The sequence below is a fragment of the Chenopodium quinoa genome, unplaced genomic scaffold (genome assembly GCF_001683475.1).
Source record: "Chenopodium quinoa cultivar QQ74 unplaced genomic scaffold, ASM168347v1, whole genome shotgun sequence".
NCBI classification, from domain to species: Eukaryota; Viridiplantae; Streptophyta; class Magnoliopsida; order Caryophyllales; family Amaranthaceae; genus Chenopodium; species Chenopodium quinoa.
This window is the reverse complement of record NW_018743021.1, coordinates 1,886,305-1,947,252: the sequence shown is the minus strand read 5'-3', so window position 1 is coordinate 1,947,252 and position 60,948 is coordinate 1,886,305. Positions and strand designations below refer to the sequence as shown.

At 38.7% G+C, this 60,948-nt stretch overlaps 3 protein-coding genes and 1 pseudogene across 3 annotated transcripts; 2 read left to right on the top strand and 2 right to left on the bottom strand.

Annotated features, from left to right (window-relative positions):
- Positions 1–1,670: 1,670 nt before the first annotated feature.
- On the top strand, positions 1,671–11,420 carry LOC110730240 (dnaJ homolog subfamily C member 2-like). Its single transcript, XM_021910024.1, has 2 exons — positions 1,671–2,763; positions 11,004–11,420. The coding sequence occupies exon 1, from the start codon at positions 1,754–1,756 to the stop codon at positions 2,705–2,707; it is 954 nt and encodes a 317-aa protein (XP_021765716.1). The 5' UTR covers positions 1,671–1,753; the 3' UTR covers positions 2,708–2,763; positions 11,004–11,420.
- Positions 5,829–16,148, bottom strand: LOC110730036 (annotated as a pseudogene).
- Positions 16,149–25,469: 9,321 nt separating this feature from the next.
- On the bottom strand, positions 25,470–29,881 carry LOC110730035 (coenzyme Q-binding protein COQ10 homolog, mitochondrial-like). Its single transcript, XM_021909816.1, is given in 6 exon segments — positions 25,470–26,596; positions 26,803–26,934; positions 27,734–27,839; positions 27,841–27,915; positions 28,457–28,566; positions 29,783–29,881. Coding segments are annotated over 6 exon segments (630 nt in total). The 3' UTR covers positions 25,470–26,488.
- A 22,898-nt stretch (positions 29,882–52,779) lies between these two features.
- On the top strand, positions 52,780–59,178 carry LOC110730239 (STE20-like serine/threonine-protein kinase). The gene is made up of 7 exons (XM_021910022.1): positions 52,780–55,895; positions 55,999–56,157; positions 56,252–56,431; positions 56,514–56,708; positions 57,645–57,743; positions 57,859–58,479; positions 58,602–59,178. Exons 1-7 carry the CDS (start codon positions 53,229–53,231, stop codon positions 58,962–58,964), a joined length of 4,284 nt encoding a protein of 1,427 aa, XP_021765714.1. The 5' UTR covers positions 52,780–53,228; the 3' UTR covers positions 58,965–59,178.
- The last annotated feature ends 1,770 nt before the right edge of the window (positions 59,179–60,948 follow it).

Below are 60,948 nucleotides of genomic sequence, written 5' to 3'. Positions count from 1 at the left end.
AGAAAATGGTGGTGGATTTAGAGAAAGACGCTGACAAAAAATTGGTGAACATTTATTATAATAATGAACATCTGATAGTATGAAAATGAACATTTAATTTCATAAGAATATATATCCTATAGCATAAAAATGTTCATTTTTATTACATTAAATTGTGAACATTAATATTATAAGAATGAACATCTAATAGTATAAAAATGAACATTTTATTTTGTAAGATTCAATATCCTATAACTAGAAAAAGTTCATTTTTGTTATATTAAATTGTGAACATTATTATTATAAGAATAAACATCTGATAGTATGAAAACGAACATGTAGGGCTTGTTTTCATTGACTGAACTGAGCTGAACTGAACTGAATTGAGCTGAACTAAACTGAACTGAACTGAATATTTTGTAAGAGAAGGAAATTAGGAGCTGAACTGGACTGAACTGATCTGAAAATAAACGTATGAGAACAGACCCTTAATTTTGTTAGAATAAATATCCCATATCAAGAAAATGTTCGTTCTTATTATACTAAATGTTCATTTTTAAAATAAATATGCTGGTATTGGGACCAACTGAAAATTCGTGACGCAAGAAGCTCGTGATTGAAAATGTGTCTCTTACAAGCAAACTTGGTCCAAAACACGACAATGCCTATCGATAATGCGGGAAAGGATTGAATGTTCATCATAAGTTGTTTTTCGTGCCTATTAATTAAATTCACAACCTCAAGTTGTGAGTAATAATCTTTACCACTAGACTAATTATTATAGTTAAGCCGAGCATTATATTGGAAATACGTCAATACATTATCAAAGTACTTGATTGCAGAAAATATTGATTTTCATGATAAATAACAATTATTAATCGTTACTTAAAGTAGTGGTTTAGGGTAAAACCTCTATCTCAAATACTTCATCCGTGTTTTTTTAAGTGTTATACTTATCAAATATGGTCGTGTTTTACTAAGTGTTACACTTCCTATTTTTGGCAAAATGCTACATTAAAATATTATTGGGTTTTTCTAAGCTATACCCCTAAAGTATTCGAGTTTCTAAGGTGTATTCATGCTTTTTCAAGTTTCTAAGTATGCCCTTCAACTCTTTATCAATACTAAAATGTACCCATATTAGTTGTTTAAAAGTTATTTGAAAGTGTGATTTCGTGGCTTTAGTTTTTATTATAAGGGTTGCGGTGGCTAAGATTTATTTCTCCTACCATTTCCTTACCTTTTATCATCTTTCTATTAAATTTATAGTTCACTTTAGGTGATGTGGAAGTCTTAAGGAGGGTACCATTCATTAATGGTAATGAGTTAAGGGGCACAACTTAGAAACTTGAAAAAGCATGGGTACACCTTAGAAACTCGAATACCTTAGGGGTATAGCTTAGAAAAACCCTATATCTTTTCTCTCATGATCCCCACCCAAACTCACTACTACATTTTTTTTTTATTATATCTTTCCTCTCATATTCATTATTTTTCAATAAACTAATAACCCCACTATCTTTCTTTTACAATTTTTTAATACTCCAACTACCCCACTTGTCTCTTAGTTTATTTAAGTCAACTAAATTGCCTAAAATTATTTGTCAGTCAAACTATAACACTTAAAAAAAACACGGAGATAGTATTAGTTTTGGGTTGCCTATAGTCTATAGACAATAGATATCATGAAATCAATGGGCTCCCTCCTTTCTTTACCAAATGCACTTAAGGTAGATGAATGCCTGAATTAGGAAGCTTGCTCTAAAACACAAAAATGGAGTTTATCGACGACTATGACGAGAGCAGACCCAGGCTCATCTTCCAATCTCGCTCCCAACCTTCATCAGCCGCCATTGATTCACCTCTAAATTCCCAGAAAAACAAGCCTCTACTCATCATTTCACTCTCTTTCTCTCTCATCTTCCTGGGTTCTTCCTTCTTCTTTCTCCAATCCCAGATTATAAATCCCCTTTTCCTATGGCTTTCTCTCTCTTTCCTTATCGGTCCTTTCGCTCCTATCTCTCTCACTGCTGGGGATATTCGAGTTGGGCAAGGAAAAATCGTCGATTTCCCCCCTGAAACGGAGGCAATTGATGCTGAGGAATCCAAGAAAAAATTGCCCAATAGACGGAATCGAGGTAAACGATCTGAATTTGATGGGGTTATTGCTAATGGGTCTTCTGATTTTGTGAAGAACAGTGAGAATTTGGTTGATTTGAAGGAAAAGGATAAAGGGTTTTCGAAATTAGGGGGAAATGTTGATGGGGTTGTGATTGAGGAGAAAGAATGGAGCGAGGAGGATTTAGGGTTGTTGAGGAAACTAATTGTGAAGTACCCAGTTGGGAAGCCTAAGAGATGGGAGGTGATTGCCGAGGGTTTCAAGGGTAGGCATAGTGTGGAGAGTGTGATCAGTAAAGCTAAGTCATTGGGGAAGGAGAAACCCGTGGATTCGGATTCATATTCGAAGTTTTTGAAGGATCGAAAGGCGGTTGATAAGAGGGTAGAAGATGAAAATGTGGCTGTGGGTAAGGAAGAAAGTGGTGGGGAGGTGATTACTTGGAGTTCAACTGAAGATATTGCTCTTCTTAATGCATTGAAAGCATTTCCAAAGGAGGTTGCTATGAGGTGGGAGAAGATTGCTGCTGCTGTTCCTGGGAAAACGAAAGCGGCTTGTATGAAGAGAGTTTCTGAATTGAAGAAGGAATTTAGGAGCTCTAAGGCATCCTGAGAGATAGTTTAATGAGTTCCATTCATGTCTTTGAATTGTGGTAATACTCAAACGAGGTATGATTGCATCACCACTCAATTTAATGTTTTTTGGTTGATTATTGAAGTTAAATTCAACTTATATCCTGTTTATGTATGTGCTAAGAAGTTTAATGACTGATTGACTGGAATCAATTTTAAACTTATTAGTTGATTTGGCATTTTGTGTGTATGCCGTTGTTACATTTGTTTAGAATCCTTGGATAAGTGCATAGTTCAAAGAGCTTAATTGCGAGGTTATGGTATAGGTGGTTTGCAAATTTAGAGAGGTCATGATTCTGGTAAGAGAGGTACATTAGATGAGAACGGGGAGATAATAGAGGAAGGCTTAATTGTTATGATCGAATAGAGATGATGATTGAAGTTGGAGATTCTTAGAGTTATTTAGCGGATGATGATCACTCTAAAAAGAGTTAAAGCGTGGTAATTTAGAAGCTAATATTTCGCTGTGATGGGATAACTCTTGCTTATCCATATAATGCTTAGTAGTGAAAGGTGAAAGCCTGATACTTGCGTCAATAAAAATTGACAATCTTGAGTAAATATCCTTTGAGGGCTCTGAAATATATACTGAAGGGCTTTAGAAACCGCTAGACTGTATCTCTCCATATCTTGGTGAGCAGAACCCAGTTCATATGCTCTGCTGTATGGAGATATTCAGGTGACTGTTTTGAATACCCTGGATTGTATTGAGATAAGTGATAGTCGAAGAACATGGAAATGTAGCCAACTAGAAAGGAGTTTTGATACAATTGGTAAAATGCAATATGAGAAAATATTATACTGTATATTGGTATGACTTTGGACTAGTTTGGCAAAATTGGGAAGTGAATCACAATTTTTGTACCATATTCCTGGTAACTTTCTTCAAATTATCTGGGTCATTTGAAATGAATTAGGTAGAAAGGACCAAAACAATTTTCGTTTGGACTATTGAACTGGGCATAAGCTCCTGTATTCTAAAGACATTTGAAAGTTTCATATCTTTCACTAAGGTGTGTACTGTGTAGTGTGTCTTCTTGTTGAATTGAATATTTGAACTCTATACACCTTTTGAATTGATCTTCTTTAACCCTGGACGACAAGAGATAAATTCGTTATCAATGTCTATCACTATCCCGATCAGCATTATTGTCTTTGGGTATCTTAATCAAAAAGAACATCAGTATCCAGGGTGATGATATTCTTTTAATTATATAGAATAATGGCCGACTAAATTGGGACTTTTTTTTTTTTTTTTTTAATTCTCTTGTACCTGTTTTAAAACAATGTCAAGAAATCATAATAACTGTTAAGAAAACAAGTGCATAAGTTCAGTGACTACAGTCTTTTGCTTGTTTTCTAGGCTCTAAGGTTCCCTTGAAAGAAACCAACAATCAACTGAATCAAGAGTCTGTTTATGTGCATGAGTGCATGACTATTCAACAAGAAATCTTGAAAGGAACAAAAATGGGGTATTTTGTGAGAAAAAAAGAAAAGAAGACTTAGAGATGACCCACAAAATATTTTTGCAATTAAGCAAAGTATTTATTGAAGAATATAGGAACACTTAAAAAAATCCCATCAAAGAGCAGCTGCAGATTGATATATTGCACCTAAACTTCCAACAGTCCATAGGAAAAGAACCTGATCCACCTGGTGAAAACACAAGGCATAAATGGCGTGACGAAAGGCAATAGATTATAAAGAATAATATCCTTTGAACTACATAAAGACATTGCATAGAAGGTATTGAAAAATAAGGTCTGAAGGTCTTAAGAAAATTAGACTTTAATAAGCAATGAAGTAGCCGCTAGCAGCTACCCTGGTAATCGATACTAATTTCAACTCTAGTCAATAAAATTCATCAATATGCTCAACGATTGGTGAAGTTGGTTAGGGGTACAACTTGTACTCATGAGGTCAAGTTCTTCCAAATACAGATGATTAGGGGTGAGGATCCCTTACCGCACCCCTTCCCCTTCACTTACATGTGCCTGAAAAATTGGGCGAAGAGACTATGAGGGTTGAGGCTTAGTTTGGGCTCTCCTTACTTTTATTTTTTTATTTAGAAAAGAATCACAGAATCTAAGTTGGGGTGCAATGAGCAACAAATTGGCGCAATAGTGAGTTATCTATAGTGTGTGTGTGTATTTGCGCAACCATATGCCAAATTAAATAACGCTCCATTTGTCTATGAAAAATCTTTGTGTTAGGCTATGGCACACATATTAAGGAATTTAGTAGGTGAGGAGAGAGAGTGTTAGTGGAGGGGTCCACTTCACATGGTTTTGACCAAGAAAGTTTCTATTTTAAGTAACAAGAAGATAATTTGGGGCATATTAGAAATTAAATACATGAAGATTATTTGTGGACAAAGGGAGTATAAAATAAGGAGGGAGAAGGGGATAAAGGGAGTATAAAAATAAGGAGGGGGAAGGGGATTTTCCATTTTAAATCTAGCATCCACATATGGAACACTCTAAAGTGGTCATAGAAACAAAATTCAGTTCCAATGTTGAATAGCTGGATCCAGGGGTCAGGAAGATGGTTAAGAGTATAAGGAATATTTCATAATTGGCACAGCTAAAACCAAACAAACCCTCAGCTTCTAGAAGTGCATTGAAGGAAATGCAAATTGCCGGCAAAATGCCTGTAAAGTCAATGCGAGCAATATAGTATTGTGATGAATTGGTGATTGAGACTGGAAGAGTAAGATTGAAATTTTCAAAGCTTATATGAAGATTATTTTAGGGTGTGTTCTAGAGAATTATTGAGGGAACTTACAGAGTTGAGTGTGCTAATCGAATTTGGCATTCTAGGTTTTAATGGAAGGAGTTAGGGGTACTGAATATTCCGTGAATTATCACTAGGCCAACAGATCGAAGATTCCAATAAGATGGTTATGAGAGGAAACTTAGCAAGAGAAGGGGCCTTTTTGTTCCTAATAAACTTTGGTAGCAGATTTTTTTATGTGGATATTATGGTGTCAGGTGCTACTTTTAAAAACCAAATTAAGGACATTTGTTAAGCATAATATTTGGGCTTCAAGGTTGTTTTTTTTTTTTTTAAAAAAAAAAAAATTATCATTTGGTCACTGTTCTTCTGAAAGCTATGGCACACATATTAAGGAATTTAGTAGGTGAGGAGAGAGAGTGTTAGTGGAGGGGTCCACTTCACATGGTTTTGACCAAGAAAGTTTCTATTTTAAGTAACAAGAAGATAATTTGGGGCATATTAGAAATTAAATACATGAAGATTATTTGTGGACAAAGGGAGTATAAAATAAGGAGGGAGAAGGGGATAAAGGGAGTATAAAAATAAGGAGGGGGAAGGGGATTTTCCATTTTAAATCTAGCATCCACATATGGAACACTCTAAAGTGGTCATAGAAACAAAATTCAGTTCCAATGTTGAATAGCTGGATCCAGGGGTCAGGAAGATGGTTAAGAGTATAAGGAATATTTCATAATTGGCACAGCTAAAACCAAACAAACCCTCAGCTTCTAGAAGTGCATTGAAGGAAATGCAAATTGCCGGCAAAATGTCTGTAAAGTGTGAGCAATATAGGATTGTGATGAATTGGTGATTGAGACTGGAAGAGTAAGATTGAAACTTTCAAAGCTTATATGAAGATTATTTTCGGGTGTGTTCTAGAGAATTATTGAGGGCACTTACAGAGTTGAGTGTGCTAATCGAATTTGGCATTCTAGGTTTGAATGGAAGGAGTTAGGGGTACTGAATATTCCATGAATTATCATTAGGCCAATAGATCGAAGATTCCAATAATATGGTTATGAGAGGAAACTTAGCAATAGAAGGGGCCTTTTTGTTCCTAATAAACTTTGGTAGCAGATTTTTTATGTGGATATTATGGTGCCAGGTGCTACTTTTAAAAACCAAATTAAGGACCTTTGTTAAGCATAATATTTGGTCACTGTTCTTCTGAAAGCTGTTTGGAGTTGCTACTGGCCTTATACATATTTTACAGGGACTGAGTCGTTTTAAGTTGGTACTGCTTGAAGCTGAAATCTAAGTCATGAATTGTTGACTCAATATTGATGGAAGCTAGGAAATCATAATTGTTTTGAATTATTATATTCAGCTTCATAGGGATGTGTAAATAGCATAATTGTAATAGATTTTGATTTTCTAATGATAAAACGTGTTATTAGCGTGGAATATACTTGCAAAGGTAAACAATTTTGGGCTCCCCCCTAAATAAAGGAAGGGGGGGGGGGATGCACAAAATTGACGATTAAGGGTTTGATGTTGTGGTTAGAAGTTGGAAAAATGACATTCTTATATCTGTTACATTGCTCCAAACATTATAAGCTCTCATCATTTGTGTGAATGATCTATATGACTGACTGACTGTTCGGCCTGTTCGCTAAATGCTGTTTCAATGCATAATCTATTTATTGGAGGATGTAAACATTAATTTTCAACTGGTGAGATGCGTAATTAACTAGAACATTTCCTACATAGGAAAAAGGGACTCCTTATCCAGAGCTTGAGGAATTCAATACACTCTAAGAAACTGAGGAACTAGCCTATGCTAGAAATTTTAGTAGTAGTTCTCTTCTGACTCGTAAAAAGATTATATTTATGTGAAAATTGAAAGAGCATGTCCTCACATCTCTAATGTTGCAGCTAAGCAGTAAAAGGAGGCTAACCTTTGTCAGTTGTTCAGACTAAATCACCCAGGGTGCTGGTCCTGTAACATTCCCCTTGTAGCTGGTAATGGAAAAGTACAGTTTGAATATGTTCAACCACCCAAAAGTCTTGTCCCACACCTGGAAGTAGTTTGAGGGCAAAATCTTTTGACACATCATAGAAGCGAAGGGCAGTGAGGCTTTTTAGATGGTGGATACCTGCTGGCACTGTATCTAACCTTGGGATTGGGCCTATCTTCAGTAACCGTAAAAGAGGCAAGGCACCCACTTCTATTGTCAGTGTCATCAAAGTATTCATGTCGTAGAGCTTTAGAATTTTAAGCTTCTGAAAGCCAGTGGCCTGAAAAACTAGCTCTTCACCAAGAAATGCTTCCTGGAGTACAAGCTCTGACAAAGTTGGCAAATTCTGAAGGATAGACAGTGGGTCAATTATCATCCTAGACCACATTAAACTAACTGTAACAAGATTTTTGAGCTGGGGAATCCAATCAGGTATCCTCTCTAGGCGGCCTTTTAAGTAAAGACGTTCAAGATGTTGGGGAGGGGATGAAAGAAATTTTAGGTCAAGGATCTCTTCTTCACTTTGAGAACAAACCTCTAGAGATTCAAGGTGTCTCATCAAAGCTATGGACTCACAAAACATTTTCCCATTTGGTGTTTCCAGCTTGGTTATCCCCAACTTCCTCAATTGCTTCAATTTTCTCAACTCCCTGAATAAAGTTATCCCATGATTTGCCTCTACAAGGTACAGCTTCTGCAGATTCTCTAGACGGCCTAACCCTTGTTTCAATTTCAACCCTCTTTGAGTGCTTATGCTAAAATCAGTTTCATATTCATAGCTGTATCCAATAAGATACTGCAGATTAAGTAGCCTGTTTATTTCACCTGGTAGCTCATGCACGAATGAGCATTTGAGATCCAATGTCTGTAGGTTATGTAGCTTACCTATGGACTTTGGTAGTTTTTTTTGTCTTTGTGTTCCTTAGACTTATATACCTTAAGTGAAACAGATCTCCAACTTCTTCAGGAATAAAATCGGTTGGTGCACCATGCAGATCTAGCACTTTCAAAAGCCTGAAAACTTTAGTTAGTGCACACAAAACAGAACTTGGGAAGTTGTCCACATCAAATATTGAAAGTGAGCGGATTCCAAATTTCTATTGCTCTTCAGAAAACTGTCGTCGTTGCATCTGTGGATTGATAACCTCCTTGTTAAACCATCAAAACTTGACCTACTTCCTGTCCATACATGTCCAAAACTTAATTCCTCTGATTTTGAGAGAATGATCTCACGCATCAAATCATGCACTCTGATTGTTCTAATCTTCCCATCAACATCTATACGTGAGACTTGAACTAAGCTTCTATTTATAAGTTCTGCCAGGTATTCTTCTGCAACTTGCTCCATCGTTCTTCCTCTTGTCCCTTTTATGAAACCTTCTGCTATCCATAGTCGGATTAACCGTGCATGTCTGATTGAGTAGTCCTCAGGCAACATCCCAAAGTACATCAGACACAGCTTTAGGTAATAAGGCAAGTCATAGTAGCTGAGGGACAAAATTCTGCTCATACTTGAGAGGTGAGGATTGGTCAGCAGCTCAGAACCAAGGCTGGATTCGAGCTTCTGCAATTCACTCTTGGCTTTTCTTTTAGTCGATAACATTCCTGCAATTGCAACAACTGCCAGTGGCAAGCCTTCACACTTCTTCACAAGGTTGCCTGACAACTCCTTTAACTCTGATGGGCTGCCACTCTCTGTATCAGAGTGGAATACCTTCTTGCAGAATAGTTCTAAGGCCGCTTCCTCAGGTAATGGTTGTAGTTTGTACATTTCATCAAATGAAGATTCTTTGCATGAAGAAGCAACATATTCCGAGCGTGTTGTGATCAATACCCTGCTGCTTTGACCGTCATCCGGCAAAGTATGCCGAATCAGTGCCCAAAATTCTACTGTCCAGACATCATCAAAAACAACCATATACCTCTTTTGCTTTAAATATTCTCGTAGCTCGATTATAAGCAATGTCTCGTCCATTTGATCGATCTCTGTTGGAGGGGTTTCTTTCCTTGCCTTGTAGAATTCTTTCAATGTTTTCCTCAGCAGATCCTCAACCTTGTATGATTGTGAAACAGTGATCCAAGCTTGATAGTTGAAGTGATTCGTAACAAGATGATTCTCATATACTTTTCTGACAAGTGTTGTCTTGCCTAGCCCACCCATGCCAAAAACTGATATCACTGTGCGTTTAGGTGCTCCATTGACTAACCAGCCAATCAATCTATCTCTGTGGGACTCTATCCCCACAACTTCGGATTCTTCAATGAATAATGAAGTGACACGGGGGTCATGCCATGATTCATTTTCTGTATTTGCTTCTGGCTCTGAGGACCTGAAGCCAAAACTCTTGCCTCTTTCTTTGATGGCATGGATTCTATCCTTGATATGTTTAATCTCACAAGCCATCTGGGATCGAGGTTTCAATCTGAGAATCATGCAGAGTGCCCTGCCTAGAGTGCCAAAGACTCTGGGACAGTCATGACATTGTGCTTCTGTGGCCATGTAAAGAACATAATTGTCTATGACGTCTTCTATCTGATAAGCTACCTCTCGCAGTTGGTTCACCCATGTCTTGGCACCATAGTTAATTGCGTCTTTTTCTGCCTTAGCATCTGCATCCCTGACGTAGGAATGAATGCTTTCCAGCTCCCCTTTAATCTGAGCAACTTCTCTGTGGATGCCACTCAAGAATGTTGCTTCATCAACGAGCAAAGGAACCAGATTTTGTATTACAAGGCTCACAACAGCCTGTGTCATTTGTCTCGTTCTGCGCTCACATTGCCAATCAGGCACACCACTTTGTTGCTTTTACTTATTCAAATGGCATATGAGATGATGTCTTCATAGTTGTGAAGCTGAAATATGCATACAGTTCCCAAATTAAGAGAGACTTGTATATAGATTGTTTTTGCTGTATGTAATTTGTTTAACAAATGGAATTATTTTGTGGTATCATAACAAGTCTTTAAGTCAGAATAATAACATCCAAACACATTGAATTCAAGGAAGACAAAAGGTCTGGTAGGGTTGTGGGGGCTGAAGTCAAGGTGAGTATTCCTCGGGTCAGTCAGTCAGATTACGTTCACACTTTTAAGTGGGGTCTTCTTGGACATTATTTTGAGAGGAAATTTCTTTTTCTATCAAGAAACTTTTCTTTCTTCTTTCCCTTTTTTGCTCAACTCATGTTAACTGTTGCTAGTCATCCATGGGTCAAACAAGTTTTGATTGGACGTCTGTGACGAGTATGTGTCAAGTGTTAGACTTGATTAATCTTGTGAGTACGCTGTTCAAATAAAGGTTTTAACTCTTTTAAAGTTCACTGCCTGATAAATAAAGAAATACTTTGATCGACTTGGTTGCCTGGGTATTGAACCTATATAAAAGTGAAGATCCTAGTTTTCTTTGATTTTACATCTGATCATTTTGTTCTTGCTATAATAGTTACTTGTATTAGTCATTTTTCACAGGACTGCTCCATATAGTTCTATTGCTTGTTCGAGTTTTTTTATCTGAAAAAAGCAATTGACAACGATGTGTGAATGCAGGAAAATAGAGTTTATGCGACATGAACATCAACATCGGATTATTACTACTTTCTTCGGAAGCATATATGCTATTATGTATGAGATGAGAAGGGAATATGTTCTGGTCAAATACAAGTACAAATGCAAATACAGAAACTTCATGCAGATCGTATACAAATTCATGATAAGGGGATTCAATGAAGTCTTGAGCTTCTTTAGGTTAGGCAGTAAATTATTACTTGCTCAACTTTTTGTCCTCTCTCATTTTTGGGTTTTTGATTGTTTCTCTTCCTTTACTTAATTTTATTTACTTGGTGTTTATTCCATAAAATTGTTGAGAGTCAAAATTATTAGTGTTATTTGACCTCCTTACTAACTTTTCTCTTTCAAATACTCTCTAGTCTTTAATAAGTAATAAATTATTTAATCATGTATCAATTTATTTTTTCTGTTTCTGTTATCATATATAATTATCATCATAAACAATTGTCACCCTACACTATGCCGAAAATAGCCAATGCAACCGATAGACTCCAAGTCTCCAACACACACTTAAACAAACAAGCTTACAATCATTATAATAATCATCAACCTGAGTAATACAGAGTAGAAACCAATTGGAAGCTACCTTTATTATTTCTCTTTTACTTTAAACTCTATTTAAATTATTTTATCATTTCTCTCTCCCCTATGTCCCAACTTATATACTTCCTCCGTTTTTATTTTATTGCACCATTAGGACTTTTACACTATTCAGTTAATTTTCTTTGACCATATTTTGTGATTTATACATTAGAAAAAATATAGTTATGTGGGATCTAGTTAGATTTGTATCGATCTCTACTTTTCAAATATCAAATTTTTACAATTTTTACAAAAGTATAATTAAAAATATTGATAGCTAAAGTAATGTATTGGCAAGCGTGAAATCCCTTATGGTGCAATTAAAAAAGAACGGAGGAAGTAATAAAAATACTTACTTCCTCTCACATACTTTCTCTTTCATGATCCCTATTTCACTTGACTACGAGTATACTAAATTATTCATCCACTCACAATATTTTATTACTCTCCTAAAATTTCTCGCAACACCAAGTGATGCATTAAAAAAAAGGATGGAGTAGTTTGATGGAATTGGAATTATCCGATCTGAAGTAGGGTGGTTGGGGGATAAAGTATTCTTCAGGTAAAATCATTGTACATGTTCAAAAGTTTGAAATGAAATGAAATATTAATAAGGAAGAGAAAACACAATTCATTGTAAGCAAAAGATACAAAACCAAATACATCAATACATGAATGAAATGCAAAATATACAAGAATAATAAGCAAAACTGAGAAAACAAAACTGAAAACCAATTACGGTTGGAGTAATCCAAATCCCCACTAGGACTGTTTGGAGAGAGGATTTCATTTAGCTTCTCTCCTAATTCGATAGAGTTTTAACCCACAAAGCTTGTGCTGAATCGACCCTGATGGGTCTAGCATCGGTTCATTGAAGAAAAGCCTGGCCAAAACGCAGTGCATTAGTGATAGGTTATGGGACTTAGGGAGGGTATGCATATATATCTAAGTATAGCCCCTATATGAATTAGTTAAAGCAACATTAGTTGTAGATTTATCATGTGATTCATGTGAAATATGGTCTTGGGGTTATAAAAACCATCATGGGTCTGTAATGACGACCAACTAGAGAAAATCATTGCCTGCATCTAGGATGGTGCTCCAATCGGCTCATCCTATTCATGCAAGCTGTGGGAATCAGCTTGCACATGCGTGAGAGGCATAAGTTTATTCCTGCTGGAGCTGCCAGTATTGAACACTTCTAAAGCTCTAAGTTCTAACTACGAACTCATTCAGTGTCTTACTAGACAGCTAGGCCCATGCACTGGAACTTTTACTCTGTTTGATAGATTAAGGCATTGAAGACTTGGATGTTAATGGAATAAGATAAATTCTGAGGTAACATGCTTGATTACATAAACCAAAATAATGCACATGGAACTGATCAACTGAAGATATAAGCCTTAGTTAGTTAATGAGAAAAATTCTCTAGATTATTAAAGAAATATAACTACTTAAATAGTGTGTTAAAAAAAAAAAAAGTTTTACCTTTTTCAATGGTTGAGGAAAATCAAATCATTGAGAGTGCAGGACTTGTAGCGTTCCCCTTTTATCTGGTAATGAAATAGCACTGTTTTGACGTGTTCGATGATCCAAAAGTCTTGTCCTTCATCTGGAAGTAATTTATGGACAAATACCTTGGACACATCGTAGAAACGAAGAGCTGAAAGGCTTCTTAGGTGATAGATGCCTTCAGGGACAGTGTTTAACCTTGGGATAGGACCAATTTTAAACAGCTCTAAAAGAGGAAGTGCTCCCTTCTCTATCGTCAGCTTTGTCAAAGTATTCATGTCGTAGAGCTTTAAAATCTTAAGTTTTTGAAAGCCTGTAGCCTGAAAAACCAGCTCTTCACCAAGAAATGAATCCTGGAGTACAAGCTCTGACAAGTGAGTCAGGTCCTGAAGGATGTTCACTGGGTCAGTCATTAGCCCTGACCACATTAAACTTACTGTAGCGAGATACTTGAGCTTGGGAATCCAGTCAGGAACCTTTGCTAGCCGTCCTTTTAAGTATATGCGTTGAAGGTATTGAGGAGGGGATGAGATAAACTGTAGATCAAGCATCCCATCTTCTTCTGAACAAACTTCTAAGGACTCGGGTGGTTCATCAAAGCTATGGACTCACAAAGGATTTTTCCATTATGTGTGGCCAGTTTGGTGATCCCCAACTTCCTCAATTGCTTCAATTTTCTCAACTCCCTGAATAGGGTCATCCCATCACTTGCCTCTACAAGGTATAGCTTCTGCAGATTTTGCAGACGACCTAACCCGTGCTTCAGCTTTAATCCTTTCTGAGCACTTACGCTAAAATCAGTTTCATAATCATAGTTGTATCCAAGGAGATACAACAGATTAATCAAGTACTTCACTTCATCTGGTAGCTCATGCACAAAGGAGCATTTGACATCCAAAGTCTGTAGGTTATGTAGCTTACCTATGGACTTTGGAAGTTCTTTTGTCTTCGTGTGCCTTACACTTGGATATCTCAAATGAAACAGATCTCCAATGTTTTCAGGAAGAAAAATTATGGGGGCTTCTTGCAGATCTAGAACTTTCAGAAGCCTGAAAGCTTCCATTACTGCACACAATGTGGAATGTGACAGGCTGTCTGTATCAAAAATGAGAGCGAACGTGTCTCAAATTTGCCACTGCTCTTCAAATTACAATCTTTATTGCATCTGTGGATTGATACTCTTCGTGTAAATTTATCACAGCTTGAGCTATTTTCTGTCCATACATGGCCATAACTCAAATCCTCGGACTTTGAGAGGGATGATTTCCCGCATCAAATCATGGACTGACTTTTCTTATTTTCCCATCAATATCTATTTCTGAGACTTGAACCAAGCTTCTGTTTATAAGCTCTGTCAGGTATTCTTTTGCAACCTGTTCTGCTGATTTTCCCTTTCCTTTTCCTTCTCTCACAAAACCCTCTGCAACCCATAGTCGAATGAGTCGTGCATGTCTGATAGAGTAATCCTCTGGCAGCAAACCAAAGTACATCAGACACAGCTTAAGGTAGTATGGAAGGTCATAGTAGCTGAGAGACAAAATCCGCTTCATATTTGAGAAGTGAGGATTTGACCGAACTTCAAAGCCAAGATTTTTATCAAGCTCCTGCAACTCAGTTACAACTTTTCTCTTAGTTGACAACATTCCTGCAGCTGCAACTATTGCCAGTGGTAAGCCTTCACATCTTTTGACTATGCTGCGCGACAACTCCACCAATTCTGATGGCAATCTGCCACCCTCCTCTATATCAGAATAAAATACCTTCTTGCAAAACAGCTCTAAGCCTTTCTCCTCAGGTAACGATTGTAACTTGTATATTTGGTCGATCAATGTTTCTTTACATGTAGAAGCAACACCGTCAGAACGTGTTGTGATCAACACCCTGCTGCCTTGGCTGTTATCAGGCAAAGCATGGCGTATGATTGACCAAAATTCTACTGCCCAGACATCATCAAAAACAACCATGAATCTCTTTTGTTTCAAATATTCCCGAAGCTCAAAGATTAGTAGAGTCTCATCCATTCCATCAAGTTCCAGAGGAGCAGACTCTTTCCTTGACTTGTAGAAATGCTTGAGAGTTTTCCTTAACAGTTCCTCAACCTTAAATGACTGTGAAACCGTAATCCAAGCGTGATTGCTGAAGTGGTTTGTCACAGTCTGTGAGTCATAAACTTTCCTGGCAAGAGTTGTCTTGCCTAGCCCACCCATGCCCACAACAGAAATAACTGTGCGTTTAGATCCTCCATTGACTAACCACCCAATCAATTTATCTCTGTGGTGCTCGATTCCCACAACCTCAGCTTCCTCGATGAATAATGAAGTGACACGAGGGTCATGCCATGATCCATCGCGTTTGCTGCTTCCTCCTACTACTGATGAGGAGGAGCTGAAGCCATAACTCTGACCCCTTTCTTTGATAACTCGGATACTCTCTTTAACCTGAATAATCTCTTGTGCAATCTGATGTCGAGATTTCAGTTTGAGAATCCAACACATGGCCCTTTCAAGAGAGCCAAGTATCTTAGGACGACAATGGTGAGACTGTGCTTCTGCTGCCATGTGCATAACATAAGTGTCTGTGACATCCTCTATCTGATAAGCTGCCTGTCTTGGACTTTTCACCCATGAACTTGCGCCGTTAGCCTCTTCTTGTTCTGCCTTCTCGTCTGCATCTTTGATGAAGGATTGAATGCTTTTCAGCTCTTCAATGATCTGCTCAACTTCTCCGCCGACTCCTCTCAATAGCTTCGCCTCACTAGCAATCCAAGGGACTACATTATCAATGACTAGTCCTAAGACAGCCTCTGCCATCTTCACAATGTTTATTCAAACTGGTTGTGATCCATAGTTTCATAAATGCGGAAGACCTTTTTTTTTTTTTTTTTTTTTTTTTTTTTAAGTCAAGTAATGCTCTTAACTGGTTTATGCTATGCTTTCATATATTATATCTGGCTGAAAACAACCTCAGTAATATCAAATACACCAGCCTTAGCTGGTGATGGGGCGGCACATGATGTAGGATGGTGTATATCCCTAATGACATTAATAAAATGTCTTATGATGCGCTTAGGGGAAAAAAAGTCTTCTCAATTATAAAATTTAATTTACTTTGCTTTCTTAAATCTTAATAATAAGTTACCAATAAAAAATTACTCATTATAATTATTACATAGTATTATACTCTAATTATTGTTAACATCACCATTGTTTTTCATTGTACCAATAGTTTCTAGTCATAGAAACATAAAAAATATGGACATTATCTTATTTGAAGTAGAGAATAATGGTTGGACATGATCGTTGCATGTACAACTGTACAAGGAAATATTATCATAATTCCTCTAGATAAGCCGTATAGAGAAATAAATTCAAAGCGTAGTTCATAAATGATGGTGAATCAACGTACCCTTAGTCTAATTTCTTAATTTTTTGAGCTCAAGGAGATGTTTGAATCTTGACAGCTTGGTTTTGGTTCCCAAAGACAAACCCGCGAGCAAGGTATCTTGGTTCTGTATTGTGATACGAATTACTCAGTCTTGCATAATACTTGGAGAACCTTGCACAAATTCTGTGCTGAGTAACAGGGTAAACTGTAGTGCAACTTCATCTGTATTACTACTACCAGGGTTCCTTGATGATGTAGTTAAACTGCAATTTTTTTACCTACTAAAACTTATTAGTAACGCTAAAAAGGAATTGAACTGACTTTTCTGATTATATTCCTATATTCCAATAGTTTTAAATGTGTATATGTTCTTGATACAACTCCGACATCCTATATTCCTATAACCTCAAGACCATATTAGACCATTGTCAGACCCTTGGTTCATTCTTTATACAACTCCAACATCCTATATTCCAATAGTTTTAAATGTGTATATATTCTTGATCAAATTCTATGCATTAGCACACGTGATTATTATTTCAAATGTTAATATAATAACGATTATTAATTTAAGGGTCTGTTTTCATTGACTGAACTCAGCTGAACTAAACTGAATTAAACTGAGCTGAACTGAACTAAACTGAAGTAAACTGAGCTGAACTGAACTGAACATTTTATAAGAGAAGGAAATTAGGAGCTGAACTGAACTGAACTGAACTGAACTGAACTGAGCTGAGCTGAGCTGAGCTGAACTGACCTGAACTGAACTCAGCTGAGCTGAGCTGAGCTGAACTGACCTGAACTGAACTGAATTTCAACGTAAGAGAACAGACCCTAAATGTATGTATTGTTGATCAAAATCTATGCATTTACATCCATGATTATTATTATTAGTTCAAATGTAAATACAATAATGATTATTAATTGAAATGTGTATATATTGATTATCAAATCTATGCATCAGCAATAATTCAAATATAAATACGTTAATGATTAAATTTATGCATTGGCACACGTGATCGACAAAAAAAAGAATCTTAGTTGGCTTAAGAGCATTCTTATGATGGGCTTAAGAAAAAAGAATCTTAGTTGGCCGTGGGTTATTGGGCTGCGCTTGTTATGGACCCAGGCTGGACATGGGCTTGACATTAGAAAACTCATTAACAAATCCAACTTACCTATACTAATTGGAAGCCCTGTTTTATGTTCCTAGAACTCTATTCTCTTTACAATTTAACTTGCAAATGCCAATGCAAGTAAAAATATGGAGAAAAAATTTATACTACCTCCATTACAGGTTATATGCAACGATTTGACATAAAGCGGAGAGGAAAAATGTCTAATCGTTGCACATAATCTGCAACGGAGGTAGTACAATGTACGTGGTACGAACAATAAAATTTGTCGGAATATATTATTATAGGCATTTAAAGATACGATGAAAGGGAAATTTTGGTGCAGTTAATTACGGTGTTAGTTTGATTTATATTTCCAAAAAAATATTTGGGTTTTTCTAAGCTATGCCCCCAAGTTCTTTGGTTTCTAAGTTGTACCCATACTTTTTTCAAAGTTATAAGTTATGCCCTCCACCTTACGATATTTTATCAATAATACCTTTTGACAGTCATATCCGTTAACGAAAGTTAAGTTATTTTATCAACAATGGTGTCGTGAAGTTATTAATTTGACATGTAACCCGTTCTAATTGGTTTAACACTTTTAAAAAAAAAAATCAAAAAATAAATTTTTTTTAAAAAAAAGTTATTGTTAACGTCAAAGGTCATTGTAAATAAAAATTAGTGAGGTTGAGGGCACAGCTTAGACATTTGAAAAAGCATGAGCACAACTTAGAAACCGAATAAGTTTGGGACATAACTTAGAAAAATCCAAAATATTTTTATGTTAAAATAAACAGGGTCATACAATAAAAAAAATGCTATGACAAAAAATATTTACTCATATGGTATCAAATATATATTAAAATGACCAAACCGATATACTTTATGATAATCAAAAGATAATATTATTATGAATAATAAGCTTGAATCAATTGTTGTTTAATCCAGTTGGTTTACAATTTGCCTCAATCATATCTCTAAATCGTGGATCATCGAAAGGAGGAGAAGAAAAGACGGTGTTTGCACAATCATCACTAAGCCTATTTATCGCATCACAACAATCATTAGCTATTAGACACCTCTTCATTTGTGCGGACATCTTGAGCCTATCACAACACCCTGGTACATGCATCATATCAGCCCAACACTCCGTAGCTACCGTGCATGCACCTTCTTGTGGGGGTGGCGCTTCGTCGTCGCCTTCCACAACCCATTTTGATGATCCCATGTTCCATATCAATGCTATGGTCATCACCATCAATAGCTTCTTGATCATCATTCTAATGGTTTTATGTTTCTATGCAAGTTATAGAATATATTGCTATGTAACAACTTTTAACTAGCCTAGCTACTACTATAGTCTTTCTTTGACTTTTACTTGCTTGTCTATGTTATGAAATGTGGTGTGCATATATAACTAAACAAGCATTTACATGTAAGGTAAGAAATTAATGAAATCATAATTTAAGGAAAGAAATCAGGATTATATAGAAATGAAATCCATATATTTTCTGTGTTCACATTCTGCTTTAATGAGAGTAATCAATGAGTTGAGATTTTTTTTTTTTGTGAGATTTTTGTGGGAATTGGGCTGAGGTCAGTTTTATAAGTGCCCAATTGTTGAGCCCATCTTAAAAGGCCATAAAATGAGTGGGCCGTATGATACTGGGCTGTTCTTGTTATGAACCCTGTCTGGGCTCAACCTCGGGAAAAACGAATTTAGAATAAAGAAATTTTTAAAATCTCAAAAATAATAACCTTTGTTACAAATAATTAAAAAAAAACAAAGGAAGTATAAAGTTTGTTGAAATATTATTATAAGAATTTATTATTAGTACTAGAAAACGGGAAATTTTTTTATATATATTTCGAATTTTAATACTCTCTTTGTTCATTTTATTTTGATAGTTTTTTGAGGTCAAACAAGTAAAACGAGGCCGAAGCGAAAATAAGAAAGTGATAAATTTTTGAGAAATAAATCTAGTTAAAGGTTTGACTTAAAAGATAAATTTTAATACTGAATTGAAATAATCCAAAAGAAAATAAAACACAAATTCATATCCCTATTCTACGGAGTACAAATTATTTTGAAGTTGTAGAGCTTTGAACACAAATTTTGACTTGAATTCCAAAATAATTTAAAGAAAATAAGAAAAGAGGTTTGACCCAAAGTGGTACCAATAGTGACCTATACCAAACTTGAATTTAGTTAACCCAAAAAAAAAAAAAAAAAAAAAAAAAATCAACTAGATTCAACCAATTTTAATAAGTTTACCATTTACTTATTATTAAGTAAAAAAATCAAAAGGTGAAAGAATGAACAAGATGATAAAAGGAAGGGAAATTTTCTTTGGTAATCACAATTTTTTTTATTATTTTTTTTTTTCAATGGTAAACTCTAAAGTAAATAATTTGTTAATTCTTTAACCACAGTTTAGCAATTAAAGTGCAAAAAGACACAATTACCCCTTAACCCCCCTTTCTTCTTCCTTTCTCTTTCCCCCTTTCTTCTTCCTTTCTCCCCGCTGCAACTCCCGTTCCAGCCCCCACGCCGCTGCCGAGCACCCCTTCCCCGTATCCTTTCCCCTGCCTCACCGTACAACTTTCCCCTTCGAAACCCATAAAACCCTCAAAATCAACAAATTCGAACCCAAAAATGAATCAGACCCTCGTTTCCTCCTTAATTGAACAACTATCATCATCAACATTACATACACTTATAATCGTATGATTGATGATTATTCATTCATATTTCCATCTTATTATTTCATCACCGTATGTTTGGTTTTATTATATAAGTGATAGAATTTTAGCGACGTTTTTGGAAAAAAAAAAGACATTTTCTTGAAAAGTTAAATCCCAATTGTTTTTTGCATACTTTGCCCAGTAAAATTGAAGCTTGTGGCTGCGAAATGAGTGCGACGGAGGCTGTTGTGAGACGAAATAGAGGGGTTGGTGGCTCGGGTGGTCTCTACGGAGGCAATTCAAGTGGGCAGCGCGGAGGAGAGTGAAAGAAATAAGGGGATGAAAGAAGGGAAATAGGGGAAGGGGGTTTCGTGGGTAATTGTACGTCTGCAGTGGTTGGTCGGAGGTATTTATCTCCGGCAAGGGAGGGAATTGAGATGCCATTAGCCGGCAAGGGGGGAGAGGCTGGTTACTGGGTGGTGGGGAGGGGTTTTGATTTAATTTTTTTAAGATAACAATTTAAAGCTTAGGGTATTAATGTCAATTCATTGTTATTAAACCAAGATTAACCCTAGTTAATCATTTAAAGATGTTTAATATCATTAAAGTTACCATTTGATTAGTAATACAAATTGTTGATTACCATTGATAATCAAAAGTTACACATTCTACCATTGAGAAAAGAAAGAAGTTTGTGATTACCAAAGAGAATTTCCCTAAAAGGAAATAAGGAAGATGGTTAAGTTAAGCTTGCACTTAAACATGTGGTTTCATGTGGGGAGCAAAGAATGACTAAAATAAGTTAAGTAGTTGTCAATTAATCAAAGTAATTAATTTAAGGGCAAAGTCCAAAATCTTTCAATCACCGGCTTAATTAAGTCACACAAATCAAGCAACAAACACTATATAACATGCATGCACTTGCGTACACAAACTTGATTTCTTCTTTAAGATGTTGACATATCAACTAACATCATTTTTCAAGTATTATAAATTATATTTTAAACTAACATTATAATGTTCAATTTTATTTTGTTTTGTTTTGTGGTTGTTTGAGTTTTGCATTGATCTAAGACGAACAAAAAGTTGGATTTTATAAGTATGTGGGCATCACTTTATATTCCATATATATGTTAGTTTCTTTGTGCTTTTCCTCTTTCTACGCACGTTTAGTCGTTTGCTAAGGACTACGAGTACTTACATCATTATTATGCTAATGTGCGTTAAGTGTGGTACAAGATTCTAAACATGCCCTTGGACAAGTACAAATAAATAGACAATGACACCAAAGAAGCTAAAGAGGTAACGAAACTAATGATCTCTTAGCCTCCTACCAGACACGACTCACATGGTAACTCGACCCAAACTCAAAATACTTCGTAACAAAATTTGAGAGATTGTGACATGGACACTAATCAATCAAAACTTGGCTTGATTAATTTCGATTCGTATTTGTCATATTTATGAAACTATCTTGTATTTATATATTCTTATTGATAGAGTATACAAATTGATCTTAGGCTTCAATCATAAACTTAAACTTTTGGTTGAAATGCTTCTTTAACATGATATCAAGAGCCAATGTAGCACAAAGGTCACAGGTTCCAATCTTATCAGTCATCCCTACTTTCAAAATGAAATATTAAGTGTTGGTTATGGTGAGGGCATGAGGCCCATGCTACATCCATATTTCAAGGCCAATAGCTCTCATATAAGGGGGCATAATAGTATATGTATATAAACCAATTTTGGCCTTCAATCATAAGTTTAAGCTTTTTGTTAGATGACCTCGTGTATCTACTAGACCTGATCAAAGTTGCCCTGACTCGTTTTGTGTAGGTTTTGGGCTGCCTTTTGCGCCCGCCCCGAATTATTTATTTTTTTGGACGAGGTTGGGATTGCGGCTTAATGCATTTTTAGTTTTTTTTTATTTATTTTATTTTTTTTTATTTTTTTTTTTGCCCGGCCTGAAAATGGCCCAAAATGCCCGCACAACCCAGCCATTTTGGCCGGGTTTATGCACAAAAAATAGACTCACCCCAACCCGTTCTGAGGAGTGGGTTGATTATTTGGCCTCGGCCCGAACCGAATGGCCCGCCCAATGATCACTTCTAGCAATTAGCATACATAGCTTAGAAGTAAAATGAATAATCTTGAATAGTAATACGCGTCTTAATTTGTTTCTGACCCCATTGGAACTATGTTGCACCCATACCCATTTGCATTAATTATACTATTAGCAGTTAGCCATTTAGCAATGCTCCTTGAAAAAATCCAGTTATTTGTTAGATAGAATTACATGAACAGCGATCTTAGATCTGTGTCCATATATAGCTTTAAGCATTCGATTATGATTTATGACAGCTTTGATGCATGCAAAATTAGCTCATATACAGCTGGTGTCTGGTAATATAAATTAACCCAGGGTTCTTGCCTAAATACTTGAAAAATAGGTGGCCTCATTGGCCCTCACATATATATATATATATATATATTTTTGGTGTTTAAAGAGCCACAAGGGCGGGGGTGAGAATCAATCTCGGGATCTCCTAAAATCGGGAGGGAAGCTCTAACCACTTATGCTATTCCTCACTCTCATTGACCCTCATATATACTAGTATATCCTTCTCATCTCCATTGTGTTTAACTTAGGTCTTACCTCGTCTGTTTATTTATTATCGACACATATTGACTTTAGACATTATTAACTTCTTTTTACGATTTTATTTATAGAAAAAACACAATACTTATGTGGATCTTGTTATATTCATTTTAACATCTGTTTTTAAATATTAATTTTTTACTGTTTTTATTATTGATGATTGAAGTTCGATATATATGTGTAAAAATGTTAATGCATGATAAGCGTATGTAAATGAAACAAAAATAGTGGTCAACTAAAACTTAATGAAATGAGTCAACCAAAACTATAATGAAACATATAAGGGTTTTTAATTTTTAGTTTTTTGACGAGGATATAGGTGTTGTTTAACTTAATAGTTAATACTTTGTTTTTAGATTTAACTTAATAGTCAATACATATAAGGGTTTTGAATTTTTAGTTTTTTGACGAGGATATAGGTATTGTTTAACTTAATAGTTAATACTTTGTATTTAGATTTATTCGTAGGAAGTGGGTTTTAGGTGGTCACATCAAATAATAGGTCCATAAATATTAATAGCATGCCTTAAATAAAGTATGAAGAAAAGCTTGCAAGCAACAAAGACACCCACTACTATGTATGTTCACTATGTTGTCATGTATACCAAAATTTGTGATTTTTAAAAATTAATGCAGTATATAACAAGAACTTTTACTCATTAGGTTAGTGGAATCATCTATTTTTAGATCCATACGCATTAGGTTAGTGGAATCATCTATCATCTCTACAATTGATTTTGCAATTGGAAGGTAAGCAAATGCGCATTATACACAAAGGATTCAGTAGTATTTTTATTTTATTTTTTCAGAAAAAAAAGGTACACGAAATTTAAAAAGTCTTCTCTTAAGAATGTAATCTAATTTATCAAAAGAAATAACAAACACACGAAAATATGATTAGCTAATTATGTATGGTTGTTGATTGTGATCGACAATTGCTACTCCGTATAACTTAAATGTCCTTCGATCCATTTCATAATAGTTAAACAATAAGACTGAGGGAAGCTCAAGTGGTTAACCCAACTTTATGTTAGAAGAATAATATACAAAGTTTTAATCTTGTTACTAAATTAACCTAATATGTGCATGGAATACTTAATTTCATGATTCCCAAATTACGGAGTATTTATTTTTTTAATTGTTAATATCTATAATTAGAATTGAGGCATGATAGTATATGTAAATGGCAGTATATACCTCTGACATTAAGCTATGATGCAATTGACACGTTTAGTGGCGTAACTCTGAAAGCAACCAAAACTACAAGATAATTAAAAGTACTCCTTGAAAATGAAGTTAACTTGGTATTGTTCTGAAGTTGACATTAATACCAAACTACCAAAGAGAAGGTTGATCAAGTTTGTAACAACGTCCATTGTTATGTAGACTTGTAGTCATTTAAACCACATAGTAGGCTAACCAAATCTATCATGACCAGTCTCTTTATTGAATGCTTTAAGAAAAATTTATATATATATATATATATATATATATATATTTATGGGTTTAAATTTAACTTTTTATTAAGAAACACCACGCACAAGTTTACAAGAATGCTAGTGTCGATTGACAATTACATTGGCAATTACAATACGACAATCGTATTAGGTGTTAATATATGCTTAAATCAGTTAGCTCCTTTGGAACAACCAAGGAATATGATTCCCTTCAAACTCAAGTACATGGATTTTAGTTGCTATTAGTATCTTGATTGCTTAATTCCATCTCTTAATTAAGCAAACTTAGCTTAAAAACTAAATAAATCAAGCAAAAACTATCATAGTACTGTACCATTTGACTAACTAAGACCAGTCAACTGTCCAGCTGGACTAAACTTTTGTAGTTGACGTGGTCCAGTAATTTTGCAGGGGAATTATTAATTAAATTAACAGAGGTAGAATAATGTACTGTAGTAGTATTATGAAAGATAGATACAAGTGGGAATTTGAATATTCTTATCCTTGTAATTTTCAATATCCTATGATGATTAGTAATTTAGTGAGTGTTATTATCCGGTAAAAACAATTAAAAGAAAACGACAAAGAATTAAAAATAGATTTAACATTCACTATAACTGTGTGGAATCTTTTATCTCTATGATCATCGTTTGTTTTCACGTCAAGTCATTTAATTCCCCAAATTATACCACTTCTTAACTTTATGTCATATGATATTTTAATTCACCAAAAAAAATGAATTGCTAGGATCCTAGGTAATATGGGCCATCAATCTAGACTAGGTTACTAGATGCATGTTGAAAATTACTTCATCCATTTTAATGCTTGTTTTATTATCTTAATTTCTTTACAATGAGTATATAAGCAACAATATATTCTACTCCATCAATTGTGTACAAAAAAAAAAAAAAAAAAAATCTACTCCATCAAAAAAAATATATATATAAAAATAAATCTACTATGTAGTAGTATAATTGTAAATTATGGATTTTTTTTATTATTTTTTTTAAACAATACATTGAGATAGATTTTTTTTTGGCTTTTTCTATTTTACATTTATATTTATGAATAATCATGGTCGAAATTTTCTCTCTTCAAATGGAATATCCCAAATGAAACAAGCATAAAGAAATATGGTTAATGATGGTAATATTCATTTTGAAGCTAAATGAGCATTATAATGTAAGAAAAGGATAAAAATGGATCAACTAACAGGCGTAACAGCTAATACGGGATAATTAGTAAAATATTTGACATCTACTCCAAATAATGCCTATCAATCGTTACTAGTTGTGGAAGTAACTGACATCCGTTCTACTAATTGTTAGCGTGCAATATTTTAATCGTCAAATCGAAACAACTAGCCATTTTTTATGCACAAATTTTTTTATTGATGGAACAGCACTGAAAGTGATTATCTTCTAATCTCTATGATTATAATATTAACAAGATCCTGTAGTTGGTAATTAAATTAGTATTGTAATATAGAATGTTGGAACTTTTAGTAGCTGAATTTGTTTAAGATTAAAAAGAGATTAGATTTGATGGAGTTGTTTGACTTTTCCAAGCCAAAAGGAGTGACATATACTCAAATCTACCAGATTGGCGGCCCCCAGTTTCCCATGTGACCTTCTAGTACTTGTTTATGGTCTACGAGTGGTGCTACTGCAATCAACGCAACAAGTTCCTACCAATATTTGAACGTGTGACTGTCTCCCTTTCTATTTTTTTTTTATTATCGAAAATGTGTCAATTTTATATCTGACTTAAAAGGAAAAATGTCAATTTTAAGGGACGGACGTTATACATTCAATGGAGGGTAGGAGGGTTTTGTTTGTGTAAAGATGTAGCGTGACGAAATGCAAACTTTACGTGGGAATGACTAATGTTATATAATCACGATAACCACTTAGCGTTTGGAAGGAATGCCTTTCCATTCTTGTATTATGATGATCGAGTGAACCTCTTTGTTAGATCCTAAATATTAGGCATTAGTAACGACTTTGTTTCATGCATTAAGCTATCAAAAAGTTTCACTTAATGCAACTATCTTCTAGAGATGAGCTAAACCCTTTGCTCGATGATTGCCCCTGGACCATATAACAAAAGGCATCGATCAGTAAACGAACTGACCAATCGAGATACCACCTCTCGGAAGAACATTGATGACACCTGCACGGAGGAAGCCATCATCCATGCGAGGGAGTAAACAGCATGTATTCATCTAATCAAAATAATACAGTGACATATAGGTAAAACCGCAGAACATCAGAGGTCTCTTGCTATAGTTAAGATGTTAAATATTCTACTTATTCTTAGAGCTAAAATGAGGTAGATAATAAGTTTGACACAAGACAAAATCATAGAAGGTGCGTTACCTGCCGGTAAAGTGGTGAACGGAACTTGTAATCAACCAAGAAGTAAAGGTTACAGGTTTCCGGACTTGGTCCTGGTCTAAATTCCCATATGTTGATCAAGTGTTCAAAAAGGTTGCTTTCAGATACAGTGCTCTGACAAAACCATTAACAAAAGTAGAGATACAAGTACCTACTTGTATTAGTCAAAAGGCAACAAAGTCTTCATTTAAAAGAAATACAAGTTTACAACTATCTAAACCTAATACAACTACCTAACAATTTAAGCCATGAAAAAACAAGATTTTTGCAAGGAATATAGTATTGATTAATGACACAAAGAGGAACAAGTTGCTTGCACTTATTTTCCCTTGAAAATGAGGGCTAAATTACTTTTCTCCCTCATTTATAAGTACTACTCTTCAAATACATAACGTTCGGAGCCTTCAATTTGGTCTGACAAGCTTTTTCTTCCTATAGATGTCACTGACCCCTTTTCTTTCAAACATTCAGTATAAATTAAATTTAGGCTTGGGTAGGGTGTTGATGATTCAAGCAATAACTACATATTTCAAAGAAAAATAAATAATTAGACAACCCCCGGTCTTATACCCCTCTCCCTGATATGTTCTCTTAGAAGCAACAATTCATAAATTTTTTACTACATTTGTCCACGGCTACCCTTACATGTACTGTCGTAGATAGTGAACAAAAGTTCTCTTAGAACCAACATCGCTGAATTCCTCAATAAATATGTCCACAATCTTACATAGTTACATGTAGTGTCGTAGATAGTGAACAAAACAAGGACAGCATATATAGACTGATTATAAAATGTATAAAATCGAGTCTTTCAGGATGCATGTAAAATTGCATTTTCACTGTCAATTACTTAATCATAACAAAATCAGACAAGATTATAATATATTGAGGTTTGATGCAATGAAAATCGTACCTTAATAAACTTTGGCTTGTCTAAAACCACATGTGAAATGTAACTCTCAACCAGAAATTTAAAACCTATCTCTAATTCCGCATCGAACGATCCATCAGGGTGGTGATCTTTGACACCTAGGTAAAAAATCTTCATACAAATCTACAGCTGCAACAACATCAAACAGCTGTTCAGGGGAATACCTGTTTATAAAGAAAATTTTAAGTCTCATGCTTCATCCCTCCAAACATCATAGAGCTGTTTAGACATTATTCCTCTAAGTGGGAAGTGTTGTTACTGAACAGTGAACAGTTGTCAATATTACAGTTTCTTGATCCAAAATAAGAGCTAAAATATGGGCAATGAAATAGACTAGGCCAGGGGAGACAGTAGTGAATGATTTTTAACAAAGTCACAAGTTTCATGCATTACCAAGCTCTAAATTATACTTCGTAAATGTTTTACAACCTATAACTGATCTTCACACCTGCTAATCATCACAACCTTCATTATCAACTCAACCCATTTATTCAGCAGTATACATATCATCATGACTTAAGATTCTTAACAAGAAGACTTGATTCATCAGGAAGACATCATCTTATTCCTCTTTAACATATATGCTTATCGTACAACAAATTTCAACCAAATTATTGTATCAAATCAAAGCAAAATTGGATAGGGCATCTTCTAACTAATTTAAATTGCATAAAAATCATATGTAAAAAGTTCAGAAGAACTCACCCAATAACAAGTTTCTCTTCGTACATCTTAGATAAAGCACTTCCTTCTTCTCCATCTCCACAACCCAAGAACCACCTCCTCCGTTCTGCTCCTATCGGCCAAATAAGAACCTACACAAAGAGAAGAGATGAGCTAGCCCCGGGGTGAATCCGGGGATAACCACTCCAAAGATTAAATCAGTAAGTGTTTATAGAAGAGAAGTGATTTTGAGAGAGAAAGTAGTGAAAGAGAGAGAGAGAAAGTATATAAAATGCTACCTTGTTTATGAAGTAAAATCGGATTATTTATATGTTTACTAGGTGACAGATGGCAGTCTAATAAGTAATGTAATTTCTGCCACGTGTCAATTATGAGCGCGACACGTGGCAGCTACCTATATGCTGATATGTCTACTTTATAGGAACGCCGATATTAACAAAGGCCATTTATGGATCGAATTCAAACAGTATGTCGGTATGTCCAACCATATCGGCCCATTATGATTTCCGTTATGTAGACATTTCCCCATACAACTAATATCGGCCCATTATGATTTCCGTTATGTAGACATTTCCCCATACAACTAAAATCGGCCCATTATGATTTCCGTTATGTAGACATTTCCCCATACAACTAATATCGGCCCATTATGATTTCCGTTATGTAGATATTTCCCATACAACTAGCCCCCCAAGTGAGGACGTTCGATCAGATGATCTAACGTGATCACTTATTATTATATTTAGGCTGGGAGCGAAAAAACTTCGTTTGTCCCCCCAAGTAACCTTGTTTGCCGTTAGCAAACAAGGTTTACTTTAAATATATTCAAGCTGGGAGCGAAAAAACTTCGTTTTCCCCCCAAGTAACCTTGTTTGCCGTTAGCAAACAAGGTTTACTTAAGCTATATTTAAGCTGGGAGCGAAAAAACTTCGTTTTTTCTCCCAAGTAACCTTGTTTGCCGTTAGCAAACAAGGTTTACTTTAACTATATTTAGGCTGGGAGCGAAAAAACTTCGTTTTTCCCCCAAGTAACCTTGTTTGCCGTTAGCAAACAAGGTTTACTTTAATTAAAATGGTTTTAAATTTTAAGCGGGAAAATTATATAAAGTAGAGGACACGTGTTGATGATCTAACGATTTATTTTTTAAATTAACTATTTATGCTAACCGTTAGATTTCTGACTAGGTGTCGTATCAAACGTCACCTTTTCAACTTCCTTTTTAACTTCTTTCTTTTTTTTTTTTTTTACTTTTCACATTTTCACACTTCATTCACTAAAAGTTGCGAATTTTAGCGGAGAAGGCTTTGGGATAACCGCAATTGGGTCTTGCTAGATTTTTCGCATTACTGAAGCATCTGATATTTTCTTCTTTGCGTCGTCGTTGCCATCAAGTAGCTGAAGGTATTTTAAAGATTTCAATTTCAATTTGCATGCATTGGAATACATTCACTGTTTACCCATTTTTTTTAATTTTTAGTTGGTTTATTAAATGTCCAATAATAATTCTGAAGAACAAACCCCCCTTAGTACTGTTAGGCGGCGTCTTATTAGGCAGTCTTTGGGAAAAGATCTCGGCCATAAGCAAAGTGGAGTTTCGTCTTTGTCTGATAATATTGACGATTCTTTTCAGCCGTTATCAGAGATAGAGCAAAAGGAGGCTTTTTATCGCCATAAAATACTAGCGGATTGTGAAAAGGCACGACGCCCTACAAACCCTAACATTCCCGAGGAGGTTGAGGTTCTTCAAATTGAACCTGTTAGCATCCGGTATCATTTGCGGAGTTTTGCCGATAAACTTGATTTTAATCAATACGGAAGTAACGTCGGAAATATTAACATCAGAACCTCTGATATGCCGAGATCTAGGCCGACTGATAACCCATCTCAGACCGCTGAGGCTGAACCAAGCTCTAGGCCTGAGACGAGTAAAAGGCCTGGCCAAGCACAAGTTATAAGCTCCTCTAGCTCCGAGTCTGAAAGAGATTCGAAATCTCCTGTTCATGATTCCGCTATCAAATCTGTATTAAATGATGATGATGATAGCGATGAAGAAGTAAATCAAGGTGGCAAAGCTGAAAGCCCTGAGAGAGCCGAAATGATTGATATAATGGCTCAAGTTACTCTTGAAGAAAGTTTAGATGAGGAGTATGAGTCTGAAACTGATGAGGCTGATTTCCGACAACCTCTTATCTTACCTTCTAACAGTAAGGTCGCTGAAGCTAGTGTTAGCAAGGTTTGGTTGAAATTAGCCGAAGAAAAAGAGTATTTCCGTAAGGCAAAAAGATTTTACGGTTTGCCGGATGGGTATGAGTTAATACTCCCACCACCTTCTGCCACTGTTCTTGATTGTCCTGATGGTCATATCGTCGTTTATGCTAAACACTTTGAATTCGGCCTCCGATTTCCTCTCCATCCTTTTATTGCTAAAATTTTTAAGGCATGGAATGTATGCCTGGTACAAGTTACTCCTCCTACTATTCGCGCTGTCATTTCCCTGGTTTGGGTGTTGATATATAAAAATTTTCCGTTAACCTTGAATTTGTTTAGGAGGTTAATAACTTTGAAACGTGACGGACAATCTGAGGGTTGGTGGTCGTTGTATACAGCCTCTACCGTAAACCCTAAGCTGTCAATCTGTAAAGGTTGGCAGGATAAGTTCTTTTTCATGAGTGTCCCGGAAGATTTTCCTATCAGGAGAACTTTCTTTCGGCCTCATCCTCGTTTCGACCATATTGCTGAAAGAGAGCTTGGCCCTCAAGAACAGAAGGCCTGTGATTACTTTGATGTCGTTAGGGTCAATATTGATGGAAAAACTCGTGTTGTTCCGAAAGTGTGGCTGCCAAATGTAAAGTACATTTTGAACAACGCACCACTATCTTATATCGGTTTATGTCGGACTAACAATTATGGTACTAACCTTATAAATTATTGTTATCTTTTACATTGTCAGTATTTACGCATTAATATAGTACTTTTGTTTGTATTACTTATGTAGATATGGTTTTTAATGGTTTATACTTGTTGATAATCTTTGATATGTAGGCCCGCACAAGTTGGACAAGACAGCCCTCGGCTTATCATCTGACGGCAGAAGAGTGTTGTTCCGTTGTCCTCCATCTCCGAGACCGGCATTAGAAACCTTCACTTCTTTCTGCTCGCGTGCCCCTACACGTAATCCTAAAAGAAGAGAAGAAGAGATGGCTGACGAGAATGTGAGGAGAAATCGGCGTCTGACCTCGCTGGCTAACAGACGCGGTGGTAGCGTTCCTTCTATTTCTACAAGGAAGGAAGATGAGCCGGAATCAAAGCGGTCAAAGACCGACACTGAACAGCCAAAGGCTCCATCGCCACCTAGAACTTCTGCTCCCGAAAACGCCGATAAGGTGTTTGAAGACTTGACTGCGTCTCCTATTTCTCAACATGTAATGGATTTGGTATATAAAAATTTACTTGTTATAACGGCCGAAAATAAAATTATTATTATACTGTTATCATTATTTTTATTATTTTTTACTAACTCATTGTATATTAGGAAACCGTTCCCATTTCTGCTGAACCTCAACAGGTTGGTCCTGTTATTTCTGACGTAAGTGCTCCCGGTATCACTTATCGGGGCGAACAGTGGATCGAACATGTTGAAGGAAAAATTCCTGATGAGGTTCTAAATAGAGTAAGGGCTCCTGAGGGCCGTTCTCGCGACCAATGGCGGCCTGAAATGGACGTCTTCCGCAATGAGTCCATTTTCACTGATGATCCACTTCGAGGTGGAAATCTGGGATATTGGCTGTTACGAAATGTTTCAACTCCTGTTGATAGGCCGTCTGGACAAATCGACCCAGTTGCAGCTCAACACATGCATGATCTAATGAGGGTATGCTGTTATAATCCATTTTTTTTTAAAACACCTGGCTTATTTCTTCTACATTGTACTTGTTTATAGGCAGTTGCTTCTGGAACAGAGTTGGTTGAGATGTATAGGTTTTATCAAGATAAGTATCATCTGAACACGTCTAACCAACAATCTCTGGAGACAGCTTTGAAGAATGCCAAAAAGGCTCTTGATGGAACTAAGGTGATAAAGGCAAAAGATGATGCCGAATTGGCTACTCTGCGCAAGAAAGTTGAAAACATGAAAAATCTTGAAGAGGAGATAAAAGATCTTAAATCTCAGCTTGAAGATAAGAACGCTATAAAGGATCAACTTTCCATTGCACAGAGTGATCTTTCTAAAGATAAAACAACAATCAGCAGCTTAGAAGGTCAGCTGCAAAAAATAGAGGCCGATAAACCTGGTATACGGCAAAGAGCGGTTAGCCGTTATTTGTCATCGGCTGAGTTTTGTAGTAAATTACAAGATCGTTTTGATGGTGGTTGGACTGCTACTCAGAGGTGTGTTGCTCATGCTATCGGCCTAAAACAAGAAGACTGGGCTAAGATTGAAGCAGCATTTAATAATGATGCTCACAAGACACCTTCTGGTTTTGAGCAACAAGAGTTCTCAGACGCAGATATCTTTAACCTTGCTCCTTCTGATGATATCGGTGTTTCTGATCCTAAGATTTTGGATTCTCCGGAAGCTTAAAGGGGCGGGCAGCCATCACCATCATCATCTTGTGGCTTTGTATTATCGGGCCTTACTCATTGTAATTTCTTTTTTGATTATGTACTTTTTAGAAAACTTTCTTTTGACAATGCTGTTTTATCGGCATATACCTTTTTGCGGTGATGTCTGTCAATCTCTATTTTAGCTTTGCCAAAGAATTGCTTCTTTCACGATGTTATGTTTGTATACCTGTTATGTGATTCTCGTAAACACTATAACTGTGTTAGTTTTAACTTCTATTTAATTTCTATTGCTTTTAATCACTCATTTCGGAATCAATTTACTTTAAATAATTCGTCCATTATACTTATAAGTATAATGATACCGACATAGCCCCCCATTAAAGCTGTAATATCAGGTTTATATCGGGCATAGTATAGCCCCTCATTCTTCCCCGCATAGTGCAGACATCATTTTCATGATGTATGTACTTTCACAATTTTTTTTTATACATACGGCGGTAGTTTGTTTTATAACTCATCGGTCACTTGTGCAACTATATAATAGTTTTGCAAGTACCCTTATCGACTATCATGTTCTAGCTGCGCCTCATATCGGCGCATACTATATAGTGATTTGGCCGGGATATTATATTGAACCAACAACCTCGTGATTTAACGAACACAACTGATCAGGTTGTGAGAGCGTTATCATCACGTAAGTGGTTTTTAGCTGTCCATCCCAATTAACGGTGATCTGTTAATTGGAGGATGTCTTTAAACTCAAATTGTAGAGTAGATCATTGTTTTTGATTTTATTTATTACTATTATCATACAAAATACTTCGATTGTACTTTTATATTATACATAATATTTCTTAAGAACTGCAGTATTCCAGACATTCTTCAGCGGCTTTCCGTCTTCATTTTCCAGATAAAATGATCCTTGCATAACCATGTCTCTTATTCGATATGGACCTTCCCAGGTAGCCGTTAACTTTCCATCTTCATTACCCTTTCCTGTTGCTGATGTTCGTCTCAATACTAAATCTCCGACCTCTAATGTCCGATGATTAACCTTCTTATTATAAGCTCTTGACATTCTGTTTTTGTATGCGGCCGATTTAACTGCCGCTTTTTCCCTTACTTCTGGCAAAAAGTCTAACTGTTGTCGCAATAGTAGATCATTTTGCTCTTCACAGTAATGCTGTATTCTAAATGTCGGCAGACCGACCTCGGCTGGTATAACGGCTTCTGTTCCGAAAACTAAGTGGAAAGGGGATTCTGCTGTTGCTTCTTTAACTGTTGTTCTATTTGCCCATAAGATCTCTGCAATCAAATCTGCCCATAACCCTTTGGCATCTTTGATCTTTTTCTTTATTTCCATTACTATCTGCTTATTAGCTGCTTCTGCTTGGCCGTTCGATTGCGGATGACAAACTGCCGCATATGCAAATTTGACTTTGTAAATTGTTAACAAAGTTTTTACGGGCTTGCAGTCAAACTGTGATCCGTGATAAAAAAAACCATTGCTCTCGGAAGGCCAAATCTTGTAAAGATATTTTTCCAAATGAACTTTCTAACTTCTGCCGCCGATATTGTTGTTACCGGTTCTGCTTCGATCCATTTGGTGAAGTAATCTACACCCACCACTAGGAACTTTCGATTTCCAGTTGCTGACGGAAAGGGACCAACTATATCCATCCCCCACTGCGCAAACGGCACTGGATTTAATATCGGCGTCAAATCATTTGGTGGCCGGTTCAGAATAGGTGCAAAGTTTTGACATTTTTCACACCTTTTAACATAATCGGAAGCATCTTCATTCATTGCTAGCCAATAATATCCTCGTCTCATTATTTCTTTTGAAAGAGCTCGTCCTCCTAGGTGATTTCCGCAAGTTCCTTCATGAATCTCTTCTATTAGCTTTGTGGATTCCTCTGTTGTTATACACCTTTGTAATGGGAACGAGAACCCCCTTTTATAAAGTTGGCCCTGGTACAGTATGAACCATACACTATTTTTTTTTATTTTCCGAGCTTCTTCTTTCTCTATCGGCAAAGCCCCTGTCAGTAAGTATGTTAGTCTGAACCTTCGGTCCACATTGAGCTTATGCTCCATCACTTCTGGGTGTATGCCTGGCATATCACTTGCCGAGAAGGCGAATATATCCGCATTTTCTCTCAACAAGCTGATCAGATTGCACTTCATTTCAACGTCCATATCAGCCCCCACCTTAACTGTCTGACTTGAATTTCCTGGTCGGAGCTCTACTTGCACTGTTTCACCTCCCGGCGATGGTCTCGGCATAGTTTCCAGCCTAGAATCAAAATTTTCCATCGACAAATCTCGCACTGTTGGTTCTCTTGCCCGCTTAGGGTTGTTTGGTACTTCTCCTTTCTGCCCCGGATTTTTTAACGCCGTGACATAGCATGACTTTTCCATCACCTGTCTCCCATGTACCTTTTCCACAACCCCTCTATTTGACATATAAGCAATAGTTAAATGATAAGTTGATACTACTGCCTGTATGTCATGAATTATCGGCCTTCCCACAATTGCATTATACGCCGACGGTACATCCACTACTAAAAATTCAGCCATCGCATCTCTTGTTGTTGTACCGTCTCCGAGTCTAATAGGGAGAACTATACTTCCTTCTGGCCTCACTTTTGAACCGTTAAACCCAATCACCGGATATGATACCGGCGTTAAATATTGTCGGCCTATCATCAACTCATTGAAGGCTTGCATAAACAGAACATTTGCTGAGCTTCCTCCATCAACTAGAACCCTTTTCACATCGGCCCCATTAATCTTTGCTATTAATACAAGGGGATCATCATGAGGAAACACTATTCCTTTTGCATCTTCTTTGGTGAAGGTTACATTCGGAATTTCAGACGGCTGTGGGCGATCAGCAACATCTAATGCATTAACAATGTGCCGATACTCCGACAGGTGCTTCCGTGCTCCACTTATGGTTCCTCCGTGAACTGGTCCACCAGTTATTACATCAACTCTTTTTCCAGTAGATGACGGTGGTTGTCCGCCTTCCCCCTGTCGGTTCACTTGACCTTGTCTTTCTGGCCGGTATTCTATCTGTTGGCGTTCTGGTTGCCTATATTGTTGTTGCTGACTTTCCCCAGATTGCAACCGATATTGCGTAAGGTGCCCCCTTCTTATTAATTCTTCGATATTATCCTTCAACTGCACACATTCCTCAGTGTAATGCCCTACATCCCGGTGGAACATGCAATACTTCTTGGTATCCCTTCCTTTTGCTTTCATCGGCACATGTCTCACCCATCCTTCTCGGTTCTGATTTATAGAATATATTGCAGCCCTTGGTGCATTTAGAGGCGTATACGAATTATATCGCATTGGTGCTTTGGTTCCTCTGGCCTCTTGGCGGCTTCCTCCTCTTGCTGCCGTTGGGTTCCTTGACCTTACAACCCCTGAAGATCCCCCTTCCGACATAGGGTGAATTCTATCAGTAGAACTTATTCGGCTGCTTGTGTTCATTAATTCTTCACTCTTAATATAATTATGAGCTTTATTAAAAGTTGCGGCTAATGTTGGCTGATTTTTTCGAGTTAGGTATCTCTTCAATTCCGAATCATTCAGACCGTTCATTAGTGCCATGACTGCTATCTCCTGCTGCAATCTTGGAATTGTATTGGCTTCATTATTAAACCTCCTTATGTAATCCCTTAAAGATTCATCTGCTTTCTGAGTAACAACCATTAACTCTCCAGAAGTTCTCTGCCGAACACTATTACTGACATACTGCCCTACGAACATTTCGGCTAACTGCTGGAAACTGTGAACTGCTCCATTTTCAAGATTATTAAACCAATCGGCTGCTGCTCCAACCAAAGTAGTGGGAAACACCTTACACCAAACGGCATCAGAGTTGGTGTATAAAATCATGTGACCCTCATACGAGGTTATGTATCTTCCTGGATCTCCCCTACCATTATACCGACATGTCGGCATTTTGATTTTCTCCATTGGTTGATCAAGGATGCTTTGTGCTTCTTTGATCAAGGATGCTTTGTGCAAATGGTGATGCCCTCAACTGAACTACTCTTCGCCCCCCTCCTTGCTGGTAAGTTCCCATACTCTCGTCCTGAGCTGAGGATCGACCCTCTGATTCCCTAGAGGTTTGCTGGGATCTTGTCGGCGACCCATCATTCCGGCGTCTTTGCGAACTTCCAGCCTGGTCAAATTGATTGCCATGAGCTGTAAAAGGCATCCCTCCTCCATCTTGGGTTGCCCCTATTTCTTTTCTTTTTTTGCTCATGGCTGTCATTACCCTTGCAGCTGTTGCCAACTCTTCTGATGTAAACCCTGCCATAGGGTCTATATCTGTCCTAGCCTGCCTTTCAGGGGTTAACGACATATGAAATTCATTACCCCCCAATGTATGAGTCTCATCCTCGATCTGAATTTCTGGATCAGGCATATTTTATATTATATATATATATATATATATATATATATATATATATATATATTATCGGAAAGTATAAGGCTCTTTCAGGCGATAGAAGCTATTAAGTAGCTCCCCTCCTTCTAGCGCCAACTGTTTCTGCAGAAATCCAAGTATATAACCCGTTCTGCTCCTATCGGCCAAATAAGAACCTACACAAAGAGAAGAGATGAGCTAGCCCCGGGGTGAATCCGGGGATAACCACTCCAAAGATTAAATTAGTAAGTGTTTATAGAAGAGAAGTGATTTTGAGAGAGAAAGTAGTGAAAGAGAGAGAGAGAGAAAGTATATAAAATGCTACCTTGTTTATGAAGTAAAATCGGATTATTTATATGTTTACTAGGTGACAGATGGCAGTCTAATAAGTAATGTAATTTCTGCCACGTGTCAATTGTGAGCGCGACACGTGGCAGCTACCTATATGCTGATATGTCTACTTTATAGGAACGCCGATATTAACAAAGGCCATTTATGGATCGAATTCAAACAGTATGTCGGTATGTCCAACCATATCGGCCCATTATGATTTCCGTTATGTAGACATTTCCCCATACAACTAATATCGGCCCATTATGATTTCCGTTATGTAGATATTTCCCCATACACATCCAATCACTTAAATCTTGTAACAATAACTACTCATTAGCAGAATTCCAATCTTCCACTAAATTAACGAAAATACTACTTAATTTCACTCACCATTGTTTCAAAACGAAACTAAATTCTAGTATAAATCAGTAAAATATCAGCTAGAACATGAATCACTCACTAAAAACTCTGAATTAATCATAAAAAAAAAAAAAAAAATCTGTATTAAGTTGATTCACATAATAAATGACAACACAATTCAGCTAACCCTAGGAGAGAGAAAGACGAAGAGCAAATGTGTCACCTGTGGGATGACGTGGCAGTGTCCGGCGTAGTCTCCGGTTGGTGGCACGGTGACGACAACCGCCTCTCCGGTAAACCACAGAGAGCAAGTGAATAGGAAGTGATGGTGATTATTTCCAAAAAAAAAAAAACAAATAGGAGGTGATGGGGAAGTCGGGTGTGTCTAATTTGGAGTACTCTAGTTGTCTTTAGACATCTAGACAATTCAAACTGATCCATACTCGATTATGAAAATTGATTTTGGCTCACGTTCATGTGAAAGAGCATAAAAAACTATACTCTCATATAAAGGTTTGTCAAAATCATTTTCTCTCGATTATCCGATCCGTGCTATGATCATTACGTATTTCTTGAGTAGCTATTTGTATACGTATTGTGTTTTTCAAGTTATACTCATAGTTTATGATTTTATTTAGTATGGAGTTATTAATTTGAATCATTATAGACAATTAGACATTATTGATTTTGTTTATTAAGGATTCAAATTCGTGCCATTGTTAAAGGTATTTGGCAATCAAATTTAAAATGTATTACAACTAATACCACGTGGAAGTAAACCTACGTCAATCATGTACTTAGAATGAAAATAACATTAGTTTCATAAAAATCAGTAACTTTAAAGGATTTCATTTCAATAAAATTGAGTGTGCATTCTAGGGATGGCAACGGGTCGGATCTGGACCGGGTCCGGATGGATCCGGATCCAGATCCATTTTTTTAAATAGGATCCAGATCCGACCCGGATCCGTCGAGTCTAGAAAATGAAGACCTGAATCCGGATCCGTCGGGTCCAACGGATCCGGGTCCAAAACGGGTCCAATATATTTTGCCTAATTTTTTGCAATATATGTAATGATCGGGTCAAAAAATTTATTTCAAACTTACGTTGTTAGTTATTAAGTTCAACCCCAAATTAACCAACTTATACACTCATATTTTGAATTAAAATTATAAACAACAAAAAAAAATACGATGTTACATATGAACTAGTAAAAAAACAACGATGATGTATATAATATGAGCATCCAAAATTCATCTATTTAAAGGGTTAATCTTTATCACTACTAACATTATCAACATTTTTAATAAAGAAATAAACAATTTTAATTTTTTTAAATAAGAAAAATAAAATAACGGGTCCACGGATCTGGATCCGGGTCTAGGGCCCAGACCCAGATCCAGATCCGTTTTTGTTAGCAGGACCCGGATCCGTCGAGTCCAAAATTTGAAGACCCAGATCTGTGAAAAACGGATCTGGATCCACGGATACGGGTCGGGTCCAGATCCATTGCCATCCCTAGTGCATTCTATTAAGGGTATGTTTTCTTCAGCTTATTTTCAATTCAGTTCCTAATTTTCTTCTCTAACTAACTTATTAAACCTGTATTTGGATAGTTTTTTATCAAAACTTATTTTTTTCTTAACTGGACTTATCTAAATTTATTAGACCGAAAATTAGTGAAAAATAAGGTGAGACGAACAAACTCTAAATATGGGTTATATTCACCTAATTTCACATAATTAACTTATCTTATATATAAGTATGTGAACTTATCTAACCTTATCGGAACTTATTAAAGTTTATGAACATTGCAATTTATATCAATTGTAATTTAAATTTAGATAACCCTTGTTTCGGGGTTTTCTGATGTCCTGCGGGAGAGTTACAATTCCGAGACTGGAACCGGACGCCTGTACCTGCAAAACAACGAAGACTCCTGGTGGTGGGAGCTCCGCCTCCAACGGTCAAGTTAGTACTTGTTTGAGGAGTAATTAATGCGGAAATTAAAGTGATTGGGTCTCTCTAGGTGAGAGTGTTTAATTGCTTAATCCCCTTTAATGAGGATTAATTAAGTATTTATAGTCTTTGAGAAGCGTGCCAATCCTAGGTTTAGGTTAACCTTGGGCTGATTGGGCTTCCCTCGGAAGTTGGGCCTGGGTGGCCGGTTTCTCCATTAGGCATGGAGTATGCCACGTGTCATGACATAATAGGTCCAAGGTGGACAAATAAGTGGGTGCCACGTGGCAAGCCCTGACAGTTCCAACTGGGGGTCACTTGGCAGGACCTGATTGGCCCACGTGGCGCATTCCGATTGGTGGGAGCAAAATCCCCTAATCAACCCTTATCAAATTAAAATTTATTTTTCTGATTGAACCTATTAGATCTTAATTAAGTAAACATAAGGTGATTAGGTGAACAGAATAGGCCAAAAGAGTTAGGGCTTATTTTTCTGATTGAATCAATGACTGATCACGTGTTACCTGTGACAGGTGTCGCACTGTAACAGGCGACGGCCTGCTACAGGTGTCACTCGGCGAAAGGCCGAGAGATTCTCCCGCCCAAATTATGAATTCTGGAAGTAACCCTTCGCCTTCTCACTTCGCCTATATATAAGGGAGTGTTGACTTCAGTCATTTTCACACTTGAGAACTTTGTGAGAGAACATTCAGACCCCTGAACTTGCTCTGACATTTTGGACTCTTTCTGCCTACCGCCTGCTCTGACAAGCCGACTGCAAAGGATTTTCAGAACTTCATCAACCGTCACTCGTTCAGGTAACCGTCGGTTCTCTTACTCTTAATTTTCTCTTTATTCTTTTTTGAAATGGCACCACGGAAGCACACGACACGACCTAGGTTAGTGATCAGCCGGTCACCGGGGACGGCTGAATCTAGGACTAGGAGTGTCGCCTGCCCTTTTCTGGACCCATCTTTGCCCTTTATACAAAGTCCGACTGTATCTGTGTATGCAGAGCATGATGGCCAGAACAAAAAAGACTGCCAGGATCTCAAATTCAGACGGCTCCTCCCACAGGGTGCCGATTAGTGAAACATCTGACCAGGCGCCAGATGCGGAAGTGAAACAAAGCGGCTTGAAAGCCGGCAGTTCTGAGGGAGGAGTCAAAGTGACCCCTTCCCTTTTTACAGTTGACAATTCTTCATTCTCTCCTGCTCCTTTTAAAGGAGAGGAGGCGGGCCCCTCCGAGAGAGGGGAGGAGTCGTCCTCTTCGGACTCGTCAGAGGACGATTCCAAGTCTAGCTCTTCTGGCCATGCTTCTTTGGACACAGAAGAGAAAAACAGTCGCCTGCAAGAGGCGAGGCTTTCTCACGCAGTTGAGAAGGGGGACGATTGGGCGGAGCCATCCGCCTCTTACCGAGAGCAAAATACCCCCTACTACTGCACGGTACCTCGGGGCCGGATCACGGCCATGCAAGAGAAAGTGGAGAGCTTTATCGCAAACCACACAATGGGCCCCAGCTTTTTAGTGTTTGTGCCGGATCCAGAAGACACAGTCGTCTGGCCGGCTGGTACCAGTTATGATAGCGCCTGCTTTGGCTGCTACGAGGCGGCCATCAAGGCTGGGCTGCGCTTCCCACTACATCCGGTTGTTCAGCGGATCTTGGATGGGTATGAGTTGGGGTTATGGCAGTTAGCCCCGAACTCCTGGGTCAACGTACTCGGCTATGTGGTCGGGTGCGAACTGCACGGGGTGGAGCCGAGCTTCGAGGCTTTCGCCCACATGAACTACCTCAGCCGGACCCCTAAGGCAGGCGGTACCGACTGGTATCAATTGACGAGCCACAGGGGCTACCTCATGACGAGAGGTAAAGCAAACAAATGGAAGGACTGGCGGAGCACCTTCCTCATCATTGAGAGTTCAGACACAGAGCTGAACAAGCGCTTCAACAGGTGGAACAGGAATCCGCCCCTTCTTGCAAGCGACCGCAGCATGCCGCCTGTTCCCCCCAAGGCTAAGAAAGAGATCCTAGATAAAGGACTCTTCAAAGTAGAGTCGAAGGTGAACTCTACTTCAGGGGTACGAGAGCAAGTACCCCTGCACTGCGTCCCGAGCTTCAAATGGATCTACGACGAGTACTTTTTGGCCGCCTGTGGCCTCAGCAGTCGGTGCTCAAGAGGTAGCCGGCCTGACGAATACTCTGTTGTTCCATGCATTTCTTGTTATGACTTTTATTAACTTTGCTATTTGTTTTTGCAGCGGACGCCATGAGCAAAATTACCGCCTCCAAGACTGCGGCGGCCATGTTGCGGGCCTCCATCATGCAACAAGCTTCAACCGACTCCCCCAACAAGGGGGCACCCTTGGTGGGCTTCGAACCTTTCACCCTCTTTTTGGAGTTGTGTTTATGCATATACTGACTTCTTCTTTTTTAGACGGGCGCTCCAAGAGCATCTTCTTCCCAACAGCCGGACCCCAAGGCCCGGAGGACGACTGTTGCGAGCTCTCCTGGTTCTGCCAGGAAACATGCGGCGGCTGAGAAACAGCCGGCCACTTCTTCTAAAACTCCAGCTGGGCCGCCTAGAAGTATGAAGTTGTCCTTGTAAATTTTAGACTTGCTCCCTTTTTTACTAGGTCTAATCCGTTTGTTTATGCTTGATGCAGCCGGCCCTCAGGGGCCTGACTTGGTCAAGGTGGCCAAGTCTATGATCAAGGCCGTTCCTCCAGCTGAAAGGGAGGCGGTCAGGGGTGTCGGCACCCTTGACCTAGACGGGATTGCAGGGGTCCTTGCTGAGGTATATTTAGCATATTTTTGAGTATTTGAATTCCAGGACGCCTGTTTTCTTTTTTGTTTGGAAACTGACGCCTGTTCCCCTTTTTACTTAGGCCCTGCTCCAAGTGAACGGCCTTCGCAAGCCGCTTGACCGGAAGAACAAAGAGGTAAAGGCTGCAAAAGCTATGGTCGCCTCTGACTGTGATAAGGCAATGTTTCAAATTGCCCAAAATGAAGTTCTGACCATTGATATTCTTTATTATCAGGCGCAGGCTACCGCCGCTATCCGGGCTCAGTTAGAGGCGGCCCAGAAGAGGAATAGCGAGCTGGAGGCGACCATCAACAATCTCAAGGCCGAGCTGAGACCTCTTCGCCAAAAGATGTCCTCATACGAAACCTTGGAGAAATCCTTGGCGAGCGTAAAGGTACGCCTGGTGACCCAGGAAAAGAGTCTTACTCAGGAGCTCTCGGAAAAGGCCGAGCAAGAAAAGAAAGAGCTGGTCCGGGAGATGATGGAAGACTCTGCTCAAATCCAGCGCATGACTTGGGGCCGCCTCTTCCCCAATGCCGACTTTGCCTCATGGGAAAAAACGTACCGCCAGTGTTCTGATATATATAATCAAGAGATCCTGGCGGCTGCTGAGGAAGAGGCGTTGGAGGAGGCGTTGGAGGAGGAGGCGTTGGAGGAGGAGGAGCCGGTAGTGGCGCTTGTGCCGCTTGGGGGTAATGCATCAAAAAAGGATGCAGTTGAAGCCAAGTCCAGCAAGAAGAGTGCTGACCAGGCGGCAGCTGCTAATATTGAAGATCTGCCCCCTTCTTAAGTTTTATGTCTTCTTTCCACGGCCTGCGTGCCGTTTGTTTTGTATTTACCCGGCCAGGGGGCCGAGGCTTTGAATATTTTGCCGGTCTTTAATGACCGGCTTCTTTTTAATGATTTTTTGTTTTGCTTCAAATTTGTTCAAGTATTCAATATTCTGATATCTAATTGTACACTATACCGACTGTTTTACATGGCCGATAGTTGCAGACAGGTACGGATAGTTAGTCACGCCGCCTATGCCCCTGGACGACTGGTTGTCTGTTTCCAGGCTAGACGATCAGTCGGCCATTTATCCAATCGGTATTCGAACCATTTTAAAGACTGGATCCCCTTTAGGCAGGCGGTCCTGTCATTTGTAAAATTAACCAAGTAGGAAAGTGGTTTGACCAAGTAAACATGATTGTTACCTAGTCGCCAAGTAACTGAGTAGTAGAGGTATCAAGCGGTGGGTACCGGTTGTTCCCCTTTATTCGCCAATGTTTGTTGGCTTTTAACTCATAGGTTGTTAACCTAGCAGGAGTAGTGGCTGAGAGCCCCTGTTTGCTAAAAACAGGCGGACGACTCATACCTTTTAGGCTCCATACTAAGTTTGAGAGAGTGACTATGAGTTAACTTTGGTGTTACTCAGTCGCCGTCACTCCTGCTTGAGTAGTAAAGGTACCAGGCGGCGGAGGCCGACTGAACCTTTTGATTCGCCAATGTTTGTTGGCTATTAACTCAAGAGGTACCCCCTGCATTTATCCCAAGTAATACAGGCGGTCATCTGACTCAGATGTCAACTGCTACCACTGGTTTGGTTAGTGATAGAGTTATCCTTGTCTCAAAAACGGCTACGTGGTTGCCCTTGGGGACAGTCGTATAGGTGCCGTGTAATTAGTTTATAGAGCAATGTTCCACCCAAAAGGGAGCTGCTCTCTGCGACGAATTTCATCCGGAGGGATGCCGCCGGACGCCTGCTATGATGTTGGGACAGGTCGTATTAGTTTTGAAGATTTGATCAGTTGGCTTGGCGCCTGGTCTGATCATTCGGCCTGTGGCCTTGGTTAGTTCTTGGTGAACGTAGGTGCTAAGTAGAAGGAGGGTAGCCGCCTGTTAGGCACAGGGTCGGCCAGGCCCTGATCATTTTTAGTTAAGGGGGGTGGCCGTGTGTTTGGAACCAGTCGGCCCTCTTTTATGGAGAGTAGCCGACTATATGTCCAGACAGCATGCCCCTATGGAGAGTAAAAAACTCAATGGAGAGTAGCCGACTGTAAAGGTACAGACGGCATGCCCCTCTGAAGATAGAGTAAAATACTTTATGGAGAGTAGCCGACTGTAAAGGTACAGACGGCATGCCCCTCTGAAAGTAAAATACTCTATGGAGAGTAGCCGACTGTAAAGGTACAGACGGCATGCCCCTCTGAAGATAGAGTAAAATAATCAATGGAGAGTAGCCGACTGTAAAGGTACAGACGGCATGCCCCTCTGAAGAGAAAATTAAACATGGAGAGTAGCCGACTGTTTGTTAGTAGGCGTGCCCTTCTTAGTACAAAATTGAATATTAAGTACGCAAACTTTTATTAAGTAGCCCTTGACTATTTACATCATTCAAAAGAAATATTTCTTAAGATTATCTACATTCCAAGTTCGAGGCAACGGTTGTCCGTCTGGTGTTCCCAGACGGTAGGTACCGTCCCTGACCTCTTCATAGATTCGGTAGGGTCCTTCCCAGTTGGGAGTTAGTTTGCCAGACTCATTAGCCCTACCAATTGCTTCCATTTTTCTAAGTACAAAGTCCCCCACTTTGAGTGGACGCCTGTGTACTTTTTTGTTGTATGATCTAGTCATTCTCAGGCGGTAAATTTCATGGCGCAAGACAGCATTGCCCCTCCTTTCAGGAAGTGAGTCTAATGCCAGGCGCATGGCTTCCCAGTTTGCCTCTTCGTCATATAGCATTACTCGAAGAGTCGTCTCATAGTGTTCTATTGGAAGAACAGCTTCCGCACCATAAGTTAGGAGGAATGGAGTTTCTCCAGTCGCCCCTTTTTCAGTCGTCCTAATGGCCCAGAGAACATGTGGTAATTCATCCGCCCATAGGCCGCCTGCTCGTTCAATCTTTTTCTTGAGACCGTCTGATATGATTTTATTAAAGGCTTCTACCTGGCCGTTTGCTTGTGGACGGCCGACAGATGCAAAGTAGTGTGCAATTCCTTGGTCACCCAACCAGCTTTTGAGAACAGGCGTCTCAAATTGGGGACCATTATCAAAAACCATAGACATGGGAACCCCGAACCGAGTGATGACATTTTTCCAAATGAATGAAATTACATCCTTCGTCTTGATTCCCTTTACAGCCTCCGCCTCTACCCATTTAGTGAAGTAGTCGACGGCAACAAGTATGTACCTCCTTCCGCCTGTAGCAGGCGTATATGGACCCAGAATATCCATTCCCCACTTAGCAAACGGTAGTGGGCTATGAATGGTAGTGAGGCTAGTAGCCGGACGGTGAATTAGCTTGCCAAACCTTTGGCACTTGTCACATTTTTTCACCATCTCCATTGCATCTGCTTCTAAAGTAGGCCAAAAGTAGCCCTGCCGCCTTTCCCGTTGAGCAAGCGTCCTACCGCCTATATGGGAAGCACAGTAACCAGAGTGAAGATCGTCTAGTATCTCTCGTCCCTTTTCTGGAGTAACACACTTTAAGAAGGGTTGAAGGTACCCCCTTTTGTGAAGTTCTCCCTTTATTATTTCAAAACTGGTGGCTCGTTTTTTCAGTGCTGTCGCCTGTCGATGATCATCCGGCAGGGTACCGTTTGTCAGATATGCCCTGATTGGATCCATCCAGGTTGAGCTTCTGTCTAAGATTCCAATAGGTTCTTCCTCAATGCTTCTCCTCTCCATTACTTCCCAAAAAACAGTTCGAGGAGTATCAGAGGAGGCGGATGATGCTAATTTTGACAGTGCATCCGCCTGGTTGTTTTCTGATCTCGGCACTTGGATCAGATGGAAATCCTCAAGGGAGCCGACTGCTTGTCGGACCGCCTGTAAATACTTGATCATGGCCGGATGGGTTGCTTCGTATTCGCCATTGTACTGACTCACTATCAATTGTGAATCGGAACAGGCGTCTATTTTTCTTGCCCCTGCCGCCTTGCACATGCGGATTCCAGCTAGTAAAGCTTCATATTCTGCCTCATTGTTTGAGGCCTGAAAACTGAAGCGTAGAGCATACTCGTACCTGTCGCCCTCTGGCGACTGACATATGACGCCTGCTCCACAACAATTTAAAGTAGAGCTTCCGTCCACATATACCTTCCAGACTTGGTCTGGAACTTGAGAGTCAGGGGGACGAGTCATCTCAACAATAAAGTCAGCAAAGGCTTGCCCCTTCACTGCTTTTCTAGGCTCGAAAGTAACTTCGAGGCTCTGAATTTCTATGGCCCATTTGATCATTCGGCCTGACGACTCCATGATGGTCAGTGGCCGCTTGATAGGTTGGTCTGTATACACGACGACTGCATGTGCCAAAAAGTAGGGCTTCAATTTTTTAACAGCCATGAAGAGTGCAAGACCAAATCTCTCCACTAAGGGATACCTCAACTCGGCATATTTCAGTACGTGACTGACAAAGTAGACCGGGAGCTGACAGCCGTCTCTTTCAGCAAGGAGAACAGCGCTTAACGCATGATCAGAGACGGCCAGGTACATGTAGAGTACTTCTTTGGGCAAAGGGCTGACCAGCCTCGGCAAGGAATGCAAGTGAACTTTCAATTTCTGGAAGGCGGCCTCAGCATCCGGCCCCTATTCAAACCTTGCCTTTTTCTTAATTGCCTGGAAAAAGTATAAGCATTTGTCGCCTGATCGGCTTAGAAATCTTCCCAAGGCCGCCAGACAACCTGTTAACTTCTGAACCTCTCGGATGGTACGAGGCGACTGCATGTCAATGACCGCCTGCACCTTCTCAGGGTTCGCCTCTATTCCTCTCTGATTGATAAGGAATCCGAGAAATTTCCCAGACTCAACTCCAAAGACACATTTCTTGGGATTGAGCATGACATGGTGCCGCCTGAGTGTGGCGAAAGTTTCTCGGAGGTCCGACAGATGATCTTTCTGAAGTTTAGTCTTGACAATCATATCATCAATGTATGCCTCGACGTTTCTCCCAATCTGATCAAAGAACACAGTGTTTATCATTCGCTGGAAGGTAGCCGGGGCATTCTTAAGACCAAACGACATGACCGTGTAACAAAATAATCCCTGATCAGTGACGAAGGCCGTCTTCTCCTGATATTTCTTCCATAAAGGAATTTGATGGAAACCAGAGTAGGCGTCCATAAAGCTCATCAAAGCATGGCCGGCTGTTGAGTCGACCAGGTTATCAATTTTAGGCAGAGGGTAACTGTCTTTGGGGCACGCCTTGTTTAAGTCTGTGTAGTCTACACACATTCGCCAGGTGCCATTCAGCTTTTTAACAAGCACCACATTTGCAACCCAGTCTGGGAAGTAACATTGCCGAATGAACCCTGCATCAAGTAATTTTTTAACTTCGGCGGCTGCCGCCTGACTTCTTTCTTCGCCATGGTTCCGCTTCTTCTGCCGTACCGGCTTCTTTTTCGGATCCACGGCCAGTTTATGTACCGCCAGATCAAGACTAATGCCTGGCATTTAATGGACTTCGAATGCAAAGATGTCCTTGTATTCTTTCAATAGTTTGTGAAAGTCGTCACCTAGGACTCTCAGAGCAGTCGTCCCAACTTTGACTGTTCGGTCAGGACGTGAGTCGTCTAGGATCAGGTCCGTATGCTCACCAGCCGACTGAGGGCGGAATTCATCCGACCGCTCCTCTGCCAATGATTGCTATTTTCTGTCTTTTCTTGCGGCCCCCGTCTGGGATGCCTTTCTCTTCTTGCCGCCTGCTTTTTGAACAGGCGCACTCTTCTTGACATTGTCAAGGTCTATTTTTGCACCACTCGACCCAGTGGCCATAACAGTGGGCTTGACATCCGAGAGATAGCACTCTCGGGCCATCCTCTGATCTCCCCTTAGGGACCCGACTGTTCCATTATCCCTCTCAAACTTGAGCAACATAAGAGATGGGATTATAACAGCCTTGGAATTATTCAGGGTTGGTCGTCCCAGAATCATGTTGTAAGCCGAGAGTTCTTCTACTACCAGGAACCGGACTACCATGTGTCGTCCTTCCCCTTTTTCGCCCAGGCGGATGAGTAAATCCACTCGTCCCACTAGGTGGACGACTCCTCCTCCAAACCCTACTGAAGGGTGGGATGCCGGATGTATGCAATCAGTCTGATATTTTAGTTTCGACAGACATTTGCTACTGATGAGATCTGAGGAGCTTCCGGTATCTATGAGGATTCGTCCAACTCTCTGGTTGGCCACTTTACATTCAATAACGATAGGGTCGTCATGCGGCCCTCTTACCCCTCCTAGATCTTCTTCAGTGATGACAATCTCAGGAAATGAATATTTGGAGGGTCGTTCTTGGTGAACGGAATTTACATCTAACCGCCTGATATTGTCTTTGTTGCCCCTAATAGTGGGGCCGCCTCCTGAGAAGCCGCCTGCAATGGTGTAGACGACTGCATCATCTGTATCGGAGCTGTCGGCCTGTTGATTCTTTTTGGTCGACTGCTTTTTTAAGGAAGTGTTCCTCGTAGATTTCTTGACATAAGTGTCAAGATCACCTTGTTCAGCCAGGCGGTCCAGATACCGCATGAGACTGATGCATTCATTGGTGTGATGACCAACATCTTCATGATAAGCACATAATTTATCTTGGTTCCGGTTGTTTGCAGAACCCTTCATGGGGACCGGCTTCTCAATTGAGATCCGTCCCTTGATTTCCTTTAGGATAAACTGGCTATCCTTGTTAAACGCATACTTTGGGGAGTATGGTTTGAATTCTTTTTTCTTTTTCTGGGCCGGCTGTTTAGAGGAATCAGCCGCCCAGACCTCTTTTCTTTTCTCGTCTTTGTTTGACGACCGTTTCTGTCGTCCTTCTCTTTTGTCGAACCTTTTCCCGTCCGACTGTTTTCCCGTACTACAAAGATCAGTCGCCTGTATATAGGCTTCCGCTTCAATTAAGGCCTCTTGAAGAGTCGCCACCCTCTTTCGGACCAAATCAAATTTGAAGGTCGACCCGTCTTTGAGACCTCTGAAAAAGTCAGTATAGGCTACTTCATCCGGTAACCCTTGAATCTGTATTCTCATCAGGTTAAACCGCCTGATGTAAGAACGAAGCCCCTCCTTCTCGCCCTGCTGAATTGTTCCTAAATCAAGGGTCGTCTTCTTCGCAGGGATGTTCATGGCGAAGTTGGAGGTGAATAAGTAAGCAAGCGTCCTGAAGTTATTTACACAACCAGTCGGTAGGTTGCCGAACCATTGTTGTGCGATTCCTTTAAGAGTCGCTGGGAAACACTTGCACCAAGTGGGATCATCCAACCCTTGAAGGTACATCAGGTTGGTGAATGCCATCAGATGGTCTTCTGGGTTAGTAGTGCCGTCATAGGCGCCTACTAATACATTTTTCACTTTGGCCGGCTGAGCGGCTTCAATAATTTCCTTGGAGAAGGCCGACGGCTGTTCACCAAGTCTAAGCAACCGTAGCTGCCAGTCCATAGGTTGGACGTTTTTTGCTGCATGTCCACCAAACGGAGGTGGCTGTAAAAAATACTGTTGTTGCGGTACAAACGGTAAGTTTGGTACCGCCTGGTCGCTATGAAAGCCGGACTGACGGGAGGTGCCGCCTGACTTACTCTCACGATACGACTGAGTATGCCTCATTGAGGTATTTCGCAGACTGTCTTGGAAGTTTGAAGTAGAGGCCGACTCTGACAATCGGTCACTCTTCTTCTGCTCTAGCAGTAGCCGAGCGTCTGTGTATGTTTTTCTCGACCCGTCCGCCTGAATATGACGAACAGGTTTCCTAGTTCCTGGAGTAGGAAAACGGTATTTTGTGAAATCAAGGGCAGTCGGCTCCCGCTTCCTAGATTTAGGATGAGGAGTCGCCTCTCGCTCTTGAACTGGCTTCCTCTTCTGTGAAGTGGAGGGTTTCTTAGCCGACTGCTCCTTGTCCAGAGCAGGCGGCTTCTGTTTGATCAACTCTTGAATTTCTCCCTTGAAGTCCCTCATGAAGGTCATGAGTTCGTTCCTTGTGATGGGAGCAGACCCATCAGTCGGCTGCTGCCGAACAAGCGGTGCGCCTGCTGGCTCACTTCCAGTTTGAAGATGTTCCCGTTCTCTCCGTTCGGTCTGACGGGTACGTCGGGCCCTTAGGGTCCCGTCTGAAGCTGTGTGAGCTTCAACTTCAAATTCATTCTCAGTATCGTGGTCCGACTGAACTTGAGGGTCGTCTAGGGGACGCCTCGCTTCAGGAGTCGGTACAGACGTGGATACCATCTCAGAAGTACTCTCCCCACAGACGGCGCCAAATGTTTCGGGGTTTTCTGATGTCCTGCGGGAGAGTTACAATTCCGAGACTGGAACCGGACGCCTGTACCTGCAAAACAACGGAGACTCCTGGTGGTGGGAGCTCCGCCTCCAACGGTCAAGTTAGTACTTGTTTGAGGAGTAATTAATGCGGAAATTAAAGTGATTGGGTCTCTCTAGGTGAGAGTGTTTAATTGCTTAATCCCCTTTAATGAGGATTAATTAAGTATTTATAGTCTTTGAGAAGCGTGCCAATCCTAGGTTTAGGTTAACCTTGGGCTGATTGGGCTTCCCTCGGAAGTTGGGCCTGGGTGGCCGGTTTCTCCATTAGGCATGGAGTATGCCACGTGTCATGACATAATAGGTCCAAGGTGGACAAATAAGTGGGTGCCACGTGGCAAGCCCTGACAGTTCCAACTGGGGGTCACTTGGCAGGACCTGATTGGCCCACGTGGCGCATTCCGATTGGTGGGAGCAAAATCCCCTAATCAACCCTTATCAAATTAAAATTTATTTTTCTGATTGAACCTATTAGATCTTAATTAAGTAAACATAAGGTGATTAGGTGAACAGAATAGGCCAAAAGAGTTAGGGCTTAGTTTTGTCACTTTTGTGGAATTTTTATTTTTTTGGAAAAATTGTTTAAAATCATAAGGATATCAAATTTATTTGATGAAAATGACATAATGTTAAGCATTAAATACCATTGATCAAGACTTTTTTTTTTTTTAATTATATTGTTGGATTTGATCCTTATAATCTATTTGATATATATGTATATTGAATAGTGCCTAAAATACAAATAAGATGAGTACATAATATGTTTTTCCAATCAAATTTTTTAAGTAATATATCAAGAGAACATATTATTTCAAAAAGATTACAAACCATGATTTTTTTCTTAAAAGATAAAAAAGCACAATATCATAGAGATGTTATTATGATATCCACACTTAACTTATTTGGATAGATAATTAAAACAAATTATTGATTCTATTAGATTATTAGCAAAACAATGATATTTTAAATGAAGATCCCATTAAAAAAAATGAAGATAATTTCCTCTTTAAAAAATTCTTAAATTCGTAAGATTATAGGAGCATTAATCATGCAAGAAAATATTCCAATTACCTTAATTTTTTATCTTTCTTTTTCCATCAATTGGATAGATATTGACATCAACAAATTTGTTTTTATTGCTAAAAAGTCCCTATTCCCTCCAACCTCCCCCCCTTATTTCCTACTTTTCCCTTTCACCCTTTTTCACATTGATTTCATGGCCCCTCTAACTCAACTATTTAAAATTAAATAATAAAATAATTATAAAAATACCCAAAAATTAATAAAAAAATAAAAATAAAAATAAAAAATCAAAGTACAATATCCAAATCACCCCTTAACTGAAATTGAGGTACGCACTGCTGTAAAAAAATCCCAAAAAAATAAATTAATCCAATTTTTAATTGAATTTATTTGAATTAATTAATACGGAGTAAATTTTATTTTATTTTTTTTAAAAAAAAGAGAAAGAAAAACAGAGTGTATAATTAAGAACTAACATGTTTCAAAAAAAAAAAAAAAAAAAAAAAAAATTTAGAACTAACAGCGTAAAATAGTCAAATACAAAACCGACGTCTCCTTTGTTATTACTTGTTCCTCCTCCCTCTCCTATTTATTTCATCACCCATCACTTTCTCTCTCCTCTCTTTCCCACCGCGTCGCACTTTCTCTCTCTCTTCAATTTCTATCTCTATGATCCAAACCTCAAAAATTCATCTTCTCTTCAATTTCACTCAACAATGCTGAAGCTCTTTCGTTGATTTTCTGCTAAATTACTTGATAATTCTTCAGATTTCGGCGTTTTTGTGAGTTTGTTTTATACTTCACATTGTACTTTTTAATTGATTCAATTCAATTCGTACTTGTTGATTTGCGTGATTTTCACTGAGGATCTGTGGTTGAATTTGCGTTGTTTCTGATTTTTTTATTCAGTTTTATTGGTGATCTGTTTTGTGATCTGATCGATTTTATTTATTTTTTTCAATTGGAGGAAATTTGTTGTTTGAGAGTTTTTTTTTTTATTTTGAATTTTGGTATTGTTGATAATGACGGTTGATACCGTTGTTAATGGTGAAGGAGAGAAGTGTGGTTTAGATATGAGGAGTTCTTCGTGTGAGGATCTGCCGCCGGCGAGTGTCGGTGATGGTGGTTGTGAGTGTAATGGTGATGGTAAGGATGATTATGTGTTTGTTAATGGAAGCGATGCCGTTTCGGATGATCATGTTGCAGTTGAGGGTGATGGCGAGCTGAATGTGTCTGAATCGAATGCTGCTGATTTTGATAGGAAATTGGAAGGTGGTGTTGATGGGAGTGATCAATTGGAAAATTGTGATGTTTCCGAGGGTAAATTAGACAATGTGGGTGAGGTAAATGGCGGTGAATCGAAGAGTGAGAACGGGATCATTGCAGAGGGGGAGAAAAACGGCGAATTGGGTGGTGTGGAGTTGGAAGAAGAGATCAAGGTAGAGAGTGAGGGTTTAGTTGAGAGTGGTGATGGTAATGCTATTGAGGGAAAGGTTGATGTTAGGGTTAGAGATTTGGAAGGTTCAGAGGAGAGAGATCCAAAGTCTGTGATGGATGAGGTTGAGGATGTGGAATCGGGTGTTGAGAAGGGGGATAATGCCAATGTATTACCTTCATTAGACGATGATGATAAAACACATATTTTGCCGAATGTAGATAGTGGTTCTGATATTGTGCAGAATGGGACTGCAGTCGTAGAGGCTGAACCTCAGGCACCTCACAGTGAAATCGAGGAGCCACAGCATGATATTGTGCAGAATGGGACTACAGCCATAGAGGCTGAGCCTCAGGCATCTCACAGTGAAATCGAGGAGCAGCAGCATGATATTGTGCAGAATGGGACAACAGTCGTAGATGCTGAGCCTCAGGTACCTCACGGTGATATCAAGGAGCAACTGCACCTTGGCCAATCTGAGGAATGTGAGAATCGTGCCGATGAACCTGAGAAACTGAAGGATGATGTAAGGAATCTGGAGGTGGTTAAGGATAATGGTATTTCTCATATAGATGAGGTCACAGAATCCGAGCCAGTCGATGGTATCATAATGGAAACAAAATCTCTTGGGGCTGATGTTGTACATCAGTCTCTTCCTCAACAGGACAGTGCAGAAGTAGATACACGGCCACCTGTTGGTGTTAAGGCTCCAGATAGTGAGGCCTGCGAATTGTTGCTGGATGATGCAATCACTGAGGAGCAGTCTGCAGACTGTCAGCAGCAAGAGTTGCCACCTGCTGATAGTAATGAACCAGATCTAGTTGAAGCAGAGGTTAAGGAACACAGTGATTTAGATCTACCAGGGATGAGTGGAAGCCAGAGCCTTAACTCTGTAGATTCAGAAGCTGCTGAATGCGAGCAGCATCTGAGTGACCATAGCGAGTGTAAGGATCAAGATGCTTCCACCTTGACCACAGAATCAAAAGATTGTCAGGAGCCTGAAGCTGTTCTTGATCAATCTGAAGGAGAATCGAATCAAAGCAATTTAGTGTTGTCTGCCTCAGAGGTGGATGGTCCAGTACTAAACAGTTCTATTCCATGTGAGGATACCACAGTAGAATCACCACCAGATGTTGAAGGGTCTCGTGAAACTGCAACAGTAGATATACAACCTGATCAATCTCATACGCCTGTAGTTGACCATGAGCAGGATAGTGTTCATGAAGAAAGAAATGCAGAGTTGATTGATCAAGTGGAAGAAGGCCTAGAATCTTCAGTCCAAGAGGTTTTTCCTCAAGATCAGGTGGCAGAAGAGACTAGGTTGGTAGATGTTAATGATAAGGAAGTTTCTTCAGAGGATGTTAGCTTTGAAAAAACCGTAACTGATGAAGCAACTAATCCTGTTGAACCAAAGTCTGCCACTGAGGCAGCCATAGATGAGGAAGGCCATGGTCTAGATGCTAGCCATATCGGAGATGGTATTTCAGAGAATGAAGCCAATATTCCCGACTCTTCTCATGAAGCTGAAAGTTGTTTGAGACCTGAAAATGATGAGTTGACTGTACCTGTTGGTGATGAGGTGGACTTGCCCGTTCCTTGTGAATCAGACATAACAGAGGAACAGGGAAGTGTTGATGATGGCTCTTATGCTGTTGATAACTGCATTAGCTGCTCTGCTGATGACTCCAGTTCCCAGCCCAAATTGGAAGACACCAATGATTCCCTTCCATACCTTGTTAATGGTACCAAATTGGAAGTTGAACCCATGACTGCTGAGGTTGATGGTGCAAGCAAGATAAATTCTGAGGACACTTTGAAGCCAAAGATTAGTTTTGGTTCCTTTGAATGCGTAACACCTTTTTCACTCAATGATAATAATAACGTCCACACTGACATACTGAATAGATCAACTGAAACAGTTACCAGACATTCAGATTTTGCTGGTGATGGTTTCACTTCACTGAACTCTGAGGCCAATGGAGTTTGTTCTACTGAGTTGAACCATAATAAAACGTGTGCTGGAGTTGTGAGTCCAGAGCAGAATAATGTGGACAAGGTTTCGGTATCTAACCTTGACGAATCTGATGGACAAAATGTAAATCCTGATTTGGTTAGAAGGCCATTTTACTACTTGATCAGGCTCCCAAGATTTGATGATGTGAAGCTTAATGAGGAGGTTAAACTAAGTGAGATGGAAGTTCACGAGAAGACACGAAATAGAGATGTCGTTCGGACTGAATATCAGAAGAGAAAGGTGAAACATAGTGGAACATAAGAACTTTGCTTGATCTTATGTTAATTTTCTTTCCCTCTGGGCTTCTTACCTATTCATATTCACAATTTGCTTCTTTGAACAGGCTATTCATTGGGATTATAAAACAAATTTTGAAGCCGCTAAATCTGAAGAGAGAGCTGCACATAAGTTGATGATTGCCAAAAGGCGGGAAATAGACTCTGCCCAGTCTTTGATAAACCTAGCAAGGCATGCAACTACAGTTGAAGATGTTGATAGTCAGGTAGGCATTGCTTTTAGTTTTTGTTAATCCTAAATGTTTTTGTGTTTTCTTAACATTTGTGACAAAGAAATTGTGTTCTGGGGTGTGGAAACAGATTCTTACTTTGGAGCGCAAGATACAGCACGAAACCATGAACTTGGCTGAAGAGAAAAAATTGGTACGTGATATTAAGCTATTGAACCTTCAGCGTGAACAACTGGCTGCTAACTCTCAGAGGCAGCAAGAATTACAGCAGGCTTTGGACCAGAGGGTTGAGACGGAGGAAAAATTGAAGGTAATATTGACTTCTAGTTTATTTCCTCTATTTCTTAAATTTAGTTTATGCATTTGCCTAATTTATTTTGCTTGAAATACAGGTCTTGAGGAAGGAATTGGATGCTCTCAGAGACAATTATGCCAAAGCCGAAGACAATTTTAAAGCCGCTAAGAAGAAGTATGAGGAAGAAAGTGCCATTCTGAATGACATTAATGCTCGATTCAAATCTGCTGATAAAGTTCGACAAGATGCATATATACATTTTCAGACCCTAAAGAAACAGGCATATGAACAGGTTGCTTTTCTTTATCTAAAGCTCTTTATTTATTTCTTTTAAAAATATTTATTGGGGTTGTAGCTAAATATTCTTGTGATTTAAGAGCAAAATAGTGGACAGCCCAGAGAGAGAGAAGGGGGGGGGGGATGATCCACACCACAAGAGACTATAAAAATTTAAAACTGATGAGAGTATTAGAAATGTTGAAATATGTACTGTCATACTTCGTCTCAATGGAAAACCATAGTAGGATTGAATAATAATATTTGATCCCGTCCTAAACACCCTGCAACTAGTCAAATGTGTGGACTATATGACCATGGTAAGAGGCATTAGCATTACAAGTTACTAATCATTCGGCTGATGTTTGACCAAGATTAAGCTTTCGTTCATTAATTTGTTTACTATGGTTAAATCAACTGAATTGAGTTTGTTGGTAGAATTGACCTTCAGTAATGGGTCTTGTGACTCCTGTCATTATTATCAGCTCTAAAGTATTTAAAGGCCTGCTCTTTCGTGCTTGTCAACTTCTGTAGTGCATTTTACATCATTAAATTTCTCTGAAAGAACTCCCCTCAGAACCCAACACATTCTGTTTCAGGGCTTCAAGGGAAAGTGTGGCCAACACTTTAAACTAATCACATTGTGCAATCAGTTCACTGGCTAGTTACCTCTCTCTCCTATTAGTTAAGTGGAAACATGACGCCAAATCAAGCCCAGATGATTTTAAGAGATGTCATGTGAACTAGGAGCTCAGTATTTTTATTATATATATATATATTTATTTAATATTTTGGCTTTAGTGGGTTATTGGCTTATTGCTGTTTATGTTTCATTTCTACAAATTCTGAGATGTTTGTAAAACTAAAATGTTAGAGAGATGTATTTTTAGCTATTTCTTTGATTATTTTCATGCATGTGTTATTGAGTCTTTAAGTTGGTGTTAAATGGCAGAACAAGCTTTTCTATGGTTACAAGGATGCCGCCAAAGCAGCCTATGAATATGCAGTGGCTGGTGAAAAAGAAAGGCTTGAACAGCATTGTGTAAACCAGGTGAGTAGAGCTGTTACACACTTACACTGCAACATGGTGACAAGAAGCCATAGCTACATTTTACTATTTGGTTTCGTTTTACTTTGACATGGCTATTGACTTAATTTTTATGTAGGTTGAGAACTTTATGGAGCGATGGAATAACAATGATGAGTTTCGGAAGGAATATATTAAACGCAACATGAAGAGTACATTGAGGAGATTTAGAACGCTGGATGGTCGATCACTTGGCCCTGATGAAGAGCCACCAGCATTAGTAGATGTCCCTGATTATAGAGTAAATACCATGGCCAAAAATCCCAAGGTCAATTCGGTTGGGACAGTTCCAACCTTAGAAAGAGATTTTCCTTTAGTAGCAAAAAAAGTTGTAGAGGAGTCATCAAAGAAAGTAATAGAGCAGAAGAATAAGAATGCCCTTGCCAAAAAGAGGGTTGAAACAACATCAAAGGTTAGCTTAGCAGAACCTTCTGGCAGAATAGAGACAGAAGAAAAGGAAGAAGAACAGAAACAATTGAAAAAGGAAGAAGAGCACAAACAGACTAAAGAGGAAGAAGAGTTGGCAAGGAAAGTGGAGCAAAAAAGAAAAGAAGAGGAGGTTGCCAGATTAAGGGAGCAGCGCAAATTAGAGGAAAAAGCTAAAACTCAGGAAGCTCTGGAAAGGAAAAGAAGAATGGCAGAGAAAGCTCAAGCGAGAGCTGAATTTAGAGCCCGGAAGGAAGCTGAAGAAAAGGAGAAGGTTAATTTCACCCAAAAAATAGATACTAGTACTTAAGATTAAGTTGTGTGATTATTACTCTTTTTTTTTGTTTTTTGACATTTATTGGCTTCCTAAATGTTCTCATTTTTTGATTGGTGTAGGAGAAGGAGAAGAGGGCAAAGAAGAAAGGAAAGAAGAAGGGCCTTGCATCAGAGATTTCTGAAATTGAGCCTGCTCAGCTGCCAGGATCCTCACCTGATACAATCAGGGAGGCTGAAGTTACAGAAAAGCCCGTGACAGTGGCTAAGAAGTCCCATAAGCCTGCATTATATACAAAGCAGGTAAAGACTACTAAATCAATTTCTTCTCCTCCTGCCCCTCTCCGCAATCGGGGTAAGAGAAGGATACCGCAATGGGCATGGTGGTTAGTGGTAGTGGTATTAGCTGTTGCTCTTATATTCCCTTTGGGGAACGTAGACATTCTTGGGTTTGTCAAGCTTTTAGCTTCTGGCTCATCCCATTAGTATAATCATAAACATAGGTTTGAAAGTATTTTTTAAAATATTCAATTCTTGTTCATGTTTTGGTTTCTTTTCACCTCACTCACTTGCTGCCATTTGTATACTTGACCCTTAGATTGTTTGATGAAATTGTGATGGGAACAAAATTATACTATATATTGTATTGCATTTACTCTAATTTAATAAATCCAGTGATTATGCTGATATTGTTTTGTAATTCTGGACTTGTGGATATTCATCATCTTAGTGTCTTAACTACATTGTGCCGAGTATTTGTTTTGGTTCAGTTTGAAACAAAGTGGCCCGCCTTCACTGTTTCCTGGTTCTGTATTATACTCAGATGATTGTTACCCTGATGTGTTTCATCCTGTTCTTTCTAAAAAATTTGGGATATGGTGGTAGAGGATAATGTTGAATGCTCATGCTCTTTTTTGCTTAGTTCCTTAACTGTCATGCTCCAGTGACGGGTTTTACATTGAGAGTCTGAGACTGAAACATTATCTCTTCCAATGAATCTCATCATGTCAAAATAGTTTAATCAAGGACTAAGGATACGAGTACCAGATTATAACTTGTGATTGCTTATGAGGTTTTCATCTGGTAAGAGTTTGTGGTGTATATTGAACATGAATCTTGAGAAAGCCTTTGAACATTCGAGTGGAGTTTCATTGAAGTGTTTGACCTAATTCCATAGCTTAGATGGCTACGCTATTAGTTTGATTATGGACTATATTTAAAGCTTCATCTTCAATTGTTGTTATAGGAGGAAGTTCACATCTTCCATTCTCGATTGTTTAACTAGGTGATCCTATGTCCTGTATCCATTAGGTCTTTGCCTGATTCCGACTACCATTTGACTAACAAGGCTTGTGGAGAAAGAGAACTAACCCTCTTTAGACTGTGTAATACCTCTCTTACCTTTTGTAGTTTTGTTCACTGGTGAAAGACAACCGTCTCTCTTTTCTGGTTAAGTTAAAGATGACTTTAGATTGCGTGGTGTCTCGTGTTGATCCTGCAAAGCCTTGTTCTTGATCAAACCCGAATTTTGGCTCAGCTATTATTAATTCACTTAGGAGGTTATTTGTACAAGATACACAACTAACATAAGTCCAACTCCTTAGCCCAGTTGCCCATGATCCAAAAATACAACATACTCTTTCTTTTACATTCTTACTACACCCATGATATATTGAAATTAGAACTTTTACAATGTACGTTTTTTACGCATACAAAAATACATTATCAAATATATTTTCAAAATATAATTTTAATTCTTTTTAATAAATAAAGTGTACAAGGGAATAGCTTTACGCCTTTACGTTTTTGTCCAAAGTGTTGAGCCTAAATGGTGCCATAGAACTTAGAAATGCAAATTTTTAGAATATACACAAAGATTAATGTACGATTTTGAATTAATATACTCCTTACTTCGTTTATGAATATGTTCTCTATTCTGAATTGTAATGCTAAATAAACAAATAAAGCTAAATACACACAGAGCATTAATGTACAATTTTGAATTTTAAGTATTAATGTTATATACAGACATAGCATTAATGTACGGTTCTAAATACACATGTATAAATGCTAAATACTACGTAATACACAAAAGGAACTACTAAATGATAAATACACACATCTGTGTATTTAATTAGAATTAATTCTAAAAACATAATGCGTAATTAGTGGAGTATTTAGCATTCAAAAAAGAACTACTCGTACTCCATAAAAAGGAAAAAAGAGCATTAATATACGATTTTGAAATTTTTGATATGTATGTGTAATGTGTAAGTGTAAGCTATTACAGTTGCAGTCACACTGTCAGAGACAAAGTATATTGATAATGAATTGGATATGAAAGTTGTTAAAATGTTTCAAGGTTATAAATGTTAGGAAATTTTGATTTTTACCACCTTCAAATAACGACTTTATTGAATTTACCACCTCAAAAGAAAAAGATTTACTTTACCACCTCATAAAAAAATTA

Excerpts from the sequence above, each read along its gene's own strand:
- LOC110730240 (XM_021910024.1), top strand. The coding sequence starts at position 1,754 with ATGGAGTTTATCGACGACTATGACGAGAGCAGACCCAGGCTCATCTTC.
- LOC110730239 (XM_021910022.1), top strand. The coding sequence starts at position 53,229 with ATGACGGTTGATACCGTTGTTAATGGTGAAGGAGAGAAGTGTGGTTTA. Across the intron at positions 56,709-57,644 it reads AGAAACAGGCATATGAACAG|AACAAGCTTTTCTATGGTTA; the intron begins GTTGCTTTTCTT and ends GTTAAATGGCAG. Across the intron at positions 58,480-58,601 it reads AAGCTGAAGAAAAGGAGAAG|GAGAAGGAGAAGAGGGCAAA; the intron begins GTTAATTTCACC and ends TGATTGGTGTAG.